This window comes from Trachurus japonicus, chromosome 3 (assembly GCF_045865225.1).
Source record: "Trachurus japonicus isolate A0001 chromosome 3, Traja_1.0".
In the NCBI taxonomy this organism is placed as follows: Eukaryota; Metazoa; Chordata; class Actinopteri; order Carangiformes; family Carangidae; genus Trachurus; species Trachurus japonicus.
The window spans coordinates 10,912,536-10,984,084 of record NC_140909.1 but is presented as its reverse complement, the minus strand read 5'-3'; the positions used below and the strand labels follow the sequence as shown (position 1 = coordinate 10,984,084).

The window sequence follows — 71,549 nt, the reverse complement described above, 5'->3', positions numbered from 1 at the left end:
CACCCAAAATTCAAATTTCACTCATTATCTACTCACCCTCATGTCGACTAAGGGCTGGGAGAATTTTCAGAGTCCTCCGTGCCTTCTCGGAGTTACGGGGTGTCCGCGCAGCAGTATTTGTCCATATGATGGTTGTGAATGGGGCTCACTTTTCTTCGTCCAAAAAGACACACCAAAAAACATCCAAATACCTCCATACTGCTCGTCTGTAATGTCCCTTTTGTATTGAAGCCCTGACATGAGACATTGTTCCGCCGGTCAGTGCAAAATTTGCACTGACACAGGAAGAGCAGGGAACTGAGACACTGGGAGCTTCCGCTACAAACAAGCTTAAAGACTTTTTTTTTTTTTTTCGGCTTCAATACAAGAGGGACATTACAGACGAGCAGTATAGAGGTATTTGGATGTTTTTTGGTGTGTCTTTTTGGACGAAGAAAAGTGAGCACCATTCACAACCATTATATGGACAAATACTGCTGCGCGGACGCCCCTTAACGCCGAGAAGGCACGGAGGACTCTGAAAATTCTCGCAGCCCTTAGTCAACATGAGAGTGAGTAGATAAATAATAAATTTGAATTTTGGGTGAACTATCCCTTTAAGAAAACTTTCCACTGTGACGTTTTATTATTCACAGCAGGCTGTTGCTGCTGATCTCTCTGACTGTGGGTCAGCCTTGTCCCAGCTGGCTTCTGCTTTGTCACCGTGACTCCTCCTTGACCTCAAACAACCTGTTTGTAAAATAAATATGAATGGTACAACATATACATATTAATAATAATGATAAAAAGAAAAGATAGAGCATTTTATCTCTCAGAGGGACTGTGTCCATCTGAATGTTGTTATCTCACTATGAAACTTTGGTTAGTTTTCTGCTGATAAATTCTCCCTTCTTTCAGTTGTGGAATACAAAACATGGAGCATGAACACAGCTCATAGATAGATAGAATAGATAGACAGAATGCCTTTATTGTCCCATAAGGGAAATTCATCTTCACACTCTGTCACTGATCAACATACAACAACACTGAGCCACATGAATACTGGACATTGATCACTGATGCCATAGGGTGTGTAGACCAATCACACAGCAACATGAGGCGTTAACTAAATGTGACATATTCTTTATGTTACTTCTGACTAGTTTTCTTGCCATTCTATATCATCATTCTTCCAAGTTTTCCCATTTACATTGATTCCCTGCTCTCCACAGAGCCATTATCCTTTTCAGCACATCACCACACTAAACCAATTTGCAGAGACATTAAACTTGCTTGAGATATGTGATCCATCACTGTGAACAATTTGTCGCTTTTAGTCTTCTGTTACATTACCAGTATATTTTAATGTTGTCGGGAGCTTTGAAAGCTTCAAGTGGGTTGTCTACATCCTTTGCAGAAAGAGGTTGTTCAAGTTACCAGAACATTAATCTAAAGATGCACAAAACATCTCATTTTCTTTTTATGATGCACTGGAACAAAAAATGTGTAATGCAAACTTGTTGTTGCCAAAATTAAATATCAAGTCAGTGGACACATAATAGTAGCCTACATACATACAGTGTATCACTGTGACCCAGTGTGGAATATTGTTTATCGTATTTCAGCTTCACAGTCAGAAGAAAACAAGAGTTCAAGATATAAATTTAGACATACGAGTGTCAGTTCAAAACATCAAGAAAATACTGAAGATATTTTCTAACATGGTTTGTCAGCACACAGTAAAAAAAAAATGTCACTGTCAAAGGTGTGTGAGCAGATACTGCAACCACACTATCCGTGATACTCATTTAAGATAATAGTACAGTATAATGTTTGAAGGTAATTTGACTACATGATTCCACTGAACTGTGTAACATCTGCAGCTCATTAGTGAAATAAAAAAAGTGCAATCTCTCAAAACAATTAGCAATATCTCACACAGAGGAGATACCTGATTTTTTTTTTTCACATGTGTGAACTGTGCAGGTTATTGACCACTCAGACTCTAAGAAACACCTGCTATGAGTTCAGGAGGATGAAGCCTGGAGCTTTAAGTCAACTGTTTACAGAGTGTCTGACCAGGAGGCACTTTGCTGTGTTAAATATTTCAACAGTGTAACACATTGTTTGTCAAAGGCAATGCAGTCCATTTTACATTTTCATCACAGTTTTTTGGTTGGACTTCTGAGTTGTTTACTCAGATTCAATGTGCCTGTGTCCTGGCAAATAGCTTGAAAAAAAAAAAACCCTGCAAGAAAAACATGAACAAATATATGTGAAGCTGCATCCGATCAGTTTGCTTGGATGGTGGAGTTTGGATTTACACACTCACACTTGCAGAAAATTGCCAGTCTGTCCACTAAAAGTGACACCTAATCTGCAAACAGTCAAAAAAGCCAGGGAATAGTTAAAGAAGAGACGGACAGTACAAGGCATATTGAGTTGGCGCCACATCTGCTCTTCACCACATGGTAGAGAATCAATGGCATTATTGATCACAACATTGTTGTACAGACTGAGAGGAATCAACAAGCGGACCAATGCACAGTTTGACTGCCAAAAAAAACCCTGCAGCTTATTCAGCTCTTAAAGAGTTGTTTCTTGAAAGGCAGACAGATTGAGTGTGGGGGAAGCAGCCCCACACCCTGTTAATGAAATGCTCTATAAAAATTGGAAAGTAGATGCTCATTTGGTGTGTTTAATGTGGAGAATAACCATCATGGTTCCTTTAGTTTGTGGGTAATTTTTTACTAAGGTTTAAGTGCATCACATGTTCTTTTACAATTTCACTTCCCATATAGCTGTTACCTTTAAAAAAAAAAACACACATCTCTTTGATGTTGTGCATATTTTCTCATCAAAACCATAAACCCTTTCCTGGGACAATGTTTCACTACACCCACACCAAGAGCCTGATTCCATGAAAAGGAATGAGAGCTGAGAAAATTGAAATTAAATAACAGTGGCAAAATGGGGGAAGTCAAAGGCTTGAAAAGGTAGTTGTCATTCAAAGGTAGTTGTCGGCGAGTAAGTACCAAAAGCACAGACGCTTAATCCAGGATGTGGGGAACTGCAGAAATCTCACACCTACTGCATCAGCAATTCAGTGCCTGGACCGGTCGTCTTCATCTCCAAGCTGACTGAGATAAGACTGAATCCCTGCTGATTGGTTGTACAGAGTAAGCAGAAATTTGATCTATAAATTGTCCCCAATGAAGCACAACTGAGCAGCAGTGACTGAAGGCCTGAGAGTGCCACTTAAAGCGTGTCAGGTGACTGATAAAGAGTTGTTCCAAGCACAATGCCCAAGGGAAACCTTTGTGACGCACATCTGGATCTAAGTCATTGAAGAACTGGACATCTCGCTTTTCATCATATCTCCTGCTTACCCTCTTGCTCGAGCAGTTTGCCTGTGTCTCAAATGTTTAAAAGCACCTAACTTAAAAGGTAAGAGCTGTCTGCAGCCATCACTTTCAACAGGAGTCTATGACCATGCTAGCAGCTATTTGAGGGTCTATTGTGGCCTTTCATTTGTTAGCTTCAACATGCTAACTAACATGCTCTCAACAACAAGGCTAACATGTGGATGTTTAACATGTTCACCATCTTAGTATGACAGGGAAATATTTGCTTATTAGCTCTACACAGTGCAGCTAAGGCTGATGGAAATATCATCAGTTTTGTAGGGACATAAATTAACATCATAGAGGTGCTGGAGAAAAGTCAGGAAAAAGTCATAGATAGTTATTCTATATTACAGAGGCGATTGTGGTGAAGGTAGAGCAGCTTGTCATAGTGTCCTTGGGCAATAACTTAACCTTAAATTGCCTCTGATTGTTGTCCTATCAGTGTATGAGTGTGTGTAAATGACAGAAGTGCTCTACATGTAAAAGAGAGGGCTGTTTGTGTGTATGAATTGGTTAATGTGGCTTCCTTTGTAAAGCGCTTTGAGTGGTCGATAACCAGAAAAGCTCTATGTAAGTGCAGTGCATTTACCATATTTCAGCGTGGACCAAAGCGTTACACTTGACCCTAGAGACACGCGGCCGGCCAGTGAAGCTAAAAAGTTCATTTTAAAAAAGTTTTTTGGCAAATTTGGATCGCCCCATGGTGGAGGAGGCCAGCTGAGTATACAATGTGCTGATGATCTGAGTTGTAATCTCTTGCAACACACTGAAGAGCAGGACCAATATCAATCTGTGCCAGATGTTCAAAAACAGATTTGTAGGGATTTTACCCACCTGCCAACAACACTTTTCAGCCAACTCCATTTTACTCTTCTCCTAACTCTTCTTTAAACACTCCAGACCCATAATGCATTATCATGTCTCAGTGTTTGCGCAGTCAAAGCAATAACTGCATATTAACATTTACTGTACAGCATATACGAATCACCATGGGTAAAGGGAAATTATTTGTTGACGCAAAGCATATTCACCTCTCCCTCTGGCCTCCAGATTAATCTATAATTAAAATGGTGACTTAGGCTCCTACATCAGGAAATTGTGTTCTTGTAAAACAGTGAGACAGCTACAGTATGACTGTAGCAATAAGTGCTAATATGGGATGGGGTACGGGACAATGGTATTACTGTAAATCACATCAGACAGTCCCAAATGAAGCTCTGACGTTTTCCACATGTAGGCTACACATGGGCAAACACTTAATGCACCAACCGAACCATTATCACACCCCTAATGGACTAACTGTTTCTGTGCATCACCCACTCCTCCCTTGACACTTTATAGCTGTTAGCATTATAAATCTGCACTGGTGTTCATGCTGAAAAGAGGGTTAACACTGAGTTGAAGAAGTGGCCCAGCTCAATAAAAGACAAGCTGTAGAAATTAATTAAGCAAACATCTTAACACCAGCAATCTTATCAACATACAGCATCCAGTTACACAACACAGTTTACAATATGACAGTAAGATTAATAGAGAGACATAAAAGTAAAACACAGTTCCATTATCAAACCCACTTTTATTTCTCAAATAACATCACTCATCTGTTCGAGTTGTCTGAAGAATTGCACAGGTAAATGATGAGGGGAAATCTATTTAGCTATTTCCTGCATTCTGCTGTTCTCCTTCAAAAAAATCGAAAGGATGTGAGCTGCACTGCACACGTTGCACGTCGGGAGATATTGCCTCTATAGTTTCAGTCAATGACACCACATGATACTGTCTACAGACGTACACATTAGACCCCTCTACAACTGAAACACAACACCATTTTCACATAGCACAGGATCTGGCCGTGGGTCTGACCCAGGACAGCCTTTTCTTGTGTTGAGTGCACCTTGGTTCATTGAAATTCACTACAAGGCTGATAAAAGGCGTAATTACAATGACAAAGAAGAAAAAATGTTACAGGTGTCATTCATGTTGTCAGCGGCTGAATTTTTGCTGCTAGATTTGCACTGTGTGAGAGATGGCGACCAGCTGTGCTACTGATCCAAAAAGCATGTCACTTGGCGAAAGGCTTGTAATAACACTGTGTTAAATCCACTCAGTTAATATTTGAGATTTATTTAATGCATTGACTTAAATTTCCAAGTAAATACAAGACGACTGGTTTGATCTTATTTGCTTCCACACTAATTTAGTCAAACCCTTTAAAAGTACACCATACTATATTTAAAGAATGAATGACAGGAGAATTTCAAGTCCAGCAGGTTTATATTGTAATTTAGCAGATTCAATTAAATGTAGTTGGACAGAACAATTAAAATCTCAATTAAAAATCCAAATAAACTGGCAGATATTTTTGCAGATATCTTTGCTGGACCTGCTTTGATAACATTAAATTTAGGATTCATTTTATTTGTTCAATCTTGACCTTGGAAACAGCAGTTGGTAAAACAATCCGATGTGATTGATCATTTGTGACAAACAGTTTTGTTTTGTTTTGTTTTTGCCTTGGTTGGTTTTGTCAATTGCTGTTTCTGGTGTGAGGAATAAACTTTGATACTCTACTTTTAACCCGGCATGAGTGAGACGTCCTATGACGATATTTGGACAAACTCCAGCTGCTGCTGTTATATGATCGAAAGCTTCAGAACAGCTACTGAATGGACTATGAGGTGAGATTGTTTCATCAAAAACTGAATTTATGTTGGGTATGATATGCTGAATTCACAGCTGATGTACAAATATAGATTTCTGTCTCGATGTTTTGGAATATAATTTCATACAATGACACTTTTCTTTTTTTCAAAAGCCCTTTGAAAATGTTTTGTAGCAACAATAACTGTTGGTATCTCCTGCAGTAGAGTGAGGAAATGTGATTAAGAGATGCTATCGTTTGGTGTCTTCCACAGAAAAAGTCATGACAGATGTATTTATCCAATTTGTCAGTTGTGATAGATGACACCTCTGTGCAGTTAGAGGCAGATACCGTCAGTGGCCATTAAAACAGAATGTGCTGTTTTGAAATTCCCCTCCAACATTGCTCAGGGACATTTGGGGGGAAAATGTTTGCAATGCATTACAACCACGATGGATGTGCTTGGACAGGACTGACTACTCTGTCTTGTGGACAGCACAAAATAAATACAAGTAACTGTCTGGTGAGGAGCATTTGTCTCACTAATGTTTTGCACATGTTCTGACTCTTAGTTTTAGAAAGTGCAGCCTTGACAACTTGTCAAAAGATTAAACAAAGGGATCTTACTATGAAATTGATACATGTAAATCCATATAATTGATGAGACAGTATACATTAAACTTTAAAGTACAATCAATGGCCACATCATTCAGCACACCTGTACAGTCAAATGAAACCCAATACAACTGCACTGTGTATGTTATTATATTATTATTATACCTATATCCTCACACTGTTTATCCTATACACATGGATTTCTTCAACACAGTATTTGGACAGTCATTTATATGATCTGAGGAATTTCAATAATTTATATAATTCCTGTAATTTCATATGTGACTTTTAGTAATTTAATTGAAACAGGGTTTTATCTGTTGTCTTACCTCTAGGCTTGTCTCTGTGCTTTAATGTGAATTACCCAAAGCATTTTCCAAAGTGTTATCTTAACTATCTCTTGACTTTTACCCAGTATTGTGGCACAGCTCCACTTTTAATTAAACAGAATAGCCTGTGCAGGCGTCATAAAAGTTTAAGTCCAGTAATGAAACCTGCTTGGTACAATAGGTGACAATAGGACAAAAGGTTGATTATACCGTCACAAAAGCTGCCAGTAAAAGAGACTGCCGTCATAATTTTAATCAAAAAAGGTCAGCAGAACAATGAAGAACCTCTGCCCGCGCTCATAATAATGTTCAATTACATTCACGCTGTTATGACCAAGATCAACTCTTGTCTTTAATAGGCTTTTCCTCTTTACATGCTTGGATGGAGACTGGACATGGACTTTTTCACCACGTATTACATCAGTGTAAGTGTTTTTAGCTCATGAGTTTGATTAAGATCAATAAAAAGAAAATGTCAGTTTTCAGAATGGCCAAAGTCATGGAAAAAGTTATGAAATTACATTTTTTCTTTTTAAATAGCCTGTGATCATTTAACAGGTAGAATTTATAAATGAACAATTAAAGTCAGAGTTCAGTTCACATCCGGTAACAGACTCCAGGCTTGTAATTTTTTTTTGTAAACCATTTTGTTTCCTGTCTTTCTTTCTATTTTTTGATACATTGTTTTACGTAGACAAACATAGAACAGACTGAGGATTCCAACATCTGGTGATTTATTGGTTTTGTAAATACAGTAATGTGCAGACCCTGGGAAAACAAGCTCTCTCAGGGTTAGGTTAGAGACAATTATCCCCTTTTATCTCCTGTTTATGTTGGTGAGGAGGATGAACCTGATAAAGGACGCAACATGTGATCCAACTATGTAGTCATTCTGTTCTGCAAGTGTTGCTGTGGTTTTGGCCCGCTGTGGTGTTTTACCTCTCTATTGCATCTGCTAAATGGGTGTGGTTATGCCAGAAACCGCTGCTCTGTTTTCACAGCATGTCTGTGTGTGTGACTATTTTAACCGTGGTGGTCCTTTTATGTGTTTTCCTGCCATAGACTTGACTTTATAGATTCTGGGTTTAAATAAAATACTGATAAATGCTCAAGTTTAAACAATAATAATAATTTAAGTAGTTATTTGTGGGAGTATTCATATTACATTAAATGCAACACATTACTCATATCTATATTTCTACATCTCTCTGTCCTTGTAGTTAGTTCAATGCTTTTGCTGGCTGGGAAATGTGGCCATGGAGGCTGAGCATTGGACGAAATTAAGTCCATTTATCTTCTACAGAGGCAGTGAGGTTATAATTTGTTCACTTATTCAAAAACAAAGACAATGGTTTGCAACACATTAGGGTTTCACTGTTGAAGTATTAAATATACAAAACACAGCTATCACCAATGACACAACCAGGAACAGCCAAAAAGCCATTTTGGTTCTGCTCTGTTTAAAAGCATCAATTCATTAAACTGTGTCTTTTAAAATGTGGCTTAGGGTATTGATTAGACTGATTGACTGATTGACAGAGAGAGAGACCAGTGATGAAGATGTAATCACATCTTCTTGACCTCTTCTTGACATTGATAATCCTTCTAAAGCTGGTTAAATTAACTGTTTATGTGACAGGTGTCTGTTAACAACAGCTGCTAAAATCCACTCACCATATTCAGTTACACTCCAAACAGAAAGAGATGCTTTAAGTTTTTGTTAAATCAGCCCAAATACAATTGCTAATTCTTCAAACTTGAATTGAAGTGATGTTATTTCTCTCATTATCCAGCCTCAACTGTCTATGACAGACATTCACTAGAAAACTGTTTAATGAGTCTGGTCAGATAATCAACATTGAAAATCACAGAGAGACTGATGAAAAAGCAGTCAGTCAAAGTCAGAGAAAGTTTTGCTAAAATAACATCAGTTTATCTTCAGTTAATTCAAAAGTGCTCAAAAATACAATCCCAGCACACAATAGCCTTATAGTTAAGTTGCGTGACTCATTTCATCATGGTAATGATTGGCGCCTTCTTGTAAAAACAACTTGAGATCAATAAATAGAGAGGATCTTGCATCACAATGTGACCTGAGAGGGTCAATCCAGGCCTCCGGGACAAGGAAGAGCTTAGATAACAAAATACCTCAGCATGAGAGATTTAGAATTGAATACAATTATTTTTAATTATCTTTTATGTTATGCTCATTTTGAAATATACATGTATGATATGATTCATTCAGTAACAATAGAAAGTTTTGTATTGTCTGTGGCTGGTTTGTGCTAAATCACAGATGCACACTGCCCTTTTTTCTTTTGCTGAAAGCATTTTAGTTCATGAGAGATGTCATTTTCTGATAAGACGGCAACAGTTGTGACTTCTGTAAAGTAATGTAAGTTTATTCACAACATTACTTTTATAATCGTTGTATAGAGTTGTATAAAGTTGTATAAATCTGTCTCTCCTTTAAAAATCATTGTGTCTGAGGACAGACTGACAAGGGCAACCCTTGTCTTTTTTGAGTGAGTCTTGTAAAAAAAAAAAAAAAAATCTCAAATCCTTGCAAATAATTCCTGTATGACGATGAAAACTTATATTGTTAAGTGCCTCTGATCCCAAACATAAGATTAATAGTGTCAATAGACGTGGATATCATAGCTATATGATTGGATATTTTAGCAGAAAACCAATTGAACAAGGTGTCAGTGAACCTTTTATTGACATATGCATAAACTATGCATAAACATTTCCTCATTATGTTTCTATTATGTTATTTACCTTCTGGTGAAGCTTTATCTTCATTATTCACTGAATGCCACAGTTAAATGTGTCAAGACAGGGAGTACAATGTGACTGTTAGTGTGTCATAAAGGGCTATCTCTCTTTTATCCAGAGGAGCTGACACTGGTGACATTTTTTTTTTGTGGCTGACAGATTTATTAATCTCTAGTGGAGCTGGAAATGTCTGCATGAGGTCGCACACTGTCTGTCGTCCACTTATCTGGGGGAATGAGACAAATTAAAACCCAACTAAAGAGGATGGAGGATATTATTACCAGTGCCGATGAATTGTTTCTCTGTATTGCAGACATGTTCAGATATTATACATCCATGGCATGATGAGTTAGCGGTTTCACCATATATTTAACCAAACTCATATGAGGTCACATACAAATTAGATTTGAGAGAAAATTGCACATGACAATTTGTTCGGTGTACTCTCATCATCATTCATCATTAGAGCTGAATGCTGGATGCCAGCACCAACTCACAGTCCCATTTAATGAATCCTAATCACTGCGAAAATGTGCACAACTGTACAATCCTAATGCTGACTCCCACGGTTAGCATAAGTGCATACACAAGCCCATTTAACCTGGTTAACACGTAATTGCCAATCATAACCATGCACTAGAAAATTTGCAAAGTCTCTAAAGACTCATTGTTGCATTGCATTAGCTACATCCTCTAGCCACCCACATACAGATATTACACAATATTATAACAAGTCTCTTTTTTTATTCAGTGTATAAATTATTCTTTGAACATGATATTGTATGATGTGTTGCTATACCTACCAGCACAGGACGCATCTCGTACCATATGAGAAGAGTCAAAGGGAAAAAATGTCCCTCCTGGATTGTATTATGTTTCCATGTGAGTTATTCTGCTTTACTGACTCAGTAGCAGGTGCTGTATCTTCATGGCTGCTCTGTTAGTGCCTACATATTGTGGATGACATCATTAGCCACGGAAAAACATGTTTGACTCATGACAAAATGATACTAATGCCTAATCATAACCCTGCCCGAGGCGTAAGCACATGTGCAGAGTGCTAATCGGTTCAGCAATAACATATTCATCTTATTTATGCTGTTACAGTGATTTGATTGTCTTCGCAACAGCTATAATCAATATTTTATATTAACAAATGGTCAAATGGCAATGGGAGAGGGGGGTCTCTTGTAGTGATGAACTTACAGAGATTTATCACCAGAACCTTAAGTTCCCCTCAGTGTTTTGGAGCTTTAAGCTGTGGTTACATTGCAGTTTTAGTCTTTTCACTGTTCTCGAGCTAACAGCTTGGCATCAATAAGGAGATACAGAATATAGTGGAGCATTAAGAGTTTAAAGACTCAGACTATTTAACTAAGAAGTTGGTAGAGACCAAAATCTGAGCTTAAAGAAAGTGAATATTGGATTTGATGTGATTAATTCTGTGTGGTTTGAACAAGTTCTCTTGCCAGAGCTTTTGCAAGCTGCTGCCCACAGCAATGAGACTAAATAGCAGGCAACACATAAACACATCTAACCACAGTTAAATGTGCCAGTCTTAACAAAACTCAACCAAGCAGATGGCATAAAATAGAGGTTTTCTTTTTTTTTTTTTTTAACTATGAAAAGTTATTGATTACATCTTTAACGGGCATCTGTACTGTATTCTTCTAACCTCTCACTGCCTTCTGTCCCCACGAATAATGAATAATGATGGTGTCTCAAACACAGACCTTCTGGCTGCTTTGTTGCATCATAAATAGGAGATAAGCACTGGCGATGTAAATGAAACACAGAAAATCCTGCCATTAGATAGGTGTCAGATCCACATGCTAGGATGTCAGCTTGCTATCTGTACTAATTACACCAAGTTCTGTGGCTTCACTGCATGAAAGATGCTCACAGGTGGACACGAGTGGTGGGTCAAGGAGAGTGGGAGGTTTTGTCAGTGAAGCAGCCACACAGTTAAAGCTGTGCAGTTATGGGAGACAATTTGATGTAGCACGAGGACTACTGTGGGGAGCCAAGAGCAGTCCAGCTGGTCAACAAGACAGTCCAGAGCCTAATTAAATTACTATATCTGTGGGTGTCAGATGCACAGACATGGGAGCCTGGGTCTGTGGCACAGAGTCGCTGAGCCTCATCTGAATGTCTTGTAGTCTGGGAAGGCTGTTAATTGTTCTGCAGAGAGGTGCTGGACTCATTTCCAGAGGAGAGATTGAATATTTCTTAAGGAATCGACAGTAAATCACCGTGGAAAGCTGCTCAGTCTTGAAATTTGTTCTGTTTTGACATAAAATTGAACAATTAATGATGATATCCATTATATTAAGTCTCACAACCACTCAAATCTTCTCTTGCAAACGGATCACAGGTTACTATATCATTTTCAGTCATGGATCTAATGTTGGAAAAGTTAATACCGAAAAATCTCAACAAAATTTGGATGCCTAAGAAATGTTGTGCACACAATCATGGTTCCCAGAGGAAGAATTGGATTGTGGTGAAATGATATAATAATGTAATTTATTATTTTGTCAATTTTTAGTTGCATAATAAACTACTGATAAACCTTTAGCTTCAGATGTATTTTCAGTTTAGTTCTAATTAGCAAATTTATCATGCTATCACACTAAATAAAGAAGGTAAACATGGTAAACATCACTTGTCACTGTGAGTGATCATCGTGCTGACGTTGGCGTTTATCTCAAGGCTGTGAAAACTGCTTTGTCTCAAAGACATTGGCTGTAGATCCTTAGTCTTCTCCTTTTTTTATTTTTAATTTCCTCCAATGTTATGATGCACGTTATTTGAAAACTCATATTGAAGGCCAATAGTGAAGGTTGTTTTTTTTCTCACAAGCTGTGACAATGACTAAGTTAGAATACAAAATGAATGTGAAAATTGAAATGTGTGTGTGTGTGTGTGTGTGTATGAAGGAGCAGGAGAGTGTGATACTAATGCTATGATATGTCATTGCTTGGCATTTTCCACAGGGGTCAATGTAACTCAACTAAAATTCACAACTAGAGCCCCTTCATTTAGCGAGTCCACTGTTGAGCTGTGTCTTCTCTTCATTCTCTCGTCATTGTGTCTAAATCTTGATTCAAGATGACTCATCTATTGACGCATTTCAATAGACTCACTTCAATCAAGCTCTCTGCATGCATGACCGACCAAGGTTGCAGAGAAAGCTGCTGGTGACTGGGGCCACTGCATAACACTCGTAACATGTTTATTACAGAGGAAATGTATAGTTTATGAGTACTTTTCCTTTTTGTAATGAGCTGCATATGTAAAATAGCGCCGCTCGCCAAGGATCTTGTCTCGAAAGCATCCTCATTTATTTGGGATCTATTCACAACTTGACTTCCTTCTTCAAAGCGTGTTTGTGTGTATATATACATGCATGTGCTGGGTGGCTGGGGTATAGAAATCATGTGAGAGACAACATCAGAGGAGCTTGCTGGAAGCATTTCAAAGGTGTGTTCTGTTCCCTCGAGGTAAGGAGGAGACAGCTAATTACTACTGAGATTTCCCATTCTCTATCTCTTATTAGTCATTTCCTCATTACAGGCAGGCGGTATAGGCAACCAGCCACTGAGAATAAAAGCGATGAGTCCTCTGTCCTTCCTGTTTGTACAGCGCCTCCAGCTAGACCTCCCAGCAGTACCAGTGTTAGGGAAGCCCAGCTGAGTTTAAAGGCACTAAAGTTAATCTGATAACATGGAGGCAATGAGCTGATTCCACTAAACAACGATACCTTGTCCAAGGGTGCATGCCTGCTGTTGATTTTATTGCCTGTGACTGTTAAGCGGCGGTGAGCGTTCTTTAATTGTGGCTATAAATCAGTCAGCCAGCCCCAAAAAGGGTCTGAGAGAGAGAGGAAGAGGAAGCGTTCCTATTGAACGCAGAGCTCACAGTCACGCTGGACATTCAGAGGCCTTGCGAAGGACACCAATCACAATCAAAGCCTCCTCCTTTTCATAATAACGTTCAGATGGCCTCCTCACCACATCCTGCATCTTTATCCCTGAATCAGACAAAAATGAAGGTCTATGTCTCCCCACAAGTAGGTGTCACCATGGAAACAACCGTTATTCAGTGCACTCAACAATAGCCGTTAAAAGAAAGGAGCTGTCTGATGGAATTAAAGAGTAGGTTCTGTCCCTCTTCCCCATGCAGCGAGTGCTCACAGCACCAGAAGCCAAACCACACAGGGCAAGCATGTACATGATCGCATAACCTACATTTCATCAGGCATATGAATACTATTCTCTCATTTCTTTTCATCCTTCCTGTTCAGTGTGTGGTGTGCACTGAGAAAATGTTTAGTAAGCGGACAGGATCTGGGAAAAAAGATGACAAATAAGGTTGTGTTTCATGCTGTAGAAAATAAACAAAACTTAATTCGATGTGGTAACAAATCACCAAGACAGTTTCAGTTAAATGATCAGATTTATTTACCTAAGTGCAAGACAGGCGTAAGAGAGCGTAAACTACAAGAACAGAGGGTTGTGCAAATGCAGGCTTGCATATTAGCATATCATACAATCCAAAGGAATGACTGCACAGCACATCTTAACAATTAAAGTAAGCATGCAATAAATCCCTTTATTCCTTTTTAAGAAATCAAATATTTACCAATGATGCATGGGTTGCTTCTCACCCACACGGCCTGCAGTTACACCAGTTGCATATTAGGGTTTTTGAGCTGTAAACCTTCTGATTAACAGTGTGTGTTTGTGTGTGTGTGAGAGAGAGAGAGAGAGAGAGAGAGAGAGAGTGAGTGTGTGAAATTTCAAATATATTAGTTTGGTGTAAAACCCATAACTTGTTAATTTTGTCTGACAATGGTGCACATATAGATAAGGGGAAATGAGAAGCTCAGTGGATTCTTCCGTGCTTTGTTTTAATCCACAGTGCAAGATGGTCACATGAACTGTGGTCTTATTGTCTCCAGTCTTTCAGCTCGCTGTTTTCTGCACCACTGTCACACTAAGAATGGGCTCCCATTAAGACATGAATGTGTTATTGTTATGAGGCTGCTTAAAGTGATGACGTCACATGGCTCAGCTAGCTCTTGCGCACAAGTACACAATGATATATTTAAATATTTTTGGCATTTTATACATGGTTGATTGCTAAACAAAAAAAAAGATAATAATTAGAAAATAATTTTCAAAGGAGATGCAAAGACAAATTAGTTTGGAGCACATAAGGTAGTAAAGACCCATGCATCACATTATATGTTATCATTAAACATCTTATATATTGTGTGATTCAGATAACCCCAGAGGAGCATGGCTCATTGTATCTGTATTTGAAGAAAAACAATATAATAAATGGAAAAATGATTACATAACATGGTAAGGAATAAAACTGTGACTGCTCTGAGGTCAGTCATCTCTCAATTGCAAAATCAGATTTCATAAAAATGTTAAGAGTACAGGGTAATGAACCATTTGAGCTGGTGCAGCTCATAACCTGAGGCAGAGTAGCAACAAAGTGATCCAGGTAATGGGGGACAGGGAGTGAATTGCCAAGGCACGAATCAAGCAAGAAGTGCCCGTGCCTTTTTAAGATATCAGTGTGTGTGCTGGTTTGCCCTCAGGCAACAGATACACTATCTCAGCTGATATCTGCTTGTCCCGTCTTTTGTCTGAATAAGTAGACACTGGAGGTTTATGGGAAACCATGGCTTCACTTTTTGTAAAAGTAATTATTGTCTCAGAATGGAAACTTTTTTTGGTCACACTTTGAATATTTTGATAACATACTAACATTTTTAAAAGTGAATGTATGTCAAATTCTGTTTATCCTAGTAGAGTATTTCTTATTTTTTCTCATCCATTTTCTCCCTGTTGTAAACCAGCCACGTGGAGGCAAGCTTCAGTCGTGAGACCAAAGTCCCTCCATAACGCAGGAGTAACTGTGTATGGCTCCAAATCTAGGCCCTAGCTGCTGAATCAATAGGCCTCATCCTGTGATCCACAGTGACAGAAGAAACCTCAGAAGTTGTGATCTTCAAGGGAGTTCAGAGAGCAGCCAACAGCAGAGCTGGCTGTGTTGACGGAGCATTCATGAGAAGTCAATATCTGTATCTGGGGAAAGCTGCTGAAGCTCTAGAGGACAAATCAAAGTCAGATTAATATTTGTAGCTTGAGGATGGAAGTGTGTGAGTATGTGTGTATGTGTGTCTGTTAGAGTGGCTGCAAAGACTAGATATTCTTTCTATAGATTTAATGGCAGCATTAGCTTGCATTCTCGCCAAGAGAATGAGTCACAATTCAGATGCACAATTACACCATTTAGGATAGATTCAGAAACACTAACTAAATACACAAAATATAGTCATTACTAGAACATACAGTCAATCATGAACTAATTTAGCCAAATCCCAAAATGCTTATGGTGTAAGGTGAGAGTGGAGCATTTCTGTTGCTGATGTGGTTCAGTCAGACCTCTGCTGAAGACCTGCAAGTCTTGAGCTTTATTAATGACAGGTCCCACTTTTAGAGGATGTTACTCATTCTTTGCGTCTAAAAAGTGTATTTCTGTAAAACAGTGGAATATCTTTTTGCATAATGCAATCAAAAAGACAAGAAAACAAATTACAGTAAAGAATTTGTTTAGCTCTGAGAGACTTTGTAGGATTCATATTTGATTCAAACCACAGAAATGTTTTGAAATATGCTTTTAGAGATACTTGATAACAAGCCATTCAGTCCGCTTGAGTACTGGGCTGAGGGGTGGTTAAGGTTTTCTTGCATAAGTGATTAAAAAAACAACTTTAAATGGAGGAGAATGCAGTTTGAAAAACTGTAAAAACATTCAATCTATCCAATATTCTTTCACTTTCTTGTTCAGTTGACTTCTTGCACGCTCACTGAAAATGCAATACAATGTAATGTTCATTTGACTTGACTCGTCTCTCCTCTCTTGGTTAGTTAGGTGCTAGTTCATACAGCTATTTACAGCAAAAACAAGACAGCATCTCAAACAGCACATTTGCACTGCTGAGCAAGAACTTCTCGTTCTCTTTGTGTGGCATGAACAGGCTCCTTTGAAAAATACTGAGCCCACAATCTGTTACAGGCTGCACTCTGAACACTATGAAGACAATGTGGCAAGGTAAGTGAAAGTGAAGGTTACAGCTTTTTGAATATGATGAGTATTGTGAAGCTTAATGGAACAGCAGAAAAAAAATCAAATGCATCTGTTCCAGTAAATAATGATTTTTCAGGCATGAATTACCTACTTGTGGAAAGAAATTAACAGATTCAGCGGGTTCGCATGTATGGAATGATGAGCAACACGTTATGCTAATTATATGGTAGGAAATCTGTAAATAATTTGGCAATGATGATACAGCTGTTTAGATTTTTAATAATTGAACCTTCCAGACTGTGTTACTGTGCGTCTCAGCCCTCACTGTGGTCGGCTTTGTGCTCTGAGTTGATCTAATCTCTATTTATCTTCTCCAGTCAAAGTCCTTGTGAAAAACTGAGTAGAATTATAACTGCCATGTAAAAAGCAGCAGGAAAAAATACTGAAATATACTGCAGGGACATGAAGAATGCTACTACCTACCTACGTGACGACTGGCTTAGTGATGACAACAATAGTGGACAAATCAGAGGAAAAAAAGGGTTCACCTGGCAATGAAGCATGGTTTTCCCAGCTTATACCATAGCCACTCGACAAAGGAGCAAAAAATAGGATGCCATCATTCATCTTCTCTTAGAGAGAAATGTTATCCCAGCTTTGTTCACAGCTAACCTCAGAGAAGGCAGCAGTTTACAACCCTCTGTTATTGTACAGCAACCCCAAACACATCTTCATTTTCAACCGGCAAGCTGACGACCTATTCCTGTCTTGTTGTGTTTCGTTGGCTGTAACTGAAAAAAAAGCATACACGACTCTCAAGCTACAGCAAATATCACACATTGTTTAAAGTTATTATGTCTCTTAAAGTTTCACAGATGTACAAGGTAAACAGGTCTGAGCCGAGGACACGTCAGAACTAAACAAAGACATTCCCATTGCTTGTTGTTTTCGCACCTGTTTTTTTTTAAGAGGGACTGATTAATGGGGAATTAATTATTGTTATTTTGCTAATTATTCTATGCAGAGTAGACTAATATAGCAACCTCTTCCTGTTAACTGCCAAACACAATCAACACTACTTGCTTTTTGAGATAACCCCAGATAATAAGGGTCCTATTCCAATGTCAACAGCAGGTTGATTTTAAATTGTAATCTGTGCATCTCTCGAGAAAATGTCCGTGATCCGAAATACCAACTCTGCAGCCAGACAGACTTACAGGATATATGAAGAAAGGTGAATGTCATTATACTGTAGGTTAGGCAGCATGTCTCCTTTACACTTCCTGTGATTCATTTATAACATTTTAATTAAGTATTGTCAACATGTTCAAGCTGAGCAATCGAATCCTGATTGCAACATACTTTACAGTAAATCTTTAACATGATCTTTAGATAAGGAACACTGTAACACATAGTTGAGGTGCTGAATTTCATGGACAGAGAGGGATAATGAGCCTGCATCCAGTCGATGGATCAGCGCTGAGGGATTGGCCCGCATGCATAAAGATTAGGGGAAAGAGGAAAAAAAACATAATCCTTCAGGGCTCATGATGCTGAAACAGCTGGATGGTCAATATGCACAGCCAGGGAGAAGTGCTGGATCCACACTGAGCAGAGCAATATGAGCCACAGTCCCAGCCGTACTGTCCTTGTGTAAACACTTTGCTAGGCGTGAAAAATGAATTAAATGAGTAACAATACATGTAGGAAGATTTTTCCTCTTCAGTTCTTGTCCAAAGTAGCGAGGCATGCGCTCTCTCTCCCTCTCGGTTTGCCGGACTGGACTGGTGCTGTGGTCAAAGCTTGGTTCCCACGGACCTGGTGGGTCATTATTCTGTTGGGGTGGTGGCGACTGGGGTGAGGATCGGCGTGTGTAAGTCCCTCAGCGGACACATGGGGGAGATGGCCTTATGACTGTAGTACTCCACTACTTGTTTAGGCACCTCTGCCAGAACGCATTTGGCCAGGGCTGCAGGTGAAGCCTATAAGAGGGACAGAGATCAACAGCAGTTGTCACAACAACTGTTAAATATTGTTTTAATCTGAGATACAGAGCATCGTCCAGTGTGGGGCATTACGGAAGATGTTAACAGAGAAATTAAAAGAGGTATGTCAGTGTCAGACATTGTATTAGAGAGAAAATGTTCTGCTCCAGACTCGGGCATAAATATCTTCTCTCTTTGATCTTACAAGCTACATAAAAGTTAATAATACGTCTTTCAGTAAAAAAAAAAAAAAAGATATCTGCAGCCATTAAAGCATATTTTAAATATTATTTGCAGGGTCATAAAACTCTTTTAATAAGTGTGATGTGCAATTTCTGGGTTGAGTCTAGATGAGTCATCTAGTTGAAACTCCAGTAGATAAACCAACATAAAGTATTGGACCCCCATAAACTGCAAGAACAGCCTCGGTGCTCCACTTAGATTTTCCAAGATCCAGTAACTCTACTGAAGGGATGAAAACAGTTTCAAATTTGTCAGTTCAACATCTTGCATCAATGTTCAACTAGTTTGAAACTGTAAAGTTTACAGCATATTATTCACACACTCTGCTCTCATCGTCTAATCACATTGGTCTTTGTTTAGATGTATCTGCAGTTGTTCTTTGTCTCCACTCATTTATCCACCACGCAAATGTGTGTAAAGAAATTATGCACTGAAACAGTATTATTTTTGTTTATAGACATCTAGTCCACAACAGACATACGTAGATAGTGGGATGTATAGATGCGTAGATGCATATATGTAGAGCTGAAATGTCACTGGCTGCAAATTGCTACATTAAAAATACATTCTTGTGTGAGTACATTTCTGGATCTCTTCCAGCTCATGATGCCCATCTGCAGCACTGGCAAAGCCATCAAAAGCTGCCCGTTTGCTCTTTTAAATATCAAGGGTAGGGGACATGATATATTAAAATAAATAAATAAATAAATAAAAAATAATGTGCATGTGCATCACCAGCACAGCAGTCAGAGGGCTGAGATTGGAAAAGAACGTCAACAAGTAAAGATTGACAGATGGAGGAAAAGAACTGACCGTTTTGAAGTCTCTGAAGGGCACAAATTGCACAATGTCCCGGAGGACCGGTTCACCCTTTGGTGAGCGTAGGACTCCATCGTCTCCATCCAAAATCTGCATGTCTGTGAAGTCTGCATTACCCACACCAACAATGATTATGGAGAGAGGCTGGTAGGAGGCTCGTACAATGGCTTCACGTGTGTCTGCCATGTCTGTCACTACCCCATCCGTGAGGATGAGCAGGATGTGGTACCGCTGGAAGAAGATAAGAGCATTCAGTGCAAATTAATCCAAAGCAACAATAACCCATTTTAACACCAACGTGTGGTTGTAGGCAAGGACACCTCTGTGTGCTCTGGTCTGAAGTAGGCCTTTCATGCTGTCTTAGATAATTTTACAGCCTCCACTGAGTGTAAAAGATTATGTGTGTATGGCACTTTAAAGTGTTAGAGTGTTACACAGACAACAAGGGAATCAAGAACAGATAAAGACAGAGTAACAAGATCTCACACCACAGAATGAGACATCATGTGTGCATGCATGTATGTGTATGTATGCAATTAATATCAGCAGTACAGTAGAATATAAACATGGCACAACACAATGTAACAATGTTATCATCATTTTTGATTAATCCTGTCAGTCCGACTGTATTTGTGTGTTGCTGTGCATTTCTAATCTGTGTCTTGAAAATGTTTTAATTGTTTTCAGAAGCTCATTTTGAGATGAAAGAGGGACTGACATCGAGGAGTAAATAATTAGACAACAGTCGATGCAACAAAATGTCTGTGTACCTGGGTGATTTCAGATGAACAAAATAAATGTTCTTACTGTCCATTATGGTGCTGTATGACTTTAATCTGAACTAATTCATTCTATAATAGGCCCCATCTTCTTCAGTACCATAGGGAATCATTACTGTAAACAGTGAGGTGAACCAGAGGCTGCTCACTTGGGGAACTCAGTAGGGAAGGCACAACAACAAAGCCTGTATTACATCCATAGACTTCTAATAGAGTGGAAACAGACACTCACAGACGCATCTTTAATGTTCCCGTCGCCTGCTGCCAGTTTGGCTATCCTGTTAATGATGGGAGAAACATTGGTCGGACCGTACAACTGGATCTTAGGAAGGCAGTTCTGGTAGGCCTCAACCACCCCTTGGATGCCTGATCAAAGATAGCACAGAGGAAAATGAATGAGATATGAATAGATTTATCTTCACTTGAATGAGCTGTAAATAAGCCACTAAGGCGCAGTCAATTGAACCATTCACAGCAGCCTGACAATGAATTATAAGTGGCCTGAGTGTGTTTTCTGCCTCACACAGAATAAAGATTGAGATTTTTAGATTTGGGCTTGTTTACATACATTTTTTACAAATGATCAATTATGAGATAAAAAGACAAAAACTACTGTCTGAATCTTGAATGACCAACACAAGAATACTCACAAAAATGGGTAGTGAGGAATTGGATTCCATATGTGTGTGTTGATTTACTCAAAAGTTGTGTATCAAATCTACTATCATCATCAGAGATGCATTTCTCAAGGAAGCTGATTGTGCAAAGTCTTTCCTCACCTTCACATTCGTCATCCTCCGGGTTGAAATTAATAGCAAAGTCATGAGACACCTGCAGACAGAGAATTGCAAAATTGTGAAACACAGGTGAGAATCAATCAATCAATCAATTTGTTTATTTCGGGCATGTCAATTTAAATCATCATCATCACACTTCATCTTAGTTCAAATAATACATACACATGGCCGAAAGGGAAAGCGGGAGAAGCAAAAAAAAATAGCCAAAAAATAGCCAGCTGGAGAAATAAACTTTTAGAACCTGTGAAGTGAGTGCATAGATTTACTTTTATTGTCAGAGTGTTTTACAGCGAGACTTGGCTATGTGATGCACTAGTTTGTGTGAACTACATTTAAAATGGCCATCTTAAATAAATAGTGAAGGAAGAAAAGGTAAATATCCTGAATCACTGCTTCTTCATACTATCCAGTAATGAACATTGAGCATGTACTATAGGCTTAATATCTGGCTTCTAAAAAAGAGATTTCAACCCATCTTCTTTATAGTCTGCGCTTGCCATCCAAATGTCAGACTGACTTTGTTTATCTAAAAACTGGCATAACCGAAATACCCCTCTTGATGCCGCCTCTCAAAAGAAAGAGTTTTTCCCACAAGCACCAACTGTCATGCAGATCAGTGACAGCTGACTCCTCTCCAGCTGGCTATTTTTTCAAGCCATTTTCTTCTTTAATGTCAATTGAAGACTGAATTCAGACAGTGTATATCTATGATATGAAGAGCCCTGGAAAATTAAATCCTACAGAACACCATTTAGTTTCTATACTGCAAGAGAGGAGTGTGTGTTGTTTGTTATTTTGTTTTTCACTTAACAGGCCTTTTTCCCCGACAGAGCTTTTCACATGAAATAGCAGGAAACACACAGGTGTAACTAATAACATTAATAATGGCTGCTTTCCATTTAGGTGTTGCAGCTGTAAGGCTCTGTTAATGCGCCGGCTGGTCCACTGGCAGGGTTTACAGCAACACTTCAGTGAAATGGAGCATCATTACGCATTGGTGATGTAATTAGGTGCTTTCACTGCAAATGTATGACAGAAAGTTATTCAGTGTTAGTGTGTCAGTTTTTTTGTTGTTGTTGTTTTATTTTTAGCTTTGCACAGGTAGTACATAAAAAACAAAACTCCTCAAACGTAAGAATCAAAGGTTATATAAACTTATTGTTATAGTCAAATATCTCATTGTGAATGAAAAGGTCCTACATCTTCAAAAAGGTCAGTTCTGATTATTTTAACAGATTTCTGCATTTTTTGTTTTTTCCATGTTTTCTAGATTAGTTTGGAAGGGCTGGACTCTTTGAGGAAAAGGCGATGTTGCGTGCATTAGAGCTGATCGCAGTTGTGAAGTTGGTTGTTTATGATGGCAAATCACTGTCAAAGACTTTTATCTAAATTAATTAACAGACAAAACCAAGAGGAGTAATGCAGACTGACAGGTAACACATTAGCTGGAGCATTTTGGTGATCCTCAGCCTTAATCAGCAGGACACTTGAAAAATTAAATCCCTGACAACAAGTCATGACGCACTTTAATGCTTCTTATATTTGTTTTTTTTATGTTAAACACAATCAGAAATACCTTGTTAATCCCTCATGGGAAATTGTTATGTGACCGTTACTGTTATGTCATTGTTATTTAAGTTTTGTAGTTTTACAAAGAGCTCATTAAAGTGGGATTTGGTGCACCGGCTGACACCCACTTTTTAATGAACTTCCAACGTACATAGAGTGGGATAGAAACAGGCTTATCTACTTTTGACCATCTGAGTGATCAGGGTTATTAAATGTGCACCACAAATTGACTGACAGCTTTCACACCAGGAACAAACAAACTGTACTAATTGGGCAAACACACAAGAGTTTGGTATAAGAAAACCTCCCTTAAGCTCTTAATGGATAATATGTAAGGATATGTAAATTACTTACTAAATGAATAAAATGCAAAATGCCATGTTCATTGCAATCAAATGTGAGGCTTCCCATTAATTCAACAATTCACTATCTGATGCATCTTTGGCTAACAAATTAACATATTTGATTTCTATTTGTACTTATGTTCCCAATCATAATTTGTGTGCATAATGCATAATAAATTATACAAAAGTGTATGACATCCGCACTGAGACAAAGCCCAGGTCCATCAACCTTGTACACGGGTGTAGCCTGTGCGTTCGTCTATGCAGTTCATGATTAGTGTAATGACTTAATCAGTATTCACCTGCACCACCAAGCACAATGTGGCAACAGCATGCAGTTAAAGTAAATTTGATTCCTGCAAGGCAGTCACTGTCATGGTAAATTCAAAAATTAAATAGTTTTCACTAACTGAGCCACATGTCTTTGCATGATTGAAATGATAATAATTAGTGTTTCACACACCAACACACAACACATACCAATCTTACATTAAGCATAGGTTCTGGTTTTAGAGATGGTCAAACAACAGAAATGCTTAAACTGCGCATGTATCTATCTCATTCTCCCCCTCCCTCCCTCTTTCTCTCTCTCTCTCTCTGTGTTCCCCTCTCTTCACATGTCAGACGTCTCTCCAGGGCTCTATTTAAAATCACTGAAGGCTTTTGGTTCTCAGTGTCCAATTTGCTTAAACAAATCACACTCATGAATTCTTATGTAAATTGAGTATCAACACTACAGGGCTTTTATTTCATCCGAATATGTTATTTTCTCAAGACAAGTTGATATTTCAAGACAAGGGGCTTATGAATAAAAATAAACTCACTAATTAGTTTTAAATGTGAAAAATTTGACAGAGTGACAAATTGTGTCACGAAATAGGTCATGGAAATCAGCCTGTTTGACGTATAAAGTCCCAGGGTAGCGGAAAATACCAGGATTCGATAAGAGCACATGAATATATAGTACACATAATACTGTTCATGTGAAGGGGAGGTCAGTGGAATAGGGTGGATTAGAGAAAATGGAGCTTTAGGGTGAATGAATGAAAACCTGGGAGAGCATGAGACTCACCTCATAATTTGGAGGGATTCTGGCACCAAACCCCAAGGCAGAAAATCTTTTGTCACTGAAACGATAAGCAAATTAATCAGTCACATATTACAGCTACTGCATTTTTATCTGGGTTAGCTTTTGACAGCGATCTGAAAAATATTGATGGCTTATCCAGCTGCTCATGTTTCCAGGGGCAAACCCCCTGCTTGTTTGCATTTCATAAATGTTCAAAGCTTGAATTACAATTTGAAATCTGTCGCACAGTCCCTGCAGCGAGCATTTGCACCCGTTCAAAGAGTTTCTCACTGTCTTTATTGTGTCCATTTTTCATGGTACCACTTAGATGAGCAGATATTACGGTAAGAAGCTCTGCTATGCTGGATGGCGTGCTTCTTGTCAAAGGTCAGGGTGCAGGGTTTTGAATCAATAACAAGACAAAGGCTGTGTCTGCTGTTTTATTTGTGTGTCTGGATGCTGAGCATGAAATGTATCCACTACAGTGTTCTCAAAATTCACCCAAATGGAGATAGCATCCATGGCATTTATTATACTTTCTGCTACAGACACCACAGTACAATGCATGGGTCACTTGAACACGTCAAGGTATGACTTGGGCTTTTATGAAGCAGGGACAGACTAAGAAAAGATGCCACTGAGTTACCTTATGTAATATACTGATTTGCAATCGGCAAACTCAGATTCTGGGTAAACATGGCAAACAAAATTGTAGTTCCTTAAATGGCCACTTGAGGCTGACGCCAAAAAACTTTAATGTCAAACACTGTGACCAAAATGAATAATATAGTCAGGTCCAAAATTCAACAGTTTTGATTTGTAACTATTTCCCATTTCATCAAAACTGATTTGAGTTTTATTCAGACGTAAAGTTGTGAATAACTGAGGGTGTGAACGCATTGAGTGACGGGTCTGCCAGCTGTCTGCTCAGTGTTACATGAGCTAAGTTTTATTAAAACACTAGACAAATAATATGGTTTGTATTGCAGTTAAACAAACCGAGCTACGTCGTCTTTATGTACAGTCTGTACATGTCACCGAACTTTAGATGTAAAAAAAAAAAAATCTAGTATCCCTTTAATACCATGCAGGATATACTGTAAACTAAATACACACTAGACAGAATACTTTATAATACACAAGAACATTTAGGATAAGCAGCAAAGCTGTCGCTGCTTGTTTCTAGTTACATCAGGGACTGTTTGTTTGTCTATTTCTCCAGTGGCTGCCTCCTCTTATCAGAACATTTTCTACAGCCTCAAATTTTGCAGACCAGTGCAATCACAAAAGTATCTCCAGCTCAACAGACTCTTAGTTTGGGGCAGAAGTATTTAAAAATTATGTGTTTAATTTATTTACTCTGGATGCAGTGTGTCTGTATCAAAGGGTGCACAGCAGAATTTATGGTGTTAATATGTGTTTACCTGTTTGGTATGTTGATTGGGGAGTTGTTTGTCCACTCAGAGAGCTAATGTGGCTTTCAGGCAGCTTCCCAGAGCTATCACAAGTGTTTACTTAACTATGGTGAGTGTGGACCTATACAAACGCTGGCAGAGTGGTGATTTGTATACTCAGAGAGTGAGCAATAAACTCTTGACTGTGAACTCTTGACAGAAGCAGCTTCAATTTGGAAGGTTTTAGTTGTTTTCCTCTAACATTTCCTGCTAGTGTTGATGTAGTCGTGATGGGAATTGTTATTGTAGCAGCACCAGTGTTACAGTAATAGTGAAAATAGAGGCTCATTTTTTTATCATCATTATTGTGCCTCAAGGATAATGTGTGTCTTTTCCCTTAACCTTGCAGTCTTTTATTTACAATGGCTGCCAGTGGTAATAACAACCGCATGCAGGCTTTAGAGAACTGGAGTTAGAAAGACATACGTGAATACGGCATAAAGTGAACACGGCTCAGTACATACTAACATTATACTCTGCTAAAAAGAAAAAAGAAGAAACAAACTATATAAATATGAAAATATGAATGAGTTCAGGTTCTGTTCTCTGTAATGCAACCTCTCCACATGCCGTGGTTAATTTAATGTACTGTATTCAGGCAGAAACACACGCGAGGAACAATATTACAAACAAATGAATAGATTTTAGTGTGGAGTGGACACATGATAAAAAAGATGCCTCTTCAACATCTACACGTTTCCAAACCACTTTTTGTATTAGTTTTCATCAGAGTAGCTCCCATCCGCTAAACACAAGCTTCACTCCCACTATTGTGACCCTCAAACACACTGAGGCATGTTGTATGGATGTGGAATAATAGGAAAAAAGGTGATAATAATAATAATAAGTTCGGCATTATGTTTGTTTCACCGGTTTTACCAATGTGGGAAAATACTTTTAATGAAAATGTTTTAATGGGAATGGAGGTATTCATTGTAGGCCAGTTTTATTCTTGTTATTGTTAACAGCACTATTATCTCCACCTCAAGGCTCTTCCCACACCTTTTTAAATTGCCCTGGGAGCCTAAATGAGTTGGTTTCTATGTGCAATTCATAAATGTACCGAGAGATCGTCAAACTCCAGTCTAGTTGTAGCGATATGACAAAGCATCTCACCCCAGAGAAGACAACACAGAGGCTTATACTGACAACTTGTTTTCACCATACGAGTTCGTCTGTGTGTGTCAGCATACGTGAGGAGCCTCGGGGAGATGTGCCCAGTATAATAACTCTCAGCAAGGTAAACGAGCTTCTGCCCACACAGACAAAAGCTCGTCACTCCAGCTCCATAATGCACTCCTCTGCGAGGACTCTACAATCCCACATCACCTATGTTCACTAGAGGCTAAAAGGTTTGCCTGCCCACGTTTTACACCTCAATTACAATCCCAACCTAAGAGGGGAGGGCTGCCTACAGCAGGCACTGTTCCCCCAGAGGCATGTTTCCATGTATGATGCTCCTGTGTATCTGTGTAAACATGAAAATAATAAAGCTACAAGGATGAACTGCTAACTTCCAGGGAGTTTTTTTTGTGTGTGTGTCTGTGCCTCCAGTGCTATCTCTTGGATGCTATAATTAGCCAGACAGTGCTCCCTTCATATTCAATAGGAGGATCTGCATAAATCAGGAGTGTTAATCCTCATCTGGCTTAGTTTCGACAGATGAGAAGGTCTTTCTCTGAAACAGATCGCATTATAAATAATTTCCCATTAATCAGTAAAGTACCTGCAAACATGCAATAACTATTTGCAATGACTGAATTGCAATAAATGCCAGATTTTTACACATTGTTACATTACTCTCAATCAGAAAATCAGTCACTTTAAAAACAAAAATGTGTGCAGCTGAACGCCTGATGACTATATCAGCCAGTATGTACCTTTACAGTAAGACGAATTCTAAAACATAATTTCATTCCAATAACTTCATTGTCTTTAATGACTCCTCTTTCTGCACCTCCTCATTTTTTGCTCGAGCTCTCTATATTGCCTCCCACTCCTTTATGAATTGCCTGCCATCCTGCTGCCGTAGCCCCTGTCTCTGCATGTGCTCGACTGCAGCTCTGGGTAATGAGCCTATGCGAGCTAAGAGGGAGGACCGGTGGCTGCAACAGATGCTGAGAGGAAACTGTAGCAGAAAACAGATGCAGCCACCACTGTGAGCAAAGAGACTGTGAAGCACTTGTAAAACAGTTAGGGCTGTCCCCTGCTTGGGGAGAAAGAGAGCGGCGGATGCAATAATAGTCATATGGATTGTACAGTATGTTAACCCTTAAGCCCCCATGATAAGTTCCTCGAGTCTGTATGAGTATTGGCGAGACTGCTTTTTGTTATGATGCCCCTTAGCTCTTGGAACGCGCTGCAGCACATCCTGAGATTGGACGCGCTCCCTTCACCCACAGAGTTTAGTGTTTCTAACTGTAACTGTTTCAGATAGCTGTCTTTCTTGTTTCTTGTTAAATGTAGGCTATATTGTCATGTAATCACTATCAATTGACTGTAACCACTGTCAATATTTTAATGGCTTGTAAACTCAATGATATTGAAAATGAGGGTAACCCCAATGTCTCTCAAGAATAAATAAAGGTTATAATAATAAGTGTCTTGTATAAGTAATAAAGTCTATAGGCCAGACAAACATGTGACACAGAGGAAGATACAGATCTGTCTTCATATAAGGACTACATTCCCACCAGAAAAAAACAAACACTTAATTCCTTCACCCGTTCTTAAGAATATAAACAAATCTATTTCAATTCACTTGAAAAGGAAAGTTCAAGATTTTTGAGACATTCTGAAAAACAGACTGAAAGATATAAAAACTGGACCAATTTACAAATTAGGTCTGAGTGGAGAGTGGGTGTGAGGGGGAAGTCTGTGCAAGTAAGTCACGCAAGATTGAAAATTACTTTACTTATTGATGATATCACATGAAATTGAGGTTGCATAAATCTGGGATGTTCATGATTTTGAACACATGGATTTCCTCAGTGGAGCCATGGAAACAACTGTAATTTTGATGTCATTAAAACAAGTAATGTTGACGATGGTCAAAGGAATTCTACTGTATGATTTAGAAGTAGTTGCTTAAATGCTGTGACATGAAATGCTTTTATTAACTTGTCTAATCTCAATGTTTGTTTTATAGAGTTATTTGCTAAAATAAAATCAATATGAGCAAGATGTGTTTTTTATAGATGTGTCTTTTGTTTTGTTATTTCTGCATAGAAATCTTTTTTGACAGTTGTTAGTAACACAGCTGAAGTCTGCAGAAGTCTTAAATGTCTGTGGCTCATAAAAGGTCAAATTATCATCCTTCTAGTTGACTGTTAAAAGCCTCACATTCGTGGATACTTTAAAAAAAAAAAAGGCTCATCATTAAGGAACTATGGATGAGTGTGTCCAGAATATCATGTCAGTTTCCTTGACTGCCATCACCAAGCACCATCTTCAGCCCCAGATTAGCCTCATGCATATGTAATGCCAGTAGGGACCAAATTTACTTGCTCTAATTTTCCCAGATACAAACAGTTTATCATGCATTACTTAGCAACGGGTTTAACCCAGATTAAATTTGACTGACCAATGTAAACATGCACTTGTGCTGCGAGTAATTGACTGCTTGTTTGACAATGTGAGGCTTGTAAATCAACCAATAGAGAGAATTCAAAATGCAAAATCCATTTCTTTGAAGAAAACGAACTGGAGATGGAGGAGCTGGCAGTCGACGGTTGAGTTACATCTGCTCTCTGACAAACTGGCAAAAAAATATAATCACCTCCAGGATTCTATGCTCTTCTTTTTCACTGCTCCGCAATTTCCATTAACGTCTTTGTGTGGAGTGGCTCATTCAGATCTCACCAAAAATGGCATGCAAGGCTCACTCTGCAGCTCTGTTTCACAACAGGACACTCTGACAATCCCTGTAGGGCACTGAGGAGTCTTTACTAAGAAACAAAAGATTGACAAACCTATCATAGTCTTGACAGATCTCCCCCACTGCTATCAGAGCCTTCAGGTACTCATTGGGCTGGTAAGGGTTGATGTAGTGCAATGAGCAGCTGTTCCTGGGGTCTCCATTGGAGGCTGTAAAATCAATGGCAACCTGGCAAGGAAGGAAAAATGTACAAAATGAACAACATGACAGAACCGGTTAAGTTTTTCCTCTCGTTACTCATCTTCTTCACAAAGTCTATCACTTGGCTGCTCATCATATTACAAGTTATTCTGTGTGAGCAAGGCTGAAATATGCCTAATGGCAGTATAAATTATCTGATCAGAGGTAAGAACTTGTACTTTTTACACCCACATGCACGGAAGCTGCTACAGTTTTCATACACTATAGATCCAAGCAGCCAGCTATTTCAACAGGGAGGGACTGCATCTAACAGAGCAGTGCTCATGATTAATATTCATTGCTTCAGTGATCCAGCCAGAGAGTGAGAGGAAGAACTACAGAGGGGAGACCAAAGGGCAAGAGTCGAGAAAGGTTAGAATGATCCCATGAGGCTGCCTACAATAAGAAAAGTATCTGTCTACATAGACAAAAAAAAACCCATCAGGGACACTGCAGGGGTGGGGTGGGGAGCTTTAAAAACTATTTTAAAAAACCAGCAAAGCCATACCACACTAAATATTCTTACACAACGAAGATGCAGAGAATTTTAGAGCATTAGGTAATGCATACACATATGGCTGCTGAAGTTAAAAGCTCAGTGACAGTGAAGTTTCATTAAAACACACGTTTCTCAATTTACCGTGAAGTGAATCTGGCATCCTCCCATGATGTAATCCAAGAAGGAGTACACTCTGTGGAGCTGCAATGAAGAAAAAAAAGAGGTTTTATTACAGGCAAACAGACCCTCAGAAGGGGTGTTTTGGTGTGTGAGCGAATGCTCAGCTACAGTGTTTGTACTGTAGCATCTGGTCATTAAAGTGGAATTAACCCAACAAAGCTGTTGATTGTAAAGTCGACAAAAACACACAGTTATTCACCTAATCTAGGCAGCGGGAACTAGAAATGTCCTAGGTGTATACAGTCAATTAGATCAGTACAATTAGAGTGTTTCTGGGAACAGTACATACATGCAACAAGCATTTATCACGAAAAATAGCTTGTGTTGTCACTGCAATCCTAAAAAATGTTCTACATATCAAAAGTTCTTGGGTTCATTGTTGTTTTGAATAGTAAAGTTTTTCTCATTTCAATGTCATGATGTTAAACAAAAGGATAAAACACCGATTATTATTATTCAACTGCCTTTAACGTTGACTATACTGATAAATATGATGTATTTCTGCTGCAGTTTCCTACCTTAAGGTCACTGAGGATAACAACTCCTGAATTTTTATAATTCCTCTTCTTCTGTTTGTACTTGGGATTCACACAGTCCCACGTCACCTTAAACAAAGCGAGTTGAAGACAAAAAACAGAAGCGATAACATATAGTGTTTTGAACATTGGCAATATATCCCAAGTACCATGACATTTGTTTAATCTGCGATGGATTTCAGCAGGGTAAAATGAGAGACATATTGGAAATGGATGAAACGGTTACACGGCTGTCTCTCTTCCACTCCTCTCCGCCTCTCCGCTCACTGACCTTATTTCCACTGGAAATTTTCTGCATCTCCCTGAAAGTGGCGTAGAACTCGCCAATGAAGTCGTGCTTCCCCCTGGAGTCATAATCCCACACTAGGCACTGTGGCACACAAAGACAACACTGTTTACTACTCTGTCTGTGCCGGTATGACTCTGCTTTCTGATCCCAGCCGCTGAAAAGAGCTTGTCATTCAGATTCTGAGTCACCGGCTTGCTGTGATTTTTATTGTTGTGGACTTCACAGTTCCTTAGAGCCCCTTACCTTCAGCTTCCGGTCCTCATCGCAGCTGCACAGGGATATGAGAGACACTTTGAAGGGCTCCCACACAGGGTTCAGGTTGTTTTTAATCACCTGTTAGAGTAGGAACACACTGCACATGAAAAAAAAGTGGTAAAAATGCATTAGCAGCTGTTGATTAAACTGAAGAGGGAATACGGTGACATTACCTCAGTTCTGTGCACAAGCTGTTCAGTTTCATCATCGTTGATTCGGTATATTTCCAAAAATGGGTCTGACTTGCTGAAAAGATCCTGCAGAAAGAGAGAAAACTGAATATCAAAGCTGCGAACCCACTATCTCCTAAAAACATCACTGAAAGATTAGAAAAGACTTCCTAGGTCAACTTAACATTAGGTCAGGAAACATTGAGTCAAATATATATAATTTCTGTTATTAAAAACAATTGTAGATATATTAGGTACGCAAAGCAATGTAAAACTATTCATTTCTAGTTTTCTTTTTTTAGGCTTATTTATATAGAAAGTCTGAGAGCAAAATCTATTTAATAAAAGGCCATGGGAATAAATGACATATAACACAGAGTTGTTGTGGGGTTGGTTTCCAGTGTTTCTCTTAAGGGTAATGAGTCAGGTGATGTTTGCCAATATTTACTGTGGGCTTGTGATGAACTTCCCAGTGTCACCACTAAAAAAAAGTCAATATTTGGGTTATTTTAGTCGGGCAATGTGTAAAGTAGGTGTTCAGATGCGGAGAAAACTAAAATTTATTCCAACGGCTGTTGACACTGATGCATAATTGTTTCACTGCAGAGGCAGAGGTAACTATGTCTGTGATTAAAGGTCAGGAAGAAGCAGGCATTAAATTTACAGCACAGCATGGCGGCTCTTCTGAAGGAGCCATCGTCAATTAAGTTGAACTTAGAAAAAAAATGTGTTTTTGAAACTTGTTCGGTCAGAGGAGGATTTGAGAATATTTTACAAGCTTCCATATAATCAGTGTTAGTGAGTAGCCTGTTAAATTGGAAACAAGCTTAAGATTTTGCATCCTTCACGGTTGTTCGGGGTAGCCTTAAATCTTCCCCTGAGTCTCAAGTCCAGGCATCTAGGAGCAGAGCAACACTGATTATTTAGGTCAATTGATTCTTCAGGGAGGAAAACAAATCATTACTGCGTGTGTGTGTGTGTGTGTGTGTGCATGTTGTGTCTGTGAGGGGGTTCGAGAGTGGGTGGGTGAAGATGGTTTTGTAAACACAGAATCAGACAGTAAATGCTGCATTTCCCGCCACATTAGCCAGATACATCTCCTCGGGGACGGGAGCACAAAAAGAGCTGTAGCATCATCTTCTCTTTGTTGTCACGGCAACTGCTAGCCAGTGGCATCAGCAGCCCCGATCAGACTGATCAGATACACATGTCAAAATCTAATCCCACTCTAATGATAACAGTAAATGTCTCATCATTAATCCGCCCGTTCACCAAAGACTCTGTCGTGATCAATAGCACTACTTACAGCAGGTTCAGGTTCAGCTGTCAGGCTGAAATCGCTGTTGTCGTTTCAGTCATTAGAGCTGTTGCGTGTGTTCGATAAACTGCCACACCCAAGTCATCTGTCTGTTTACAGCCCAATAAAACACCTTCTCACAAATTTAAAATGATTACCCCATTTAAAAAGGTAAGATTGAAATTATAATATATCAAACAGGTGCATAGTGTGACAGGAGCACAGATACACTTGTCTGACATGTTGACATCCAACATTTGCAGAAAGCTGCTCTATTCAATGTTATTCATGCCAGCAATGGATCAGTCAATGAAGAATCAATGGGGTGTTTAGCATTTTGTTCGCTGTTGTTTGGGTCGAGCAGACAGGTGAAGATAGTGGAGCATTTAGCAACAGAAGGCTAAATGTTGGAGTTGGTGGAGACCAAAACTGAGCCAAAATGAGAGAGACTGAGAGACTTGTAGTATTTATCAGTTGGTCAAAAACAAGATGTGGTTTTCTAACGAGTTACTTGGAAAATGTTAAACACCGGTGAGATTAATTCACTTTCACAACACACTTTTAAAAGTAAGTGTTGTGAATATCTCCAAAACCTCCATATGCATGTTACATTGTGAGTAACATCCCTTTGTTTCATTCGTTTCAGATGAGTCATTGAGTTTTAACATATTTACAGTTTAGAGGTATTTTGTGACTAAGGACAATGACCACAGAGAGTCCTATTCTGACAGAGGAGCTGTGTGAATCACACACTCTCCAACTCTGAAAAACAGCCAGTCGGTCCTGAATGCAGCCTTAACAGTGTTGTAAGCAACAACCTGAATATAAGATAGCTTTGGAGTTACAGAAAGCAGCTATTGCCTCCCAATACCCCAGGCTCCTGCATCAAGCTGGCACTTACAACACTTCTTCATCTGCCGAACAAACAGAATATCAATCTTCTGACAAACTCCTGGTAATACGGAAACAAGTCAACCAACAAACTGTCAAAGAAATGGATGATTTCTGGGGTCAGCAACATGCTGCATGTCAAATGATAGTGCCCTAAGATGTTCATTAAAGAAAAATACTAATTACAATACTGTACAATTTTCCAAAATCATACAGTACAGACCAATATTGTAGCCAACACTATGGCCTTTACAACTTTTTAAGATGATGACATGTAAATCTAACATAGAATTTTCTTTACTGTCCTCTAAAGGTGAGGAAAAAATGCTTCAACAAGTAACACAGAGCATTATGCTTCTATTGCATGAAAAGAAATCATTTTAGCAAATTCTGCTCGCACCTGTGTTTGTTGTTGACATCAACGTCAGTGTCAATGTTCCCACTTTTCATAATCATTTCAGAACCCAAGCCCTCACTTGTTTGTTGGGACCAAAACTGTTTGCAGTCAGCCCTCCAGAGTGAAACTGTCCGTACATGTGAACAAAGCCAGTTTCAATCATTTTCATCATTAATGTTTTCAGCCACTTGGCGCCAGAAAGCAAAATGTGCAGGTTTTTATTCCAGGAAATCAGTGTACCAAACAAGCTGCTGTAGCGTTAATGCTGCATGATTACACATCATTGTGCTGCCACAGATTTATAACATCCAGACTGTAACAGTGATTTATGTGTTTGTGCAGGAATTAATCAGTTCAGTCAGTGTCTTATCAGAAATGTAATCCTCCCAGATGTACGCTGGATCTGGAACTACAACAAGCATCATGTGCAGAGGAAGAATACACTAAGATTTTTCTTTTTTCAGTTTAAAACTGCAATTTCAATTTCAATTCATGTACATTTGCTATTTGAATGTTTAATACCACTAGGAATCCAGGGCCACCTATGAGTCTTGCATCCTAAGGCTTGGTCCTGAGAAAAAAGGTGCGACTTCATGTCATCAGAGTTGTAACGGGATGAAAGCTCCTGCTGTATTTTTGATGGAAATAGGCCGTCTGAGAGCAGGAGAGTAGCTAAGGTCGGCGATGTCCAGTCCTCAGAGTAGAACCATATGGCTTCAACGTGATATTACATTCTGTCATGTGACTTACATGTGACTTACATAATCACGAGTAATCATTGCACTTTTACATGTTTGAACAATTTCTTATCTTGTAACATAGCAATTATTCAATGATTTCTTTTGAAATTGAAAATTATTCCTTACATATGCATAACTTCAAGGAGGGGAATTGTGGTTGCTCCCTGAGGCTGCACTACAGTATCATCATCACTATCATATTACGACTATACTACTATCCCCGTCTAGAGCTACTAAACCAAATCTAATAAAACATGAACTATGCCGATATCTCCATCAGAAAATGTGTGCTCCTCTCACCTTATCATCAAGCTTCTTGGCACAGAAGGCGAGCTCCACATATCCGTTGTTGCCAGAGATTTCCTCAGCGTGCACCTGAAAGGAAATAAGATTTGTCAATTTTTTTCTTTTTTGTGCATATGGGCTTTATTGTACATTGGCAAGAAATGACTTAACCACATGCCCTACTCAATATTCACATGGCATGACCGCGAACTCAAAACTGAGACTTAAAACATGCTTTCTTGTCTTAAATAACATTTTCAGGTGAATATTTATACAGCCCTTTTCCCTTTGCATTTCAATAAGCAGTTAACATTGAATGTTTTGAAGTGGCTTTTACTCAGCACTGAATTGCTGGACACAAAAGCCAGAGAAGAGAGAGCACCATTAGCTGCAAACTAGAAGCCTCTACTGTCATAGGTTATCGCCACAACTTGTTCATTGAACTTTTTATGGCTATAAAAGTTGCCACGTACGGTACAATGCAACAGTGCAGTTGTGTAACTGGCCGCTCTGAGAATAGCTGCTGTTTAGCTTCTTTGGTCTTGTGTGTTCGTTAAAAAGAAAAAGTTCAGAATTGCCATTTTTGAGAATGGCCAAGCACCCGCTGTCTGGTCCGCTCTCGACTCCCTGAGGTCTGTTTTATTCTCTGTTCTTTTATTTGAATCTGACAGAAACTTTACATCAAACTGCCGGGCCTGTGGCTGGACAGCGGGCACAGCCGGGGTCTGACAAGACCAGACAGTGACGATCGGCCAAAATAAGTAACATGTTTTTTTATCAGACAGCTTGTCCTGACACGTACCAAGTGCAGAGGGGAAATCTTTATAAAAGGTGTAGGCAGAAGGTGTGTGTACATGTAACTGTGTGTGATGTTGTATTTCTGTCCTTGTCAAGACTCTTTGGAAGTTCTTACTTTTTTACAGGGGCTGCTTAAATATTTGGTAAAATTAGTTTAGCATGATGCATGTTTAAGATGTACTTTAAGATCAGGGGTGTAGGTGTTACAATTAAGGCTATGATAAAGGTTTTGGAAATGCATCATGTCAATAGGCATCTTCACAATACTGTATAGAAATACAAATATCTTTCAATTTCATGAAAAAAGAGAATAAATCAGGGCTTAGTGTCTCAATGAGGTAAAATATACAGTACTAATAATACTAATGATTCATGTGTATACTGAAAATATATACACTTGTAAGAAGCAAAACTGATTCACATTATGCATGATATAAATGAGTAAGGACATATTTTAGTGCCATCATGTGTGCCCAGCAACAACACAAGAGATAAGGGTTTAATGTTAAGATGGCAGCCTGGATTCTATATACCTGCGTAGATGAAATGGTTAAAAAAAAAAAAAAAAATCCCTTGTGTGCATCAATCCAGAAGACCTTCAAAAAGTCTTTGCTGCTGGCTCCGGTTTAAATAAAGTCTAACTCTGGCAAGAGGTGATATGACAAAGATTTAAAATGGATGAGTTTGTCTTTAATTTTTCCCTCAGAGGGAACCCAGGGTTCAAATCTCAGACCGGGTCCTTTACACAGACAGTGAGTGAGGAGAATATATGAGAGGAAAGTTTCCTGAGTTCAACAAGCAATATCTGGAACATCCTTTTATTCCAATTAAATACTATTGATAACAGCGCTGCCTATTACAAAATACAGCAAAGTTTTATTTATTGAAGGTAATTGAATTGGTTACATATTGCACACACATATTAGGTCCACATCTTGTACATTTATAATTAAATAAACTCCAGTAGGCCTTGTAGCATCTAGTCTGCAATAAAAATTAATTAGAAGAGGAGACTCTCTTGTGTATTCCCAAACAAGGCAGAGCGGTTACTCTACAAACCAGCGTGGAGCTCTGTATCATCGTGCTCGTCTTGTTTATTATCACCACTGGCTTGTTAACTATGAGGCCGTAGTTAATGAACCAACAGCTCTCCTCTTCCACATCTGACACAAGTGATGTCTTCTTTATGCATCATTTCCTCCATGTGGATTTGCTTTTGCCTGCGTGTGTGGAGCTGCAATGTTTGGTGCCCCCATGTCACCAGAAACGGATACACAGAGCGCACAGAAAGTTCCCAGTGATCGTTGGCCTTTTGGAAATAAAATGTCATCATTTATTTCCATTAGATGTTTGTATTAACTCCTACTCAGCTAATAACTTCCACTTTCTTTCCTGCAAAGTGCAGTAAGGTCGTAAGGACAATGTAAGAAACCTACTGTGATGGTGGATTTGCCAGCATATTTCCCATACTTCAGCAACAAAGGCTTCACCATCTTCTTTTGGGCCACGATCTGCAAAGAACAAGATGAACACAAGGTCGGCCTTGTGAACTCAGGAGTAAAGAGCAGTGTACAAGGACACTGTGTTGCAAGCATCAGGCTCTGGTGTATTTACCACCAACATCACAGTCAAAGGAAGATTTTAAGGAAGAAAAAACAGAATCTGTGTGTCAGGGAAAACACACAGCTTCCTTCCTGCCTACCTGGCCAAGAGTGCACTCCACCCCACCAAGAAAGTCGTCGTCGCGTGTCCCGATGCTGTGAGTGCCATGGATGTCATAGACTTCAAATCGCAGCTTCTGCACCTCCTCAAAATAGTAGTCCAGTGAGAAAACCTTGGCAAAGACCGGGTGCAGGTTGCTCTTGATCACCTCTGTCCTATCCAGCTGAGGGGAAAATAAAATAATACGATTTTAAAACCTCACATGTACTGATCTAAGACATTTATGCAACAGTTAAGTCCTTTGTGTTTTATATATCTTTGTAACAAGGTAAGAGCTCAAAGAAAAATAGCTCTCACAACATATTTGTCTCCCTGCTTTCAATATTTTGAGGCATGCCAGCATATAAATGTACAGAAGGGCAAATGTTATTACGCTCTGTCAAGAGAAGGATATGAGAGAGGATGGGAGGGCTCTGACATTTAATCTCAGCATACAGAAAAGCATCCATGCTTCTGTTTGATTGCCTGACAAGGAAATGTTGAGCTCTCCGAAGCCCCATTTACTAAAGGTGTGGGATTTAGCTATTTAGCTATCTAAAGCTAAATATGTCTATGATGTCCAATTTGTCACATGGACAAATCATCATTGAGCAAGATACTCACATCTACATCTATAGTGTACATGTACATCTACAGAGTTCGATATCATCATATCCCCTTACACACAGAGAACAGATGTACAAATCTTCATGATACTGATATTTAAAGTTCAATCTCCCAAAGCTATGGGCACAATCTGGCATAATCAGATGATGCGTTGCCAGTAGAGACTGTGCAGACATCCAAAATGTGGAGATACAGCTGGAAACAGTTTTGTTGTCAGTGAAGCAGGTCATGACTACTGGCGACAGTTTTTTTTGTTGTCTCTCATTTCTCGCTTTGATGGAGATACGATCTCCATCAGATAAAAGACTGAGCTGCAATCTCTGTGATTTTAGGAAACGCCACCTTTTTAAATATGAAAAATGATGCACACAACACACACAGCAAGTATATATATATATAAAGAAATGATCAAGTGTCTCCTTAGATAATGTTTCACCACAAGCCAACAGCTTCACTGCTCGTTATCATAGATTATTCAAGTCTCTATATTCCTACTGGAGGAATGAGCGCCGACAGACAGACAGACAGACCCTCATTTGGTATTTTGAGGCCGATGGAGAGAGAGAGAGAGCTGTCTAACACATCACTCCAAAATCTTAAGTGTGCTACAGAGGTCTTTATGTCAGTGAAGAGTCAGAGAAGCAGCTGCCTCACAACAAAAGACCCATACTTTTGAAAATATATGCTGATAAACTGATAAACAATGCAAAGTCCTGTTTCAGCACCCCACACTCCTACACAACGTGTTGAAGTTCAAGATCACGTCTTTGAAGTGAATGTTTCCTTTTGAGGGTGATGGCCGTGTCTCCGGTAATGGAAAAACACAAACAATTAAAGCAGGCACATTTAATTAACATGCAAACACTGTACAGGGCAGATGGTTGTAATTTAAAATTGCTTTATCCTTCCTGAACCAATTTAAGACAAATAACGTCTCAAATAGCATATTGTCACATAACTGTAGGAGTAATATCTCTTAAGCTTTTCTCTGGCATGCTGGAATATATGAAAGCCGACTATTGGATGCAATGAATAATGGGTAATCTTTATCATCGCTTGAAGCCGTGACACAACCATGGTGTGCTTTTAGAGGCCTGTGATTGGCTGATGCAGTATTTGAGTCATTATGGGCAGTCGTTTTACACATTATAGCTTTTTCACATAAAAACCTTTTTTCTTTTTACCAAGGAATCCAAGTTTATTACCTCAGACATTTTATACAACCTGACCCTGGTGAGTGTGTCAGACAAAAAAAAAGAAAAAAGACTGATATCATTTTCCCACCATCAGTGACCTCTCACACTGTATATATTGGACCATTATCATGCTGGAAGAGGCTATTTGCACCAGGATGGCAATGTTTCATCATGAGATGATGGTGATGGTGATGACTCAGAATAACTCAAACACAGAGACCCTTCAGTCAGTGGGGACAAGTGACCAAAACCAAAAAAAAAAAAAAAACAACGCTCCATTTATTTAGTTTTCTACTTAGTGTAAATAACCCATCTGTAAGTGTAACTGCAAAAGACTAAAATGGCAGTTTTACCACAAATGTTTATTGAATATCTCTGTTTTTCATTCTTGTTTCACACTGTTGCCAGTTTGCATGCTGAACTGAGCCATCTGTCCATCTGTTTGAAACATCTACGCATGAATAAACAATTTATGTGGAGCGCTCTCCGGCTCCTAACTTTTTGATCCTTGTTTTCGAGCGTTCAGCACCTCACGCATAACAAGGTTAGACATGTTGAATTGTTATCAGCTTTATTCTTTCTTTCCTCGTTGCCAATTTGTAATTCAATTTGTTAATGGGAAAACATATTACATTAGTTGCCAATACAAAAACTTTGGTCTCGTCGTGCTCCTAGAAAAAGCCTGACTAATTCTCAAGTTTCTCTTGATTGTCCTTTCTTGCCTTCTCTTTGTGCCATCTGGATGGACAGATTTGGGATGAGTCTGATAAGTCTGTTTGTTGATTGAAGCTAATCAGAGCTACGGGGGATAGGTTGTGCCAGAGTTTGTGACGCTTGTTTGTTGCTGGTGTGGGGCCAGAATTGTAGAGAGAGATCCCTGACATGGGAAATTAAGGCTTTCTCTAATCACTTCTGCCAGGTAGGTGGAGCATTATCTGTGTCGCTCAATCATAACAAGCCCCGGTAGCTTAGGTTAGATATCACAGAAACACTGGGCTTTGATTGAGCTCATTATCACGGGAGCGTGCAGGGTCTGGTTTAAACAAAAAGAAGAGAGAAATCTGTAATGGTAGACGATATCGAGTCTTCTCTGCCCCTCTGCCTCTGCATTTTCCCTTGGAGGTGAACTGGTGGTGAAATAAGGTAATAATGAAGTGAATGCAGTTCAGCGAGGAGCACTTGCAAGTCAGCGGGGCCGAACAGTATGAGCTCAGAGGAGAGGAAGAGGGCGATGTGGTGGAGATGTGAGTGGGCTCAGCTTCTTACTCAGTTGTTGACGTAAGTAAACAATTTGCTCGATCAATCGTGCCTCCCAGTACTGAGGGACTGACAGCAGAGGATGGGATAACTTGTGTACACTGTCATGACTGTCAAGACTCAGATGGATGGATGGACGGATGGATATATACATAAAAAGAGAGAGAGGGAGAGATAGAGAGCAATTGTAGTGCAGCCCTGTGCCATAATCTCAGTTATTTCATATCATCTGAATTTGCCTCAGTTAGTGCAGCTAAAAATAACCACTCATGTATTCATGCTACATTGAACCCAGGTCAGTCATCTCATGTAACAACCTCCTATCAAATTACACCCAAGAAAAATCCATAACTGTGTGCTCAACACTGCCAACCAAGTTTTTTTTTTTTTGTTGTTGTTTTTTTTTATCATCAGGGCCTCAAAATAGTATCTGGAGGTTCCACATTCATACAGTCCAAACATTACAGTGAGCATCTTCAACAAATGGCTCCCCTGTGGCAGGAATCTGGCAGAATTACAGTTAATTATTAGCTCCCATCTCACTGAAAACAGAGCTTTTTTGTTAGATGAAGTGTTGCAAGAGAGGAAAAAAAAAATCTATATAATTAGGTATCCCCGGCCAACACATCCACTACTTAGTGGGGACCTGTGTTTTGGCTTTCCCTCACGAACTAAATGACTTAATTAACAGGGAAATGAGAGACCTGCTGCCTAAGCCTGGGACCAATCCAAGAAAGTAAACATTTTCTGCTGCTACTCAACTCACAGCGCTGAATAATGCCAACCATATAGGCTACTAATATACAATGTCAGACAATACAACCTGATGCGCAGACAAATCGATTCTGCAATTGTTGATTTTTAACTCCAGATGAGACAGCTGTTGTGTGTGTAAAGTCATGATCTTTTCCAAAACAGTGGAAAACAGCTGCAAGTTCACTAAACCATTAGCAGCTTCATCTCCCTGGTTGATCTGGTATGACTACACAGGTTTTGAGATGACTGGAGTGAGACAGGAAAATCATGCCAATGTATAATATTTCACACATCGCTGCTGTTTAATCTGGAAATCTCAGCCTTTACAGATTTTGTGACTAGACCAAGCAGTGAGGATTTTCGCAGCTTTTCCCCAGTGTCTTTGTGTGCAGCAGTTCTGTGTAACCATTAAGAAAACATGTTGCTCAGATCAAACTCAAAGTGGTGTCATTTGAATAATGGGAATCCTTGCTGCAGGCACATTAGTGGAATAATCAGCCTAAAACATTTCCTCAAAGGATTCAACTGTGTATTTGTAAAAAACCAAAACAACAAAAGGAGGGAGCTCACCTCTGTCCACTGTCCGTTGGTCTGTACCATTAGCATGACACAGGGGTCTGATTTATTCAGCGTGTCTCGGTCCAGCAGGGCTTTGCAAGACACACGCAGCTCTACTTTGGAGACGCAGGTAGCTGGACCGCTGAGGCTGGTTGCAGGGGAGGTGGCCTCCTGAACGTCATTCATTCTGGCTCAGGGCGAGAGGAGCTGCCAACCAGCGAAGCAGTGTGAGCGAGGTGTGAGGCTGTTGGTTCGGCTCCGGAGGGATGGGAAGATGTGGTGGTCGGCGCCGGAGGGAGCTCAGTGAAGATGTGGCACGCCTACAGGAGACAGGGCTCTTTTGACTTGGTGCAGATGTCACAAAAAATGAACAGAGACTCCAGTTTAGTCCCCGGGGACCAAACCCAAAACCCCAAGCTGTTATTAGAGCATGTCAGATCTATCCTCCCATGTGGGGAATATCACCTCATCTCTGTAATGGCCAGAGACAGGACATGAAGGTGGTGGTGGGGTTGTGCTTTTAGAAGTCTAGATCAAATTACTGAGAAGATTTATTTAAGACGGTCAAATATGGTGCTTCCCATTTTTCACATGTTCTTAATTTGCAATATGGAAACAGAAGGAGGGTGTCAGTCAAAAGTACAACACTGTCCATAAAAATATAGACAAAAGCATGAGTTAATTTCTACTGTTTTGATTTTTAAACTGGTATTTTTCTTTCTTATTTTATTTAACAATGGGCAAACAAGTGAAAAGCCACATGGCTGCTGAGTGTCTTTATTTCCCACAGGATATCATGACTCTAAGAAGAACAGACTCCAACGTGGCAAAGCATCCGCCCTGCTGAAGTGTCCTTGAGCAAGGAGGTTTCTGACCCCCTGCTTCACTGCTTTAAAAGAGGAGGTTGGGTGGGTGTCGGATTTCTCTACCAGCATCATTTTCTATTCTAAGTGTCACATTATGAGCAGACAAATGAACAAGTGGATGTGTTTGGCTTTCAGCACCGCGGACAGCGCCCGTGGGTTTTTTTTTCTTTCTTTCTTTCTTTCTTTTCCAGCTGTGGAAGGCTACCCCCCACAAGCACTGGTGTCAAACTTAAGTCAACAATAATGTATAGCCTAATATAATATTACGGCTCGGTGATCTCAATAAGGGAAAAACTTAAACTAGGCTACTGGTGAAGAAAAGACGAGCCACACAGACTGACAGCAGATTCAATCCAACAACTTCCCGAGGGCGACACAAGAAACGCTCCTAACGCGGTTACTTGACAATTGAGCTCAATGAATAAACTCCAGCACATCGGTGATGCTGAAAAAGCTGAGGTTCAGGGCGACACGGTGACGGTTTCAGCTTTTAGTTTTTATTTTTTTCCTCCCTCTAAAAACAACAGACAAAAACACCAACAGTCTACTTTGATAACACCGTTTTTTTTCTCCTTCACTTCCATTGAGAGCAGCAGCTGTGCAGCCGATCAAACATTCAGCATTCAACTCTGCTCACAGTCAAGTTTAAAATAAAACAAAAACAAACAAGAAAAAACAAAACGAGAAACTCACTTCCTACCTGTCGTTGCTCTTTAACACACTGTTTAATCCGCTCCCATTAACACACTGCTTGCGCTTCTTCTCTTTTTTCTCTCTCTCTCTCTCTCTTTCTCTGTCTCCGCTGAAACTCATTGGCTGCGGCCGGAGAGGAGGGAGTGTGCTCGGCTTCAAGAGAAGAGAAGGGGAGTGGAGTCCAGCTGCTGATGTAAAAAAAAAAGATGGGCTATTCGCTGAGACTCGATTATTTGGGGGATTGCAATTCAAAACAGGGGATGAGAGAGACTGAGGTGTAATGCATTACAGAAGATTTCTTTTTTTTAAAGAAGGGCTTGGATCAGTAGGCAATAAAACCCCAGTGAAATGTGTGCCAGTGTTTCTAGCTACTCTGTTAACACTCCTCCAGGGTCTGTGCGTGCTGATGGATCCCCTGCAGGCTCACCACCAGAAGGCTTTTCCATATAGATTTAGACTGAAACATGAATCCCCTCAGGTTCTGGAGACTTTCTTTTATCAGTATGCCACATCCTGCTTACACCTCCTCATTACTGCTAGTGCTACCAGCTGACTGCTGAAAAAACAACACCCCTGACCTCAGTGACAGTGCAAGATCTATGGGAAATTAGCATAATATATTCATTATGTTGTGGTATCATTGTGCATAAATACCACAGATTTGCATACAGTCATGTTAAACACTGCCCTCCCTGCTCTGAAAAATTTGACTGAGTCTAGTTTCAATAGTAATTTCAAAGTCTTAACAGATGTGTTCATTCAGTGTGTGTGTGTGTGTGTGTGTGTGTGTGTGTTCCACTGCACATGAGAACATAAAAAGGTGACAGTTTGTGCTCCAAAGAGGAGGTAATTCATGCCTACATAAACAATTTCTTTCTCTCACCTCAGTAATAAAAATGCCAAGGACGCTTGCAAAACATTTCACAACAAAACAACAGGTACTCAAAAGGGCGGATCTCCCAGCAGCAGCAGCAGCAGCAGCACATCACAGTGAGAATCTGCAGACAGCTGAAGACCTGTGACTCTCTGCTCTCATACCTTCATCAAATAAACAGAGCCACATGTGCACCACATATGCGCACAAGCACACACCTACACACACAAATCCACATCAGCCAACACTAATGTCACTCACATTAAACTGATCATGAACTGGTCCATAGTGAAGATCTTCAATCACTCCACAGCAGTGATGTATGTTACGTAACATATTATTGTTTCTACATGGCGTTCATGCTTGAACCTTTTTTTCGCAGTCCACCCACAAATGTATTATTTTCATGAATGTATTTCCAGACATTGCATAACATTTATAGATTGCCCTGACAAAACAGCAGCTTTTGAGTTCCTGCAAAACAGAACTGAAGAAGGCCATGAAAGGCAAAACAGCTAAAAAAAAAAAAAAAATTACTGGAGAAATCTAGGTTCATCAAGATAAATTGCCGAACAGACAATAAAAGCTTTGGTTTGGCTCGTTTGAAGAGCTTTATGCATCTTTGCAAAGCACTTCAGTTGTAACTCTTTATCCCTAAAGCTTTTGAAACCGTATAGCTCTGGATTGGCCTTCACATAGAAAGAACATTTCTTTTCATTAGGAATTTGCAGCGCTAGAAGTTTTTCCTTTGATTTGAAGAAGACATCCAGAGGCTTTAAGATGGTAAAATGATGTGTGCAGCCGACAGGAAGGTCAATCAAATTAATCCAGCAGCATGAAACATAAAGCATTTGGCTCCCCTGCTTTTCAATTATCTGCTCTGTTGAACTGATCGCCATGTCAGTTGCACAAAACACAAAAAACAAGGATCACACAAATACCCCCTCTCTCACAGGTTTGATATTACAAATGAAATCCTTCAAAGTAGCAAATCCATGCCTGCACACTACTGTGTTTAACATGGAAACTTGCTGTTTTCTGACATGGCCGTGACCCCTTTCCCACTCCCCCACGGCCTCCTCCTCTCTCTGTGGGTACTCAAGAGTCAGTGGGAGGCGTCTGCTTTGGGGCACACACCTGAGCCCTGTTACGCCACAGCTCCAAAACAACGGCCATCTGCTGCTGCTGCTGACATGTCAGTTCAGCACCTCTCAGGACCTTCCCTACCTTTACACATGGATTATCTATCCCCTAACACTTCCCCAAACCCCACACCACAGTCACTGCTCACCTTGACCACACACTGCATGGATAAAAAAACCAACACAGGAAGCGTCTCTAACCCCGACCTGATCCACTCATTGTCAATCAAACGAGCCCTGATGTATTTGTGTAACATCATCTGCAGTTTGCAGTTTCCCACCAGCAGCAGCAGCTCCTCTGAGAAAAGGTATTTTTGTGCTAAGGTAGATTTCTTTTTTGGAAATTTTCAAAGGCACCATTGATTATTATGTCTTTCTTATTGGTGATGGTATAGTAGCTCCAGCAGCATCCCTGTTAATGGGAATCAATCACTGAGGTTGAGTTTCAGCAGACTCAGCATCGAGTAAAGGCCACGCCGAGCGGTGGAGTCTCCTTATACCGTCGTCATCATAGCATCTGCCTCGGTGACCTACAAATATTGTGGTCTGAAAGATATCGGATCCCTTTTAAAGTAAACATGATACACAACAATACATCTTCAGGGGCGACGCTGCCGGCCGGCCCTGGTTCGAATCCCACATCGGGTGGCCCTTTGGTCCCCCTCTCTCTGCCTCACCATTTCCTGTCTCTTTCAACTCATACAGGCAAAAGAAAACAAACCCACAATATAGACCTACTCAAATAATATAATGAAAATGCTTTTTTAAAGAAAAGAAAAAAAGATAAAGGCACATACACAATCTAATTAATATTAGTTGACTGGTACAGTTAACTGAAAATAAAATTAACATTATTGGTTATTGATTATCTGATAGTCACTGTTATTTGGTTTAAATGCCAATAGTTACTGGCAAATTATTTCACAGCAACCTAATATATGTTGACATCCATTTACTGTCCCCTAACCCCCCATTAACTCAATTATTTATTTGCATATTTTCAATAAAGGAGACAGAGAAAAGGACATTTTGTTTCACCATATGCTGACTTCCTCAGTCTGTGCTTGTTGTCATTCTGGACTAAGATTGTGTTGTGAGAGTGGACTCTTTCTAAAATAGAAAATTTGAAATAGGCAATCTCACTCAGTGTGGGAGTTTCTCTGCTTCTATGTTGTTTTGTTTTCTTTGTATTACTTCTTCATTTCACCTTATCAGAACGCCACAGCATACCCCAACATGTGCAAATTGTTTCTAAATGTCCAGAACCTCTGTTGTCATAGCAATGTTTTATGTTAACAGAGCGCTCCGGTTCACATCCGCCAGCAAGTAACCTGCTGTAGGAAAATTAACATTCAGCTTCGCCCCCGATGTCCCCAATGGGATACGATTTTTTAAAAAGCTTTCCACCTCTGCCTCCCATCCTCAGCCTCAGGAGTTCTGTTCGACCTCGACTTGTGCCACCTGTGTATTAACACGCTGTGGATGAGGAATAAATCTTTTGTATATTGTAATGATCTGTCATGATGCCCGGGAGGTTTTGCTGTATTTAGTCTCTGTAATTAATGGAAATGTTATTTCTGACTATAATAAAAAAGTATAGGAAATATAAGGGAGTTAACTGGATGTGATTGGATTAACATTTGTGCCCCCGTCACATATACCTCCCTGTAATGATTTATGTTACTGATAAGATTATCTGCTATAATATTGATGTAATACTATGACTGATAACAGGTTAATGACCTTTCAGGAAAAATACAGGTTTTGTAAAATGACAGCCCATCAGTCAATAAACCCGACTCCACAGTGCTTTTACTTCTCCATTGACAGGCTACATTTTGTGCCTCCAGTGCCACCTACTGCTGTGAATATTCACCAAATTCAATTTCAGCAGAGTTCATGCAAAACTGGCCAACTGGTGTGAATTAAAAAAAAAAAAAGAAAAAAGATGCAACTGTTTGGTAGACTTTTAGACTGACTACATTTTGATGTTTTCCAACAGACATTTCAATGATAGAAATGGTTGAATTCCATTAAGCTGCTTCTGCTTCAGTTTCATTCTCCAAGTGTTGTTCATGCTGACTCAGTCAAAGCTTAATGGGTACTTGAACAAATCAGAGCTATTGGGAGTTATTTTTAAACACCTGTCCTCTTGTGAAAAGGCCTATTCATATTTATTGGATTGTACCAGATCTAATGGCAATTATGTGTTTGAAGCACTAACATTGGTTTCAGGCTTCATTTCAGCACTGGATACTGAAGAAACCATTTTCTTCCATTTCTATTTTGAAGTTAAGCCAACTTTTATATTCCATATCCTGTGTTTTATGTATTTGGATTTAAATCAACACATCTGATTATTCTCACTGAGCTGATACCTGCAGAAAATAAAAATTGTTCCTGTAGAGGAACCGGCACTTTGTTGTCTGCAGGTATTTAGCCCAGTCTGCAACCTGTCTCCATTAATCACGACATTCTCACATTTATCTTTTTAAAGACTTTAATTTGCAAAGTTCCATAGTGACTATTTTCACTTCTTCTTCTCAACGTCCTGCTCGGCTGCTTCCTTAGCCCTCTTGGCACGGATGCCGAAAAGACGAGCGTTGGCGCGGGCCATACGCAGGCTGGCGAAAGCCTTGAAGTTCTTCTCATCCTCGGAGATAACCCGGGCCTTCTCCTTCTTGTGGACCTAAAGAGGATAAAAAGACGATTGTTATCTCAACTCTTTCCTTCAGTGGTTTAAATTAAATCCCCTTTGATTAATGTGAACCGATATGAAAATGTTTAAGTACAATTTTTTTGGACCAATTTTGTTTTTCTAGCTTATTTTCTAAAAAAGCAGTCATCAGAAAAGGGGTTCAAATGTTTCATCAAAGAAATACAGAGATTCCGGAGATGTGTCATCATCTGACTGCTGGATAAACACAAACATATCGATTGCACTGTAAACTATATTGATATGGATCTGAGAATGAATGTTGGGTGCTGGTGCAATCTTGTAGGAAATAGCAACTTACAGTTTTGATGGGCATGACTGGGCCTGCGAGCTGAGTGGCCATCTTAAGTTCCTCCTCCTGCAAAGATTAAACAGTTAATTACTAAACAGAAGAAAAAAAACATCCATATTGTCCACCAAGACTTGCCACAAGGCTGAACATCATTTGGATATCACAAATATTTATACGAGGTGATGTAACTTAGAGGGAAATTAAGGCTGCTGGGGTTTACATGCTCATTAACTGCAATTAACTCGAGGACAGCGTTGTCAGTGTGATGCTGATTCATGTAATATAGAAGTATTATTTTATTAATGAATCCATCAGGCAGTGCACAGGGGTCAGGCATTATGGAGTATGGGGCTTGCCAGGCCTTGAGGCACAGTGAGCATTGTTTGGCCGTCGGCCTGTATTGTTGGACTGACTGACAGTGTCTAACCTCACTGGGGCCCAGCAGCTGTATTCAGCCAGCTAGATAATCTCGAGCAAAGCCTTTAAATTCATCACCACATGGGTGAATTAGTCTTCCAATGTGACTGAATTTGAGTTCACTGGAGTGTCACCCCGTCTCATTAAGGTTCAGTCCAATCTCACGCAGTCAAAACTCTTGACAAACAGATCTAAATGGTATTCAAAATGCAAACCATGATTTCACTGAAGGTGTGCAGCTGCCAGAAACATGGATTCAAATCAATAAACAGTCTCATTCTGAGGGGAACTGTAATTGTACTGTGTTAAGGTTTACACAAAGACACGTATGGTAAAGGCTGGGGATGAATCTATTCGTTTTTACACACACACACACACACACTCAGGTTTTCAATAAAGTAAAAGCTTTTGCATTGATTCTTTTAAGATGCAGTGATAGTAAACATCAAAGAGCTCTTTGTACTGCTGTATGCTAAAAAAAATGATTCACTCTTACTGCGAGCCTTTGAGGACTGACTTAAACATTTGTATTTCTCAGAAAACTCTGCCAAAACAAAGCATGCTTGTTTTAACAACCACAACGATCCATCACATCTTCTGAGTGTTTAGTCTTAATGTTGACAACATTAAAGAGAAACTTACAGTGCTGTCTCCCTTCTTGGGGGCAGAAGCCTTTCTGGGGAACAGGATGAGTTTGGAGCGGTACTCCTTCAGGCGCTGCACGTTGGCTTGAAGAGATTCTGTGGATCTGTTGCGACGGCGGGAGTCAACAGAGATGCCAATGGTGCGGGCTGTCTTTTTGTGGATGCCAGCCGCCTGCAGGGAGGACACACACACCACCGTAAGACTTGGAACAGGAAAACTGCATCGAGATTTTTTTTGTTGTTACGTTTACATTGATTTTTGCCATTTTTAGCAACAGAAGCAGTCATCAGAAAAGGGGTTCAAAGTTTTCATCAAGTAAATACAGAGATTCCGGAGATTTATCATCATCTGACTGCTGTCGAGCACATAAGATCGTTCGTGTATTTTGATTATTCCAACAACCAAATAACCTGGAGCATGTCGCTCTCCTCACATATTTGGCCACTGTCCGATCTAAATCCAAGACATAAATTCTGCTTTTGGGAGATGTGAGCCAGTATCCTCCATATTACACTTAAAATTATTGATTCTTATTCATGATGGTAGAATTTAACAATACGAACATCATATTTATTCATAAATAATACAGTTTTGCCAAATGCTGCACAATGACCTCACTGAAAGCTCCTGTATGAAGGAAAAACACGTCCACATGTTCAGGAGTGATGTACATCAGTCATTTAGCCTTACTCCCACAGCAGGCAAGTACATGGGAGGAGAGGCAAGGTGCACTTTGGCAAGAACATCAAGTCCCTGAGCAGCACTCCCATGTTGTTCTAACAGTCAGTTCTTTTGGTTGGGTGGGATGAATGATTCACCACAGAAAAAGGTTGAGCGAGGTTTATTTTGCTTGTACGGTTAAGTCGATAGATTTGGAGGTGGAGTTCAAATGATTAAACAGTAGGTTTTAGGGTCTCAGTGATGCCAACATGCAAACAGGTTTTCAGTGTGCATTTTGGTTTAAAGGGGATTCACAGTAACTCTTCATCTGCATACAATTACCTTGAGTTCTTCCAGGGTGAAGCCACGTCCGGCACGAACCTTTGTGTGGTACCTGACAGTGGGACACCTGACCTGTGGCCTCAATGGTCCAGCGACAGGGCGGGGAGCGATGCGGCGGGCCTTGGCCTGACGGGCCTTTCGCCTGTGGGAAAAAAATATGTTGGTTAAATTCAAGTAAGCAAGGCACATTTTCACTTTCAAGAACTAAGAAAAACATACTAAGCTACAGACACCAAGCCTTCACATATTACCGATTGTGACCCCTTTGCATCTCAACTATGATGATGAAAACAGACAGACCAATACATATTCAGTCTAGTATTGCATGACTGATGAATGCAAATGAGACGACGATCAGACTGATAATTGCCATTTAGTGGCCATTTATCCTTTTGACAGGACACAGAATTAACCAATTACAAAGGCTATAACATTTCTCCTACACCCACTATTAATGTAATGTGGCAGCTGTTTGCTGGTAACAACACTGGAAGCAGAGAAGCATATACAGTCACAATGCACTAAATCCTGGACTAGTTTGAATGGCAACATTTTTATTGCACATTAAGGAGACCTATCTGATACATACTCATGCACTTCAGAAACTTCTGGTGCAGGGACATCAACCTAAAACTTGCACATGAGAAACCCTTACAGCATTTTGCGCATTTAGTGATGTGCTTAAATAACTGCAGACAGTGTGGATAGGAACCTGATAAAACCCCAGAGCGGATAGTCTGACTGTCTTGTCTTCAGGAAAGCTCTAGCTAGGAGCATTTTGTGGCAGCAGCTAACAAACATGAGGAACCCTGAGTTTTATCAATGCAGCTAACAAACTGGTACTTATTCAAGGCCCAGTGTTGTGTGTAAAATGTTGGTTTCTTCATGTCCATGCAAACATTCACGTGTTCACTGCAGCCTGGTTAACTACACGTTTACCTCCTACAGGACTAATCCAAAACACTACAAGAAAACCCCACAAACACAAACTGTCAGGGATTACAGTATGTGTGTGTTTTCTGAAATGTTTTTGAAACCAATTTCTTATTTTCTCTGGTTAAACCTGGCCGTGTTTAGCTTCTGCTCAACATGCTCATTCATGACCCAAGTGGAGAGTGCGTTACCTTTAGCTAAGTTAGCATCTCTCCCATACACCACCAGACGGTTCTTACCTGCGGATCTTCCTGGCTGGCTGGTTGAACCAGGTGCGCACTCTTTTCTGCCAGTCTTTGTGGAAGTGAGGGTTCAAGATCATTCCATTCCGGCTGGGGGCCATGGCTGCCTGCTTCCCTGGGACACAACACACATGGATATGAGCAAGACTGTCACGCCGACACACCGATAGACCTCACTGAGATACGGCTAACATGCTAAGCTAAGCTAATACGTTTACGGAGCTGAATCTCATGTAGAAATGTCCTGAGCACCAGTCTTTACTTTTACGAGGTTCTGCACTTGTGGTCGTGTGTTCATATTTTTTATTTTAAGGCATTATTAAAGTATGGGGCTACAACCGATAGCCTGTAACAGTCAGCGATGCTACCACACCGGTGACCGGGCATCACCACTCAAACAGCTCCTTCTTAGCAAATTCAACAGGGAAATCTTTAACAATAATCACCTTATTTCAAAGGTGATAACACGCACAACTTCAAACTGTAAGTGAAATTGGAAATAACTTGTAAAATACCACGGATTGACTAAGATTGTTTTTAAATCTGTAGAGAATAATTTCTCATACCTACGAGGGAGGAAAATGGCCGAAAGGAAAAAGGAAGTAGCAACGCGGTGGATTGTGGGATATGTATCAACCGACCAATCGTCGCCGCCCTACGGCGGATCTTTGACGAGACCGCGCTGAGAAACGTAAAATGAAATACCGTAGAAATGTTTCATACCATTTAACACCAGATTGATTTCTTTTAGTTTTACTAAACAATACTTATACTACAAATGGATTAGATATTTATACGCAAAATGTGTGCTTAATCATTGGAACACAAATTTAGAGAAAAAGGAAATTGGTAATCTAAGCGAAACCGGAAGTATGTAACACTTAAAAACACACGTTATGCATCTTTGATTAGATACACAAAAATGAGTCAAACCCGTCTAACTTTTTAACTTTTATTAAATTTGCTCACGTTTTTCTATAGCTTTATTTTCTATACATAGAAAATCATATTTCATTGGAGTACATTTTATGTTTTCTATTTTTGGAAAGTAAGGCTAATATGACAACAGTTAGTAAAAAGTATAAACAATGTAAAGTCAGATTAGGTTGTAGATTTTTTATTATTATTTTTTTTTTTTTAATTATTATTATAGGCCTATATTTTACTTCTATTTTGAACATAGAAGGTAGTATGAAAGAAACTGCTAGAAGACAAAGCAAACAACAAAAACACCGCCCAAAAAACAACAGCCTAATGGAAAACACAAACAGCGGCTATTTGAAAAATTAAAAAACAAAAACAAATGTAGGCTACTTTTTATTACCAAGGACTGGATTGAAATAGTGGCCAGATTGTAAAATGTTAAAGTGCATGGCAATTTCTATGATTAACTACGTGTGTGTTTTGTTTTGTTTGTTTTTTTTAATCTATTTTACATCTGTCAAACTCCTGAGATCTGTGTGCATTGTTACACATTTATTTATCTTAACTGAAGTAACTGGACCTTGTGTGTCATCATGTCATTTTTGGTTCACCAGTGCCATGCGGTACCTACATTTTGCAACTGAAAAGGTGAAGGTTTCCATACTGACCACTAGATGTAGTCCTCCTCTCACCTTGCATCTGGAGGCTTAAATGACACAGGCATTGATTTTTACTGCAAACTAAACCGTTTTATTCGACCAGCATTCACAGACAATTACTTAATAGCAGGTTATAAATGTACTATAAGTATGTGGCATTGGAAATAACCTAAGTAGCCTACTCACTACCCTACAATTTAGAGTTGTCAGTAGTGTGCATGACTTTAGACTGGGGGAAAGCCAGATTGTCTGGAGAGAACCGATGCAGGCACAAGGAAAACATGCAAACTTCACATATTTAGGCCTGGGAATAGAAGCAGTAGAGTGGGTTATCTGGCACAGTTTCATCAGTTAACATTGTGCATGGAGAAACTTGAGAAAAAAAGCTCCATTTGCAATAAAGAAAAGCAACTTTATTCGACTAACACACTTGAGCTTGTAGCCTTCATTAGGGTCATCCTAGGAGTTAAACCCACAACCTTTTTTGCTGTGAGGTGACAGTGCTAACCACTGCAACACCATGCCATCCCTGTCAGTGTAAAATATGAATTTGTCCTGGTCATGAGCATACATCACCACTTTCATATTTGAATATCCTCATATTACTGTGTGGATGTAAAAAACAAACAAACAAAAAAACATCCACACAGAGTATCATCGGAAACCTCAGTAATTAGGACAGGACCTAACTAAATATTAGAGTTGTTATCAAAGACATTTCATGATGAGGCACATTGTTTCTGGACTGTGATGGAAATTACTGAACTCTGTTCATCCTCCAGAGCTGTAAATTAGGGTTTAGAGTTCCAACAAATGTTCAAGGACCAGTCAGGTTTGTCTCTTCAAACAGCAGGCGTGTTAGTAATTTCTTACTAATTCCACTTTGTGATTAATAACAAAGCTTCTCTGTGAAAACTAACTGTGCTTGGTCCTGTCTAAACTTGCTAAGGTTTGCAGGCGTGTCCTTCATTGACGCTGACGAGACTAGTAAGACAGCCAAGAAGGAAATTGTATTTTGAGATCAAATTGAATTTCTTCCATGTGTTGCTTATTGCAGTAATCTTATACTGCCTTGGAACGCCAACAGCTTTTGCTTTATGTTTCCTTTTGGCTTTTAAATAAGATTTTGAAATACTGAAGATGTTCACAAACAGAATATTGTTATATTTCAAGCGTATTGAGGAACAAATTGGAGACAGTGTCATCACAGTCTATACCAGACAATAACATAATAGTGTAAATATGAAGTGAAAATCATACAGAAAATATGCAGTTTGTAAATGGGAAACATGAAAGATACAATTAACCACTTTAAAAGGAAGTTATTTAATAGACAAATAGGGATTCAGTATGACAGAATTAACTGGACATCTGTTTTTGTCAAGAACATCAATTACAGCTCTTATTTTCCATTATCAGCCTGGGAGTGCAGTTTTTGTACGGTCACTGATTTTAAAACCACTGCTTGATTAATCATTGATCAACAAGCCTCTGCAATCTCTTCCTATCTTCACCTGAGGGCAAAGGTCAAGGTGTGTGGAACCACGAGCAGAAATAAGCAGCATGCCTTGTCAGCACATGTCAACATGTCTGCCGTCTACAGCACATAAATACATAATTATTGAGCTTGAACTTTTTACAAGATGTGAAGTTGTATTGTCATTGTTATGTGTGAACTGCGGCCATGTTGACACCAAAACCACTGCAATACATGATTGATGTTGCCAAGGATGTCCGAATGTAATTTCATTTCAAGTTTAAATTTTATTAAATGAATGTCACACAGCACTTTAAATCACTTTTCAGTCTTTTACCACTGTGCACATTTAAAACAGGAGCAAAACATGAGAAACAAGACCCAGTAATAGACAGATCTTGAGATTAAGAGCCCTCACTGGCAGCTGAAACAATCCTAACCTAAGTGGAAGTTGTTAAAAGTATTTAAAATTATTTTGATAGCACAATTCCAGTATCAAAATAAATACCACAGACAAAGAAGAGAGCCACACAAGATGTTAGTAATCCAGTCTACTAATCTTTGATTGCATTTTCATCAAGGCACAGTGAGTTTCACCAATTTATTATTCAAGTGACTTAACAAATTTATCATAGGAAGCTTGATCCATGAGGCCATCCAGCTCTTCAGGCTTTGCAATCGTCATCTTGATTAGCCACCCTGAAAGGGAAAGAGTTTGTTTTTCAAAAGTAGAAAAAATATTATTTTTTTTACAAGGTGTGACATTATGTTGGTTTTGGCAACTTGTCATTTCACAGAAGGTGAAAGTGAGGAAACTGCAATGAATCTGTGGGAACTTCTGTAGCCACGTTGGGACAAGCTTTCCCAACAGTGTAATAACAGTAACAAAATATTTTTTCTAATACAGTTTTTGTTATCTTTAATTTCAGAAAGACTGAGACTTTACACAGACTTTACACACACCTGTAAAGATAGTGGTTATGGACCCTTGGTGTGAATACGGTAGTAAAAGATAACATGTATGTAATTCAACCATTCATTCATTCATTCCATTCAGAAACTGATGGGGCAGCTTCAGGAGCAGTTAGGACTTCAGTATCTCGCTCAAGGACACTTTGACATGTTCTTTGGAGGAGCCAGGGATCGAACCAATTACAAGATGACCGCATTAAGCATTACCTCCTGAGTCGTGCCCGGCCTAGTGTACCTTGGCAACAAATCAACTCGGGGGAGATTCCTGGAAATGACTATGACAAATGAACCAGAAACGAACGACTGTGATTGCGAGGTGCTTACCCTCTTCATAGCAGGCTTTATTCACAAGGCCAGGATTCTCTGCCAGCTCTGTGTTGATTTCTGTTACCTCTCCCGTCAGTGGTGAGTATAGCTCACTGGCAGCCTTTACACTTTCCAACGCACCAAACTCCTCTGCAAGAGACATACACATGACAAATGACTGAGTTGTGTGCAAACAATTACTTGATGCAGAATCGCATCCTATAGTTAACAGTTTGTGCTTCTTATTGGGGTGTGTATATAAACTAGTGTAATCCTGGCGCTTACCCAATTGTTCAAGTCCTTGGCCAACTTCAGGGAGTCCACAATATACCACATCACCTAATGCTTCCTAAAACAAGAGAAGAGAAGAAAATTTGTGTATCCTAAATAAAGCTGCTGCTAATGTCAAGATGTTCTGTGAAAAAGTCTCCCCAAGCCCATTTATTCCAACTCAGATCAGTTTAAAATATTGCACAGTGTAGTTTGCAGATGCTGAGAAAGAGAGACAGAGAGAGAGAGACACTGTGTGATTAAGTCAAAATAATCTACAGTACCCATGTTTGTGGTGCTGAAGGGACGTTGATAACCACTTCTCATCACTGAACAAAATGATAAAGACTTTGGGGTTTCAGGTTTGTTCTTTATCTTAAATGTAAGACTGTGTGTGTTTGCAGTGACAGATAACATTGGTTACAAGGCTTCAGGAATAAATGTGCTGACAAGAATGTTTGCCAGTTTTCTGTATCATTTGCCTATACTCATGCAGCTGACCCAGCAGGTGTGGGTCAAATCAATTTTCAGACTTGAATTTGAAGCCTTCTGGGGCTCAGATATAGAGAAAATGACAAGGTCCTACTCAGTATGAAGAGTGTAACAGGGAGTTGGTCTAAACGCTCTCTTACTGAGAGGGAAGAAAACTACTGTGTGGAATTCAAAAGACCAGGGACAAGGTTGAAAATTCACTCAGATGAAAACATAGCTACTACTGCACATCAATCAATATATAAACAGGTAATTACTCCTACATATTACTATACCACACTGCATGTGTACGGCGTGTCTCATTTACTGCTCCAGAATGAATATCTGGCTTTGATAAGGAGCAGTAGGAGAAGAGGAAACTATTTAGTTGTCCAAGGTGAAATCTCTAAGTGCAGCCTTATGTATAGCGTATACATGAAAAAAAAAAAAACACAAGAGAGATAGGTTTCTGTGGTTCCAACTCCGCTGAACTCTACTCTCCAACCCTGATTGTGACTCTAATTCGCGGGATATCACACACCTTTGAGTGTCAAGCATTTGCCATCACAACTTCAGCCTATGAATTAAGCATTCATCTGAAGTAAAATATGAATCATGGCTACTTAATATACTATAATAATACTGTATGCAATCTAAAACTGTAATTTATGTTGAACATAAAATTAGGCCGTTTAGCCTCCATAAACTTTACAGCTTTTTGGAGAGCTGCAGCAACACTGAGATGCTTAATGATACACAAGGTCAAAGGTTTTCAAAAGTTCACATTCCCAAGTACAATAGAAGTGGAGACTGATAAAAGTCCACACGCTCTAAAAAATAATCATATCACTGTTTATGAGCATCTATTTTTAGCAAAACAGTGCAGAGAGCACATTTCTGAAAACAGTCGGCCTGATACACTGTCGATCTGTTTGAACTGCTGAGAATACTGGAGATGTGGGCAGTAGTGGTTCAGAGGTCCTGTTTGACAATGCAAATCATTTTCTCCTTAGACGTTACATTGGCACTGTTGTTTGAGAAATGAGCAACAACAAATATAGGAGTGTTTCTCTTACATCTCTGCAACATCACCCATAATATCAAACTACAGCCCTACCAGCAGATCCAGAGATCAAATCATTTCAACTTTCAATTTCAGTGTTGCTCAATATATGAAGACAACACCTACAAAGTACAGCAGCGCATTGTTTCTATAAAAGCTCTGTTCAAGTCAAAGATAAAAGACAGCGGCCTTCATTCAAAGTGCTGAACATCTACAGGTCAGCTAGTGCCCTTGAGATTTTCTGCACACGGCTGCAGTCTAGTGGTGATCAATTGTCTCAAACAATAGTAATAAAACAGTAAATTAGCTTGTTATAGTGCAGTTGCCGCAGAGTACAAAGTGCAGTACCGGACTGCACAATTCAGACATTAGCATATATAACGACTGTGATCGGTAAACCTCTGAACCAAGTGTCATAAATCAATGATTAGTTAAAAAAGACAGACCCAGCGACCCACCTGAGCATAACTGCTGATACCAACTGTGCCAATTCCACCCTCCACTCGCACCCACTCGTGCTTATCTGTGAACTTTAGTGCTGTGGAGAGACAGCAGAGGGTTAGTTTGGAAAATATTAATCAATTAATGAGCATAAAAATAATGAATTTATGAATCATTACCGACCATGGTACAAAAATAAACTGACATGATGAGGAATCTTGTTAAATACAAGGAGCCCACCACTTTGAAAGCCCATAATTTGAATGTTCAAATAACATTTTTACTGTACTATGGACCAAAGCTGAAGAGTAGGTGTCTCTTGTGCAACAACATGCATGCACCGCTGTCAATTAGAAATAAAACATCTGTGATTTACTGGTTGCACTGAGGCAACCTGGAAAACGCAGAGTTTTTTTTGTTTTTTTTTAATCCAATGAATCAGTGCTGATAGAGGAACGTGTGAACAGGAACTAGAAAAGTCTCATACTTATGTGGTTGAGTCAGATCTGCAGGAGTAAGCACGCTTTGATTTAAAAGCTGTTGATCACATCCACAGTAAAGAAGTGCAACATTTGACCAATTCACAGTGTGGTACCAGAGAGTAGAGCTGGAAAAATGCTGCACAGAGACTAAATAAAGGATTTTTATTTTCAAATTATTCCACTGGGTGACAACTGTAAACAATGATTATATTTTTTTTTCAAACACTCACATTTGACCATGTGGTGTGTGGGTAAGAAAAAATAAGCTTCCTGTTGAAATGTTAGACCAAATTTGATACAATCCTCCACAGCTAATTATTGGCACATTTCAGGGCTCATGGTCAAGTTTTTGTTTAATCAGCTGCGACTTGGTGCACGAGACATTGGTAATTTGTTGTTTACGCTCATTAATTAACTTCCAGCTTGGAGCTCGTGCTTTGACAGTCTTCCAATGACTCGGACTGGGGAATGAATAAAGTTTTGTTATGTACTTTACATAACATGTGGCTACAACTTTTCTTTGCCAAAGTTTTTTTTCTTCTACTTTGTCACCTCCAAGTGAAAAAAAGAAACAAAACACAAACGTATAGCTCGTCCTTCCTGTCGCATCCCTCTCTGCTCCCTTGTGGGGAAAAGTGACACAAACTGCGTGAGTTTTTTTCGTCCATTGCTCACAGGAATGTGTGACTAGCCCGCATGTAGTGTGTTACATTGCAATATCCTATTTTTTTTCTTCTAAATTTACCTGAGGAAAGGACCGAGGTCGTGCTCAGTGTCCGCGGAGAGCCGCTCCTCCACAGCAGCCGAGTCGCTGGGACCTGAGCTGCGGATGAGAGTTGAGGCAGTCTGCTCGAAAAGTTTGCAGAGAGGCACCGCAGCGCTGTTCTCATCGCCATCTTCACTCGGTGTGTGTCGGTCGGCCCCATAGACTGTAAGGTCGGCCCTCTCATCCAGTGCACACACACTTGACCGCGGGAGCGCGCATCGTCGGGAGAGGGGGGAGTGTGTGTGTGTCTGAGTTCAGCCCAGGTTCAAAGGCAAAACGTGTGTGAGGCCTCAGATTTGTATTGTGAATAATTACTGACTTTAAACAGTGACAATTGACTTAAAGTAGCCTATTCACACCATTAAAACATTTCTCTATATTTCATATAACATCATATATTTTATATATTATTTTGCAGAAATGCTCACATTATTTAATTTATTTGGAATATCGTTATTTATGCATTTACATCTAAGGAGAATATTAATATAGAGATAATTCTTTGTATATATGTTGTGTAGATTATTTATGCCTATTAAATCTACAGGTTTGTCAAATTTTAAGATGCATAAGTGACAATGTGAGAATAGATAGTTGTAGCCTACTGAGTCCTGAATACGGCATTAAAACATTTTACTTGTGTAAAACAGTATTCATATCAACAATACTCCAAGTATCAAAACTTAGTAAAAGTATTGTTCTGTAGAAATGCTCCTTTCATACTGTTAAACTTGCTATGATATTCATTTGGAATATTATCATTGTTACATCAACATCTAAGAAGAAAGTTAATGATATAACTCTATGTGTAAGTGCTGGGTAGTTTAATATAAAACAATGTAAATCTATAGGTGTGTTAGATACAGTGGACTAGATTTAAGATAGTGGAGCAGAAATGCTGGGGTAGGTACATAAAGTAGCAAAAGGTTAAAACATAGTTCCTAAAACTTAGACTAAGGTAGGCTACTTAAGTTACTTTCACCATAGTTAATTTGACAGCTCTGGCACAGTTGTCTAAGGTACCAGGGTGAAACATAATTATCTACAGTACATGTGCAATACAGAAACTCTAGAAGACTTCACTGTGTTCACATTTTCCATGTGAAGTCATGATAGAGCAGGAATGACTGCAATCTACAATGCTGCTCCAGAGCACCCTCATGAGGACACTAGGCACAGGCTCAGGCTCAGTCAAGACGAGGAATTGGCTGATCAAGACTGACCTCCCAAATATGTACAAGGATGACCTGCAGATAAGTCCACTACAGTCTAAACACACTAGCTATAGTAGTTCAAAGACAAGGTTGAGCAGTGTTGTTGCATAACTTTCTCCTATGATGAAGATCAAGCTGCCAAGAATTTAATGGAGCAATAATGTTCACGCTCTAATGATGAAGACCTGGTTGTCTACTGTCTGTCTCAGATGATGAAAACCCAGCTGCCTGTGGTTTTCTGATGAAGCAAAACCAACAGACTCCACTCCTGTAGTCTCATCCTACATTTATAATTATTAATAATTGTTGGAGAGGATTCACAAATTCCTCAGACAAATCAAAGCTCTGTTTTGCTGCTGGCGTTCAGCTGTGGATGACTGATTATTAATCATCTCTGATTATCTATTGTGTATCAAGTGGCTTTTGCTTTGTCACATTTTGGGAATACAGCTGTTCCATTGCACTGCAGAAAACCTTTATGCCTTAAAAAAAATTTACAATTTATATTTATATTTTTGCAGACATGTGTATACAAACTGACATACAAGTGAGGGACATAACCAAATCTAAAATGTAGTAGAAAACTTTGGTCTAAGGACTAAGTGCTGCATCTTTTCAATAAGTACAAGGGGAAGAAGAGCACGGTAAGTCTAAACCTATAAAAGACGAGGACGATGCATCATTAGGGATGTGATGTCAATGGACAGGAAACTCTTTGTCCAGCTTCAATGAGCAGATGAGAACTGCAGCTTTCGCCTGCAAAATCCAATTACCGGTACTCAAAACTAATAGAAACATTGAGAATTTTAGAGTTTGTTCTTGCATCACTAACTTTCTCATTCAATTCAATCACTAATGATGACTTACATCTTCATTACTGGATCCATTGTTATTGAACTACTAGGACCTTGACTGTTCATAATATTGGTGAAGGTAACCCAGTGATGGCTCAACTTACAATGTTTTGTTTTAAAGTATTAATTATTAAAATTAAAATAAAAAGTTGCCTAGAGGACTTCTGGGACTTTTTCCACATGCACTTGCTAGGTTTAAAAAAAACAAACAAATTCTGTATCAGTTTTTTGTTCTGTAGACAGACCTTAAACACAAAAAGACTTTTATATGTAGATTCATATGCACTTTATTCAGATATAATCAGGTTCAAATTTCTTGGCAGAGGAATATTGAATTTGTGAAATCTATCTTGAAAAATCTTAGACATGGAATATAAGCAGAGCGGGTAAAAACACATGAATATACTGAGAAAAGTGGAAATATTAGAGGTGCCTGATCTTTGTTATTATGTGAGCTACCTACTCTTGTGTTTAGCAGCCACAGTCAAGCACCATTTTAAAATATCTCAAAGTATAAACGGAAATATTTCATCCAGGTCTGCACACAACAGCAGATGACACGACTTCCTGATCAAATAGCATCCATGTGCTGTCTGGATGACAATGAGGATTAAAATGTCTTCATTCAGGATGCAGCAAAAGTGTAAGAAAAAACAAAGAAAAGAAGAACTGAACCAGAAATAGAAACTGGAAACACAAGATGATTTCCCTAAACTGCAAGGATTCATTCAACCTTTGACGGACTGACATTGATTTAACACAAATCCCGCATATTCCACTGATGCCCACAGTGAGGAAAGGTTCCTGCTTCATACCGACTCCTGCACAGGTCAGAGGTCATGTCATCAGACGGAGGTGCCCTCTGTGGGTGCTGATGTTTTGTTGTCGTCAGGCTTCATGGCCGGGAAGAGCAACACCTCCTGTGAAACGACAAAACTGTCAGCTGTGGCTAAACACTGTAGAAAGGGTGCAGTTACATGCACATTATATATTGGTCTGAGGCCATTAAATAAAGAGTATGAATGAAAACACGACTATCTGAACTATGAAATAAGAAAACTGACACCATAACGGAAAGTTTGAATAGTAAGATGTAGGTAAAAGCAATCAGCTACTTACAGTAACTAACTAGACTGTGCCTGTTGCATCACATTTCATACGTTGCTTTACCTTGATGTTGTTGGAGTCGGTCAGGAACATGGTGAGACGATCGATGCCCATTCCCCAGCCGGCAGTTGGTGGCAGACCATACTCCAGTGCTGTGCAGAAGGTCTCATCAATGAACATGGCTTCATCGTCGCCTTCAGCTTTGGCCTGAAAAGAGATGCATGTCCAATTATAAGCAGCCTGAACATTTAAATAATGGGACAATGGAAGGTGGGTTTGGGCTTCATACAGACCATGGCTTGCTGCTCAAAAAGCTCTCTCTGTCTGATGGGATCATTCAACTCAGTGTAAGCATTGCAGATTTCCTTTTTCATCACGAAGAGCTCAAAACGCTCCGTCAGGCCTTTCTCCGATCTGTGCCTGGAACGATGACGGAGCATCAGTGTGAACCTGAACACTGCATTTCTGAATTATACATTTGAAGGTGAAATAACATGTTCCTCACCATTTCGCTAAGGGGCTCATGATTTGAGGATGATCACAGATGAATGTGGGGTTGATACAGGTTACCTCAAGGAAATCTCCAACCAGCTGTAAGGACACAAGTGATTAGTAAATTAAAAACATCTAGAGGAAGCAGTAAAGTTATACTGGGTACTGTAAACAGATGGTGTTGTTTATCGATAGAGCACCTTGTCAAGGAGGCGGGCAGTAGTTCTGGGTGGAGGACATTCAACTCCTTTCTGGGCGCACAGGTCATCGAAGAATTTGCGAGTCTCTGAAGATAAAAAGGTGGTAGAGAAAGATGAGGCAAAATCAGAAACAAATGATTAGCTATGACAGAGCTGCATCACAATACATGGAAGATGTAAAATTCAACCTTTAAAGAAAGAAAGAAAGAAAGACTGACAAAGAAAGAATATCTAAGGGATAATGTAGTTTAATCAAAAAAAGAGAGAGAAAGAAAGAAAGGGACAAAACCTCATCTAATTTTTCCATCAGGTCTGAAAAGACTGTCTGCGTTTCTGCAGATTCTTACCAGCGCTGTCGTAGCTGTCGGTAGGAGGGAATTTGACTCCCATAATCTTCTCCAGGTCGTGGGTCATGCTCACTCTTCTGAACGGTGGAGTGAAGTCGATCTCAAAGGCCTGACCCTCTGGACCATCAGGGTGATATGTCACCTTGTATCCTCCAGTGATGTGTTTCACCATTCCTGATGTGAGGAGGGAAACACTGAGTCAAGGACAGCAGTTTCTCTGCTTTCTAACTGTCCACATTTTCTAAAAAGAAACCCCACGTATTTAAGAATGAACAAAATTGAAAGGACATTGCAAAGAGATGGAGCTCTGGTAAATTCCTATTTTAAAATACCCACTAAAATACTGTTGCCTATGTTTGTCAATTCAACAGTGCAGATCACATTTAAGTTTGTCCTGCTCCTTTAGTGCGACACCATACAGTACATACTCATTACTGGGCTCGCCTGCCACACCTGTGTTGGACATGGATATAAGAAAGAATTCCTTATCATGGGCAGTGTGGTGTAGTTAGTTTATAGGTGGATGCGTGACATTGACAGTCACACACAGCTTCTATCCCATTTAAACTTGAAAGTTTGAAATAATAATTTTGGACCTGCTGATCTTATGGTTATCATGTATTCCATGTACAAGAACACACAGTGTTACTTAAATAAAACTGTCCTTCATACAATGACAATTTTTAAATGTGGCCCAGTTTTATGTTGTGAAATAAACAAGTCTGATGATGTGTACAACATAACCACATACGTTTCTGTGGTTGTTTTGCAACAGTTTGCAGTGAATTTTACCAGGAAATCTGGTCACAACTGTGGTTTAACACTGGACGTCATTGCTCCAGTTAGAGCAACAGACACCTGCAGCCTTGAGGTGGCTGTAAACAGAGTCAGCAGTGTGAAGGAAAGGCCTTTAGTACAGACCACCTGCGAACTCTTGGGGATTACAGAGCTGGTAAAAATCACTCTGAGCAGGCGAGCAGTGGTCCATGCAAGATACACCCGTTCTTGGCCCCAGCTTTACAGCGTGTTCAAGCACCACCCCACCCTCTAATGTGCCTCTTCACCCACAAAGGCGCACAGCAAGTCCCCAAGACACTGAAGCAGTGCAGTCAAGGAAACGTCAGTTCACAGCTGCAAAATACCAGTTTGGATATGCTGCAAACAAGAGCCCTGTGTGTTTCCCACTTACCTGAAAGTAATTTCTCTGTGATCTCCATCAAGTCATGGTAATCGGCATACGCCATGTAGAATTCACAGGTGGTGAACTCTGGGTTATGAGTAAGATCGATGCCTTCGTTCCTGAACTGACGACCGACCTCATACACTCTGTCTATTCCACCGACCACAAGCATCTGAGAGAAAGATAAGATGAACGGTGTAAATGTTTAGAAATCTGAGAAATGTAACAATCAAAACCTGAAGTGAAGACGTATGGTACACCGACGTGCTATATATTTACCAATACAACAACAAATACTAGAAAATATTCCATCTGGAAATAGTTGATTAGTTAAGAAAAAGACTTGAAGGTGGTGAATAACTCTTGAAAAGCGCATTTACCTTGTGGTAGAGCTCAGGAGCAATCCTCATGTACAGGTTCATATCCAGCTCATTATGGTAAGTAACAAATGGACGGGCCACGGCTCCACCAGGGATAATGTTCATCATTGGAGTCTCAATCTGAAGGATTCAACAAAGCACGCTTACACACATGGATTTTAACTGCCTCAATTGTGAAAAACAAATTATTAGAAAGAGCATTATTCTGTAAAATCTGTTTTATACAAAGCAAAATAAAAATTTTTATAAATGTAATGGAAAGGGACTTGAGATATACTGATTTAGAGAATTGGGTAATTGTATGATGTTGTCAATTCTCTGATGCCTGAATATGCTGCAAACTCTAATTCTTACCTCCAAGAATCCCAGCTGGTCCAGGAAGCTGCGGAGGTAGGTGATGATTTTGGCGCGCGTTAGAAACTTCTGCCTCACGTAGTCGTTGAGAATCAGATCCAAGTAGCGCTGGCGGAATCGTGTTTCCTTTGAGAGAGAGAGAAAGATTACACAGCGGTGAAAAAAAAATGCTTCAGGTGCTGCAGGTGTATCTTCCTTTGCTGAGTGTCTGTTTATTTAGTAAATCCAGTTAAGGCGGCTTACAATCAGTCTCCAATGGAAGATTAATAAAGTATATTGACACTGTGAACGCACAATGTCAATATATGAAAATCTTTTTCTAATTATGTCGCTTTTGTGATGTGTAATGATAGAGGGCATTACCTTGTCTTTGAGGCCAAAGTGAAGGTGGGGCAGCATGTGCAAACAAGGTGACAGCAGGGTCATCTCCATGGGAACGATACTCAACTCCCCTTTTTTAGTCTTCCCTGGGTTTCCACGGACACCGATAATGTCACCACGGCGCAGTTTGTTATTGATGGCCACGAAGGCTTCCTCAGACTTGTAGCTCCTAGCAGAGTCAAGCGAGATACACAAAAATTAACTCACTCGGGTACAGAAGTAAATCTGATGACAAGCTACATTTTCTGCTTCGTTTGACTGCTTGGCTGGATTTTCGGCTGCAAACACTCAACGATTTCCCCATGGGACAGAGTGAATATACTAATATTATCACTTTTATTTATTTTATTTTAATGTTTATCAAACAGGGACAATACATACAACATTGCCACAAAAAACTGGAAAACGTGATGCATGTAAGCAACTATCTTCAGCTAATTTGCTTCTGTCTTTGTCCCTGGTCAGGCTTTAGAATAGGATAAAATATACTGAATACAATAAATGCAATGATACAAAATACAGTGGATAATACAGTGAATAGGTAGCATGAATAAATAAACACAGCTGAAGTTATAAATTTCAGATTAAAACACAAGTTAAATTTAGCATTAAACATTAGTTAAGTGCTACTTAACTCAGTATGTAATGTAACATCAGAAAAGCTGAATTAATTGTACTTCCTCACCCACACCCTTGGACAACACACCCAGCATTATAACTTTGTATTTGTGAACATGACATATTCTGATTTCAGTGGAAAGCCCTTCAGCTAAATACTTGACAATTTTAAATGAATCAAATGTTTTGCTGTTATGATGCCTCTGGATATTATTTCATTTTGTTCAGAAAAAGTGTGTGTGTGAGTTAACTGAACTGTAAAGTTACCACTGTTGGACTACAATAGTGTAAACATGTTTTGTGAGCTTGGCCATCATCATGCTGTACCTTGAGTTCGCCATAACTTGCAACTTCACACCTTCACCTCGCAGGTCATAGAAGATCAGCTTGGCACCAGAAGCCCTCTTAGCGTGGACACGACCTGAAAAATACAAGCGAAGTTTAACAGAGGATCTACTACTGAATTATTGTTTAAAATAGCACACGTGTTTACGATCATAACATATTCCTGGTACCTGACACATTGAGGACAACATCTGTCAGCTGGTCTCCTGCCTGTAGATGATTGTATTTCTCAATGAACTCTGTAAGCGACAAGTCTACATTGTACTTGTGTGGGTACGGGTCCTCCGCTGTGCCCTTCAGGTCCTGGATGGCCTGGGTGCGAATCTTGTAGTATTGCTACATTGGACAGAGACATTTTTATTTTATTAACAGAAAAAGGAACAAAACATTGTGGATTTAATAAGTAAAGGGTAATAATGGCATAAAATAAAAAATCTCACATTTGGGTCAAGCGTCTCTTCATCCAGCCCGCAGGCATTTTCTGCTGCCTGGTCATTGGATTCCTTTTTTTTCTCCACATGCTCTTTCACCTTGGCCTCTTTCTCCGCCGCTTTCTTCTCAGCTTTCATTCGCCGTTTCTGCTCACTGATAAGAAAACAAAGGAGAAGGCAATGAGTGATGATGGGATGGATTACATATTAACAACTATAAAACTGTAATCGAAAGTGAAACGTTGAAACTGTTCAACAAAATGAATCGACTTAACGCGCATATGATTTCCCACATTGCCACACTGTAAATTATTGTATTCTGGTGTCTGAAATAATAATAATAATATTGAATGACTAAAAAAAACATGGGATTGGCACAATCTACTAATAACAGTGGTGCACAACAAACAATCATGCATGAAGGGGAAAGGGGACCACGTTTGCTTTGATGACAAAAGGTTGGTTTTTCTCACTGGAATGGAAAAGCCACCAACCTTTTGTCACCTCTCCATCGGTTCCCGATAATTTGAGCTGGGACCGCAGCTGTGCGTGGGGGTGCACATTTTAACCACTGTCCCCTGACCCCATAGGCATGGCACAGCTGCTGTCTGGCTGCTCTGATCAGACACAGCATGCTGAGCTACCACAGTCAGCAGCAGGCACACCTGAGAAAATACACATTTATACAAAGACAGTGTGAAGTATATATGCAGCAAAGGCTGTCTTTGGCCAACTGGGATGATGAACTCACAACTGCTGGGGGTAATATCACTATCAGGCAAGATCCTATGAGGCAGGAGCTAAATCTAATGTGTATAAATGAAATAAATTGCCTGTGGGTCTCAATTTCTTTTGGTTAGCCAGGCGGGTGTGTCAGATTGCCGCTAACAGGTAAAGGAAATCAAAACGGAGGTAGGAAGAAGCTGTTGGCATCATTTAACAAATATCCTCATGCTTATATTAGTCCAGTCCATCAAATAACCACAGCTAAAAGCCACAATTAATCATATTCACATGTTAAAACGGTATCTAACAGAATCGAAAGCGGTATCAACGTGTTAGGGGACATTTCTTTGGGGTTTTTGGCTCTTGTAGTTTTTCTGATCAGTAAAACGCACTATCGCGGGTGGCTCCGGCTCACGTTCAGAACTACAACTCCCAGGGGCAGAGACGAACTGATTCACGGGATATGTAGGCTTCCCGTGTGCCTCCATATGGATCCCTCACTTCGCTATCACCCTCCGACCTGATGCAACACCCAATAATATTGCAAAGTCGAACCTTATTAGTCGTATTTGTTGAACCGGCTGATTATATGTGGAATATAAGAAACCGTGAGAGGTCGAGGGGTGTGTGAACGCGACGGAAGAAATGAGCACGCTTACTTTTTGCTGAGTTTGTCTCCGTCCACCGCTGTCACGTCGGCCATGTTCGTATCGCTGCGCGCAGAAAGGACAACAGAAGAGCATGCGCCGCAAAGCGCGAGGAGTTCGTGGTGCGTTTAAGGGGAATTGGAATAACGAAAACAGAAAGTACTCTCCATAAAGTACCTACTGCTACCAATCACATGATCAATGTGTAAACACAGAGGTGTGTCTCAGAACAAAAGTGAAACCTCAGTAATTAAACACAAAGACAAAAATTAAAATATTCAATTAAGTAAAAAACTAAATGTTTGACTTCTTTCAATAAAGAATAACGAAAACAGAAAGTGCACTGGCTTTAGAGGTCTCACAACAACCCTGCATATTATATCCTGCATTTTAAACTGTAATGACATGTTCAGTAGGCTGCCTACATGTAGCCTACTATAATCTAACAGGATGTCAGTGTGTAAACTCAAACTGGGTGTATGAATAACAGGTGTGTCTCAGAAGAACAGAAGCGACATCTCAGTAGATAAACACAAACTCAAAAAGTAAAAAATTCAATGAAGTAAAAAACTAAATGTTTGACTTCTTTTAATAAAGAATGGTGAAAACAGAAAGTGTGCTGGCTTTAGAGGTCTCACAAACCTGCATACCCTACATTTTAAACTGTAATGACATGTAGGCTACATGTCATTACAGTATTGTCGTCCTGATAAATACTGTAATTTATCAGGACGACAATCAGTGTGTAAACTCAAACTGAGTGTATGAATAACAGATGTGTTTCTACATATCATTACAGTAGGCCTATTGTTGTCCTGATATATTATAGTACATGATGTACTGTATATCAGGACGACAATCAGTGTGTAAACTCAAACTGAGTGTATGAGTAACAGAGGTGTCTCAGAACAAAAGTGAAACCTCAGTAGATTGACACATACACAAAAAGTAAAAATATTTGACTTATTTGAAATGATTTGGGGTAACTTTTGCTGAAACTTCTCCAAATAGATGTTTGTGGACCTACAGCTGTGAAAGCTCTAAAAGGATGAAAGGATAAATACTTTGTACAGACAGCTGAACTGCACGTCAGACTGACTATAATGAAGTGTCTGTATTTCTCCTTTTGTTAGTTGAAGACCATGAAGCATGAAATAAAAGCTCAAAGACTTAACATTTAAAGTATATATGTTTAATATAGATAGCAGCAAGTTTACAAAAAAATATTTGCAAGAAAATAAAAATGTCCCAACAAGAGCCAAATATATAGAAAGTTTTTTTCCCTCCCAAGGGTAATTATATGACAATTGTTCACATTGTAAGAAACAAAAAGGCTAAATTTCCCCCTTGCTATTTCCAGGACTAAACAACAGCTGTTTACTAGCAGAGTGGTTCTTTTGTGTTCATTGTGAACAAACTTTGAAGATGTTAAACAGTTGTGGAGTAGGTAGCCTATATGGTTTGATTATGGATATTGATAATAGAAGACATAGAGCAGAATATTGATGGTTTTCAGAGTTTGTAAGTCACACTGTTTCTAAATTTCAAGGCGAACAAATCTAGCATGCACTGCATGGTCTGAATAAGATAGATATGATCGACATAACATCAGGTAACTCAGAGGCCCTGAGAGAAATCAGAAACACTAAGAACCCATGCACCAGTAAACAGTACGCCTGGATATAACCTCCACACAGACCCTACGAGCAAGAATGGAATAGAGAAGACTGAAAAACAATTAGTCACCCTTGTCTCACCAAAAAAATTAAAATAAAAACTAAGTCTACAACGGCTGCTGAGAGGAGAATTTTGCATTTTAACTGAGTTAAAAGTTTTAAAAGCTTTTTGAGGCAGCACTCAAAGCATTGGAAAATGTTTCCGCAAGCAACATAAATAATAGAGAGAACATCTAATTTGGTATCTCCTTTATGTTGAAAATGGGAGAGGCTATATAGAAAAATATATATTCAAAACTAACAGATCTACATTTACAGTATATTAGCTGCATAGCAGTTTCAGAGAAAATTTGTCTGCATCTACATTGTATGACATAAATGCAATGGATACTTCAGTACAAACAAGTTAGATGCATGACAGAAATTGCACAACAAATTTATCAACCACAACCACATTTATCTGGTCACTGTTGTCGA

The 71,549-nt window shown here is 39.5% G+C and overlaps 4 protein-coding genes and 2 non-coding genes across 8 annotated transcripts; all 6 read right to left on the bottom strand.

The window, feature by feature from the left end:
* Positions 1–16,336: 16,336 nt before the first annotated feature.
* On the bottom strand, positions 16,337–44,171 carry cpne7 (copine VII). Its single transcript, XM_085761214.1, has 16 exons — positions 44,034–44,171; positions 42,480–42,787; positions 38,075–38,257; positions 37,809–37,883; positions 35,590–35,664; positions 31,968–32,051; positions 31,783–31,872; positions 31,522–31,620; positions 31,233–31,319; positions 30,676–30,735; positions 29,890–30,023; positions 24,468–24,522; positions 21,465–21,516; positions 20,918–21,051; positions 19,901–20,137; positions 16,337–18,841 (listed from the first exon to the last, which is right to left on the bottom strand). The coding sequence occupies exons 2-16, from the start codon at positions 42,651–42,653 to the stop codon at positions 18,689–18,691; spliced, it is 1,692 nt and encodes a 563-aa protein (XP_085617340.1). The 5' UTR covers positions 42,654–42,787; positions 44,034–44,171; the 3' UTR covers positions 16,337–18,688.
* A 4,353-nt stretch (positions 44,172–48,524) lies between these two features.
* rpl13 (ribosomal protein L13) lies at positions 48,525–52,888 on the bottom strand. Of its 2 annotated transcripts, none has more exons than XM_085761201.1 (6): positions 52,736–52,888; positions 52,287–52,404; positions 51,115–51,256; positions 50,110–50,283; positions 49,060–49,116; positions 48,525–48,731 (listed from the first exon to the last, which is right to left on the bottom strand). In XM_085761201.1, the coding sequence occupies exons 2-6, from the start codon at positions 52,388–52,390 to the stop codon at positions 48,573–48,575; spliced, it is 636 nt and encodes a 211-aa protein (XP_085617327.1). In that variant the 5' UTR covers positions 52,391–52,404; positions 52,736–52,888; the 3' UTR covers positions 48,525–48,572. The 2 variants fall into 2 exon arrangements, with proteins under 2 accessions (XP_085617327.1, XP_085617318.1); XM_085761192.1 differs by having other exon boundaries at positions 52,856–52,888.
* LOC146989621 (small nucleolar RNA MBII-202) lies at positions 48,875–48,948 on the bottom strand. Its single transcript, XR_015035669.1, has one exon. It is a non-coding gene; the product is annotated as a small nucleolar RNA MBII-202 (small nucleolar RNA).
* Positions 50,382–50,459, bottom strand: LOC146989620 (small nucleolar RNA MBII-202). Its single transcript, XR_015035670.1, has one exon. It is a non-coding gene; the product is annotated as a small nucleolar RNA MBII-202 (small nucleolar RNA).
* Positions 52,889–55,611: 2,723 nt separating the features above from the next.
* Positions 55,612–60,265, bottom strand: gcshb (glycine cleavage system protein H (aminomethyl carrier), b). Its single transcript, XM_085760989.1, has 5 exons — positions 60,100–60,265; positions 58,890–58,969; positions 56,913–56,976; positions 56,646–56,777; positions 55,612–56,048 (listed from the first exon to the last, which is right to left on the bottom strand). Exons 1-5 carry the CDS (start codon positions 60,248–60,250, stop codon positions 55,954–55,956), a joined length of 522 nt encoding a protein of 173 aa, XP_085617115.1. The 5' UTR covers positions 60,251–60,265; the 3' UTR covers positions 55,612–55,953.
* Positions 60,266–62,450: 2,185 nt separating this feature from the next.
* On the bottom strand, positions 62,451–69,479 carry kars1 (lysyl-tRNA synthetase 1). Of its 2 annotated transcripts, XM_085760968.1 has the most exons (15): positions 69,409–69,479; positions 68,518–68,688; positions 68,033–68,177; positions 67,763–67,928; positions 67,575–67,668; positions 66,612–66,798; positions 66,249–66,374; positions 65,895–66,014; positions 65,524–65,686; positions 64,335–64,508; positions 63,988–64,073; positions 63,801–63,886; positions 63,589–63,715; positions 63,359–63,502; positions 62,451–63,108 (listed from the first exon to the last, which is right to left on the bottom strand). In XM_085760968.1, the coding sequence occupies exons 2-15, from the start codon at positions 68,655–68,657 to the stop codon at positions 63,034–63,036; spliced, it is 1,833 nt and encodes a 610-aa protein (XP_085617094.1). In that variant the 5' UTR covers positions 68,658–68,688; positions 69,409–69,479; the 3' UTR covers positions 62,451–63,033. The 2 variants fall into 2 exon arrangements, with proteins under 2 accessions (XP_085617094.1, XP_085617102.1); XM_085760976.1 differs by lacking the exon at positions 68,518–68,688.
* Between the last annotated feature and the right edge of the window lie 2,070 nt (positions 69,480–71,549).

Coding starts and splice junctions, on each gene's coding strand:
- cpne7 (XM_085761214.1), bottom strand. CDS start 42,653: ATGAATGACGTTCAGGAGGCCACCTCCCCTGCAACCAGCCTCAGCGGT. Junction 32,052..35,589: donor CCAAGAAGCTTGATGATAAG/GTGAGAGGAGCA, acceptor CTCTTTCTGCAG/GATCTTTTCAGCAAGTCAGA. Junction 24,523..29,889: donor ATCTGTCAAGACTATGATAG/GTTTGTCAATCT, acceptor TTATCGTTTCAG/TGACAAAAGATTTTCTGCCT.
- rpl13 (XM_085761201.1), bottom strand. CDS start 52,390: ATGGCCCCCAGCCGGAATGGAATGATCTTGAACCCTCACTTCCACAAA. Junction 51,257..52,286: donor CCAGCCAGGAAGATCCGCAG/GTAAGAACCGTC, acceptor TTTTTCCCACAG/GCGAAAGGCCCGTCAGGCCA. Junction 49,117..50,109: donor CCAAGAAGGGAGACAGCACT/GTAAGTTTCTCT, acceptor TAATCTTTGCAG/GAGGAGGAACTTAAGATGGC.
- gcshb (XM_085760989.1), bottom strand. CDS start 60,250: ATGGCGATGAGAACAGCGCTGCGGTGCCTCTCTGCAAACTTTTCGAGC. Junction 58,970..60,099: donor GACCTCGGTCCTTTCCTCAG/GTAAATTTAGAA, acceptor GTCTCTCCACAG/CACTAAAGTTCACAGATAAG. Junction 56,778..56,912: donor CCAAGGACTTGAACAATTGG/GTAAGCGCCAGG, acceptor TGTCTCTTGCAG/AGGAGTTTGGTGCGTTGGAA.
- kars1 (XM_085760968.1), bottom strand. CDS start 68,657: ATGCTGTGTCTGATCAGAGCAGCCAGACAGCAGCTGTGCCATGCCTAT. Junction 66,799..67,574: donor CAAGTTATGGCGAACTCAAG/GTACAGCATGAT, acceptor TGACTCTGCTAG/GAGCTACAAGTCTGAGGAAG. Junction 64,074..64,334: donor CGACAGCTACGACAGCGCTG/GTAAGAATCTGC, acceptor TTTTATCTTCAG/AGACTCGCAAATTCTTCGAT.